Source organism: Corylus avellana, chromosome 4 (genome assembly GCF_965113065.1).
Source record: "Corylus avellana chromosome 4, dhCorAvel1.hap1.2, whole genome shotgun sequence".
In the NCBI taxonomy this organism is placed as follows: domain Eukaryota; kingdom Viridiplantae; phylum Streptophyta; class Magnoliopsida; order Fagales; family Betulaceae; genus Corylus; species Corylus avellana.
The window spans coordinates 11454314-11526402 of record NC_142493.1 but is presented as its reverse complement, the minus strand read 5'-3'; the positions used below and the strand labels follow the sequence as shown (position 1 = coordinate 11526402).

The following is a 72089-nucleotide window of genomic DNA, read 5'->3' as shown; positions in this document are numbered from 1 at the left end:
CTCGATGCCAAATCTTCTAGCAGCTTCTAGAGCCCTGGGGATGCCTTACATTGTTTCATGATATGTCAGAGCAAGAACTTTCACCTGTGATGAGAACATTTATTAAATAACTTGCAATACATCTTATGTTGTATTCAAGAATTAAAATATGAGAATAGCATAGCAAATGAACTTTTAAGATCAAGAATAACATATAAAGTTTTGCAAGTAGTTTGGACTTCAATTCCACAAGGGTCCCTCACAATTAACAGATAGCATTGTGGAAATTAATACCTCTCTTTCTACCAAATGTCCATCATTAATATATCATAGCCCAATTTAATTCAAGTTTCTTAATTATTTTTATAATGATATTAAACTAAAGTTCCATTATTTTTTCTTTGTTCTAAGACTGTTAGTAGCTAAGGAGTTAAATTCCATTCAAAATAATTGAAAATAGTCATTTTATCCAAATGACAACCGCTACCACAATAAGGATGGCAAAATACTCCCCCCCCCCCCCCCCACCTAAATAAAAAGCAATAAATTTCCTTATTGCTTTAAATCATTTGGTTGGAAGAATAACTTATGAAAAAGGAGGGAGAATAAATTTCTCATTTTTCTTCCTTATATCTTATCTAAAATACTACTCTTTGTTACCTCTCTATTTATTATATCCTTATTTGTGACATCTACCCCTACAACTTTAGACCTCCCTCTACTTATTTTCACTCCTTGAACTTCAATAACTCTTTCTTAGTGGGGCATTAATTGACTCTTTCTTAGTGCACATGTCCAAACTGTCTTAAGTGACTCTTCTCCATCTTCTCCAATAGGGACCACTCTATCATTTTTTTCCTCAATTGCACATTAACTGTGAAAACCTGAACTAGTTATATTCATGACTACAATTGAGCTTTTTCAAAGTTTAGTTTACACATAATACACTCACTCACTTTTAATATCATATAAGACAGAGGGTAGTAAGAGCCACAAGGATAAAAGAGTCTTCACTTTCTAAAAGCATTCTGTTTCCTAGACCAAAGCCTCTTATCCAGAGCTTATGCCCCTTCTAAAGTAGCCAGTATGAAGATCCAATTGAATGACAATTGACTTCCATTAGAGGAGTGATTCTCCAAAAAGTTTGATTTACTTCCTTTTGCCACATACTCAGTTAAATAATAAATTAACTAAAGCTAGAGCTGTCACATCCTTTTTAATAAAACAGAGTTCAGTAGTCAGCTTGGAATGCCATATGAGCACCATGGCTTTTTCTTTTCTTTGGGAAATCCCTTTATAGTCCTCTTAAAGCTAATTTCTTCCTCACTGACATCAGCAATCTTGCATCTGGATCACAAAATATTTATTAATTACATTGGATCCTCAACCTCTAATCTCTTTTAAACCAAGAAAAAGAGTTCTTTGCTATGATCAAGTATGTTGCGATGATCCTCTAGAACCCTAGCATGATATGACCAAAAAAGGTGCCCCCCTCGTATAGAGGATTTCTCTGTTCCTTTTATAACCATATACGCCCATTTTCATTATTTCTTCTTTCAACACAAAGCCTAATAGAAAAGTGCATCAAGAATTTCCTGGTGGGTCCTGGACTCCTAGTGTTACAATATGACAGGATAATTTTCATCTGAACAGATGATAGGATCCAAGGATCTATCACAAGAAATCAGAAAAATAACTAAAGAAAAGAGAATATAATGATCACTTCGAAGGGATTGGCCTCCTATTCTTGCATTAAGGAGATGTAACTTTCCTTGAAGAATTTTCCATACAGCATCTACAGCTTTTATAGGGGAAAAATTAAGCTAAATATGGAAATACGAATTCAAGAATAATTAAGAAAATACATAACTTGCAAGAAAACAATCTATAGAATGAAATCAACTTAGTGACCAAGCCAAGTGTAGGGACCAAGCAAAGAGAGGATTCTAGAACCATCAAGAATCCTATCATTCCCCCACCCTTAGAGACAACCTTGTCCTCAAGGTTGAATACTAAGAAAGTCAGACAATTACTCCTTGAAGGTGTCGTAGGGCTCCCATGTGGCATCTTCTTGGGGGAGGTGGGCCCACAGGACGAGAACTTCGAAGGCAGCTCGATTATTGCGTTTGACAAGCTTACGATCCAGAATAGCAGCAGGTTGAGCACGGACTTCTTCGGTAGAAGTAATGTGAGGTAAGTGTTGTTGGGAAAATACATTCGTGCCCAACTTCCTTTCAAGCAAAAAACATGGAAGACCGAATGGATCTTGGAATTAGGTGGAAGATCGAGGAGATAGGCGATAGGACCTATACGCTTCAGAACTTTATAGGGTCCATAAAAACATGGTGACAGCTTCAAGGACTAACGCACCTGGATGGAGATTTAGCGGTAAGGTTGTAGACAAAGGAAGACCCAATCACCAATGTTGAATTCACATTCACTCATATGCTTATTAGCCTGATGCTTCATGCGAGATTGGGCAGCGGTTAGGTTATCCTTGAGAAGCCGCAAAAGTTGGGTACGATCTTGAAGAACACAGTCAACCTAATCCACGACCGACAAGCCTGTAGTGTAGGTTGGTAGTATCAGAGGAGGCCGCTAAACTGCTTCAAAGGCAGTCATCTTGGTAGCAGATTGATAAGTGGTGTTATACCACCATTCGGCCCAGGGACGCCATCAGACCCACTCCTTGGGCATATATCCTATGAAACACCGCAAGTAGTTCTCCAAACACCGATTGACTACCTCTGTTTGTCCATCGGTTTGGGGATGATCGATGGTGCTCATCTTTAATTGGGTGCCCTGCAAACGGAAAAGCTCCTTCCAAAAGTTAGAAGTAAAAATCTTATCCTGATCATTTACTATCGACTAAGGAAGTTCATGCAATTTGACAATGTTGTCCACAAAGAGCTGTGCAACAGTCAACGCCGTGTAGGGATGGGCAACAAGACAGAAGTGAGCATACTTCGTTAGGCGATCCACCACAACAAAGATGGTGGTTTTACCATTGGGGGATGACAAGCAATCGATGAAGTCCATAGAGATATCTGTCCAAGCTTCGGCAGGAATTGGCAAGGGTTGTAGTGGTCCAAGGCTTGCTACGGTTTCGCCCTTCTGTTGTTGGCGAACTTCGCATTCATTGAAAAATTGCTTGATATCCTGCTTCATCCCCTTCCAATAAAAAATGCGATAAATGCGATTGTTGGTTTGAAGGAACCCGGAATGACCAGCGCTAGGGGCTGCATGTAATTCCTGCAAGATAACAGATTTGTGAGTGGAATTTGTAGCCAGCATAATTCGCCCTTTGTAGCGGAGATGGTCCACAACCAATGAGTCATGTGGAATGGAGGAGGGATCATGGGTCAGCCGCTGAACAATCTTTTCGAGCTCAGGGTTTAACGCCCCGAAAATTAATTAACTGGTAATTAACTTCACGGTTCGTCTCCCAGCCTTATTCCACTCCGAACAAGACTCAGGGACCTCTGCTCCTCGAAAAGAGAGGATACTAAGTAGCGGAAAGTATTAAAATTATATAGACATAATCGTTACAATCATAGCATCTACCAAAGTTCGTCAAGTAGCTAAAATTACACTATACAAGTCATCATCTTTACAAGGGATTTACGCTATACCTTAATATGCAAGCATGCATAAGAGCTCTTAATTCTACAACATAACTCAAAGTACTAGTTACCATGAGTGCTTGCCTAAGCTTGCAATAAGTCCTCAAGCATCTCCCAAATCGAATCCTCTAAAAGTTCTGGATGCTTCGCGGTATCCATCTATCTATCACAACATAGTTTTACATATGGAGAAAAAAGGAAAATAATACAAGGGTAAGACCAACGACTTAGTGAGTAAAAATGCACATGACATACCCGTCATTAAATGGTGAACTCAGTTATTTATAAAGCACATGCAACATTATAAGATAACAGTTTATCATGAATGAGATATATATATATATATATATATATATATATATATATATATATATATATATATATATATATATATATATATATATATAGTGATAGTTCAACTGTATGGTCTACCCGAGATATTACCCCTTCTCAGCAGAGTTGACGCTTTCTGGAGGGACTTGTAGTACAGCAACTATGCCTCGGATATTGCACGGTCTACCGTACATAACATTAGTAGCACGATCGAGTTCGACCTCGGGTGGCCCACACCACTAATGATGTCCATCCTATAGTGACCATCCATTGGGAATGGCTGCATCTTGGTCATGAAACCATTGGATCCAAAGCCCACACACACATTTGACCATAAAGTTAACCTGTATAGTAAGCCCATGGCCGTTAACCAGCAAGTACCGGTGTACCATGTCATACGATGCAATTAGTCTTATCAATCTTTTACATGCAATAGTTTTACAAGTCTCATTGTTATCTTATTAATCAACACACGTTTTCACAAAAGAGAGTTTACAATGGTTCCAAAATATATTTCGTGAGAGTTGCAAAATATGCATGGTTGATATAAATAAAATAAACGTGCAATGCTGGAAAAGTAGCAACAAGCATCCATGTGAGTTTGTACTCATTCAGGTCGTAAGGCTCCTCTATAAAATTTCCTTGAGGCTCCATAATCTTGAATATTGAGAAAAGACCTATCATTAGTTCTAAATCCAACTCAAACGAACCTAGAACATGAAAACAGAGGCTATCGAACGACTGGCCAAAGTGGCGTTCCCTGGAACACTTATGACCGTACGTCCGAGCTCGTGGCCGTACGTCTGCTGAAATACTTCGGACCGTACGTCCGGGCTCAAGGCCGTACGTCTGCTCAGGGAGTTTCAGGTAGGACCTCATTTGGTTCAACCATCCTCCTATCCTCTCGAACTAATTTTTAAGCTTACAAAAAGGCTCTTTAGGGTCTCCTAACTCAAAATGAAACCTCCATGCATACGAAATCCTATTAAGTCAAAACAACGATATTCTATACAAGATTTAAAGCATAACTAAAGCTAAAACTAAACTAACAACTTAAACAATAACTAAGACAACGTTTAAGTAGCATAACGATGTAAAAACGAGCTAGGTTAAGAGTGTTACCTCCTTGAAGTGAAACTTCAAGAACTTCCCTTCTGTTAGCACCAAACACTCACCTCACAAAATCACTCAAGCGTGGTTTCTAGAGGGCAACAGGGTCAGAATGAGGCTTGAGGGTCGAGTGGGGAGGGGTATTTATAGGGTAGGCAGGCTTGTGGGCGCTGCTGAAAGAGTCTTGAAAAGTAGAAGATGTTCAAGAGGACGTCCGGTACTATTCACTAGTGGTCAAAAGGGTGCATCATACGTTTGCAGAGTATGGTGTACTATTGGCAGAGGACATCCACGTGGTCTCCACGTGTACTATTTGCAAAGGATGTCCGGTACTATTGAGAGGACGTCTGGTCAAAAAGTCTAAAATTTCCAAAATGCCCTTCTAGCTGTTCCTAGTGACCCAAAGTCAAAATTAACCCTCTAACTAAACTACCTAAGCTTAGTTAATTATTTGGGTCACTACAAGGGTCACTCCACTACTCTTCCTTAATGAGCTCAAAAGTGGGCCATGTGGATGTAGATAGACTATGGAGCTCGGCATGCTCTGGGAGGCGAGAGAGCGCATCAGCCACCAAATTCTTAACCCCTTTTTTTGTAGACAATTTTATAGTCATACCCGAGCAGTTTGGTTACCCACTTATGTTGCTCCATAAAGGAGATCCGTTGTTCCAGCAAATATTTCAGGCTGCGACGATCAGTTCGTATTTGGAACCGACGGCCAATTAAGTAAGCTCTCCATTTGGTAACAGGATGGATGCTAGCTAGTATCTAATTGTTGTAGATAGACATGCTGAGGTGTAATAGTGATAACGCATTGCTTGTAAAGGCTAATGGTCGGCCCTCTGGCATAAGTACTGCGCCTATGCCAACACCTGAAGCATCACTCTCAATGATGAAGGTTTTAGTGAAATCTGAAAAGGCAAGCACTGGTGTCGTTGTCATAGCATGCTTGAGCTTGGAAAAAGCCTCACCGGCCTCATCAAACCATTGGAAAGCTTCCTTCTTAAGCAAAGTTGTTAATGGGGCATTGATCTTATCGTAATCTCAAACAAACTTTCGGTAATAGCAGGTTAAACCCAAGAACCCTCGTAGAGCTTTAACTGTCTTTGGAATGGACCATGGCTTGAATCTTAGAGGGATCTGCCGCTACATCATCTTTGGACACAATGTGGTCAAGGTATTCTACTGCGGAGGTTGCAAAACTGCACTTAGACTTCTTCATGAAAAGGGAATGTTGCCGAAGCAAGGAAAATACAGCTTGTAGATGACACAGATGATCCTTAAGAGAAGAGCTATAAATGAGTATATCATCAAAAAAGATTAAAACAAACTTACGTAAATAAGGCCGGAATATGTCATTCATAAGACTCTGGAATGTCGATGGTGTGTTGGTCAAGCCAAAGGGCATTACCAGGAATTCATAGTGGCCATCATGAGTCTGAAAGGCTGTCTTCGGTACATCTTCATCATGGACTCAAATTTGATGGTAGCCCGAGTGAAGTTCTAATTTAGAAAACAGTTGTGCTCCACCCAATTCATTAAGTAATTCATCTATTACAGGAACGGGATACTTATCTTTAATAGTGATGCCGTTTAAAGACCGATAGTCCATGCACATCCGCCAAGTCCCATCTTTCTTTCGGACGAGTGACACAGGCGAAGAATAAGGGCTGACGCTTAGTCTAATGATGCCGGTGTCACGCATCTCTTGCACGATCTGTTCTATGTCAGCTTTCTGAAAGTGAGGGTAGCAGTAAGGGCGTACATTAGTAGGTGCACTCCTAGGCAAAAGAGGAATCCAATGATCATGTGACCATTGGGCGGCAGCCCATTGGGTTCAGCAAAGATATCAACAAATTCCGATAGCAATGGAGCTAATGCTGAACCAGAGTCTTCATGTATTTCCACAGCTTCACTTCTTAATTGTAACAAGTACCCCTTGTAGGACATCTTCAAGATTCGTTCCATCCGAGGGCTAATGATAAAAGTGATGAGGTGACCACATTTCCTACTAAATGTCACTCTATTCCCATTCAATGTGAACTTCATGGTTAACTTGGAGAAGTTCCATAGCACATCTCCAAGAGTCCTTAAACATTCGATTCCCAAGACCACCTCATAATCAATAAGAGGTAATAAGTACAAATCAACTCGCAGCTTGTGATCCTGCACAATCAACTTGACATTTGAGGACTTACTTTTGCAAGTGAGGGTGCCCCCATCTGCCAATTTAACTTCAAATGGCTCACAATGCTCCACATGGATTGAGAGTCTTTGAGCAATACCTTCATCAAGAAAGTTATTGGTGCTACCTGTGTCAATTAACACTGTAACAGGCTAGCGTTTGATGAGGCCACTAACCTTCATGGTTTGCGGGTTCGAATAGCAGGCTAAGGCATGTACAGTACAAGTCACCTTACCTTCATCACCAACATCGTCATTGTCTTCGTGCTTGGACTCCTCACTGTCAAATTGCTCCACCACCAGCTCGATCATCAAGAGTTTCCCTTGTTTGCACACGTGCCCTCAATGCCATTTCTCCTCGCAATGCCAGCAAATCCCCTTTGCTATTTTTTCTTTAAGTTCTTCTTAGGTCAAACGGGCAATTTTCCGTGTCGATGCTGAGCATGAGCCACCACCCCCATTGACTGGCCTACTTGATGCCTGGGTCGTACTGCGTGTCTCTTCACTAAGCTTTTCTTCTTGTACTCGTGCAAAGGAATCTGCAGCTACTATGGTCCATGGCTGATAGGTCTTAACCTCACTCCTAATATCAGATCGGAGACCGCCCACAAAGGTACCGATCAGCTATCGTTCAGACCAATCACGAGAACGGTTGGCCAAGCGCTCAAATCGGCTATGATATTTGCTGATGGAGGATGTTTGTCGGATCTTAGCTAACTCACTGTCAACATCTTCAAATGAGGAAGGGTCGAACTGGACAAGAAAACCTTCCACAAATGCTGCCCAAGTGGGTGTTCCACGGCTTGTTCCAAACCAATCATACCATTGAACAGCTTCCCCTTCAAGATGGATAGATGCAATCTCAACTCTGGAAGTTTTCGGCATTCCATATAAATGAAAAAATCATTCCGCTCTAGACACCCAACCGGATGGATCATCTTCGTCCCAATGAGGAAAGTCCATCTTCATGCGCGCAAAGTTGTGTTCATGAATGTGGTTACGTGTTGTAGGAGGGGTCTGCGGTGGAGAGGGTCCCACACTGTGCTCCTTTTGGATGATTTGTGAAATAAGTTGCTTCAACTTCTGTACACACCCCGAGTCAAACTATTTCTCCAATAAAGTCCCTTCCTTGTGGGTTGGCTTGCTACTGGATGCCATCGAATAAGCTACCAAATTAGAAATTCCTAACACTCGCTTTTGGTGGCGTGTGTAGGGCATACAATTTTTTTTTTTTTTTTTTGCCCTTATACGGAATAGGCTATCCTCAGAATAAGACATTCAAGGCTAAGGTTGCCTTAAACACGTATCCAAACAGTGCAGTTCTACTACTAAACTAGAATAAATACAAGGACTTAAAAGGGGATAGGTATATCCTTGGAATGGAATAAGGATGGACTAGAGTTCACCTGGATTGGTCTTAGCCTGTACCCCAAACACACTTTATCTTCTCCAATCAAACCTTTCAGCAACCGAGATTCACGCCCCCAAAATGCACAGCCACGCCAGAATTCGTCTCCGAACACTTCACAACCCCTCAATCACCACACGACGGTGTAAGAATACCAACGAAAGTATAAAACGTCACATTGGAGAAAAAAAGTTTCAGCAATCAACGAAACCTCCCAAGAATGAATGCTCTGATACCAGATGATAGGATCCAAGGGATCTATCACAAGAAATCATAAAAATAACTAAAGAAAAGAGAATATAATGATCAATTCGAGGGGATCAGGCCTCCTATTCTTGCATTAAGCAAATGTAATTTTCCTTGATGAATTTTCCATACGGCATCTATAGCTTTTATAGGAGAAAAATTAAGCTAAATATGGAAATACAAATTCAAGAATAATTAAGAAAATACCTAACTTACAAGAAAACAATCTATAGAAAAGAAATTAACTTAGCGACCAAGCCAAGCGTAGGGATCAAGCAAAGAGAGGATTCTAGAACCCTCAAGAATCCTATCAACATAGTATATAATTATTTTAAGAGGGGACAACACCACAAGTATGAGCTTCTTATTTTCTATCTATTTCCACTATATTTCTATTATTCTTTTCTCCCAATTCTTCAAACCCTCATCTATTCAAGAACACCTTAACTATTGGAATCAGATGATTGGACTATTTATAAACAGATTGAAAAGGATGAAAACATATGTTAATAATTACTAAGGAGCCCTAATACCAACGAAGGAATTACCAGGAAATTGTGATCAAAGTGGTGCCAAAATGACGTTGCCAAACTCAAACAAAGGGTATAGAGCAGCAGTGATTCAAATCAATTACAAAACGAACAAAAAACTACAATCAACTAATTATTGCAAGAACAGTTATCATGGCTGACAAAAACAAAGCAAATAACTATGTAGCAAGAAACTAGAACTAGTTATGAATTACAAAGGTTGTAGAGGAATTCTCGCTTTCAGTGGTTGTTGTTACAAATATCTACCTAAATTAATAGGCAAATAATTGTATGTTTTACCCGCAAGTGCACGAGGTCAACATAGTAGTATAGAGTGCAAGTACTGGGTCATTCCCACGGGGATTGCTAAATTTTGTCTAAAATAAATTCCAAAAGTAAAACAAAACAAAGATTGGTTTTTGATTTGATAATGATAAAAAGGTAGGGCTTTGATATCCACCACTAATTATATTTAGATAATATGTCAATATACCAATGTTTTGCTCATGTTATGTATATCTAATGTTTGTCATCCTAAGGGCATAGGTGTCTACTCCTTAAGCTATTGATTTCCCTAAGCAACGAATTAGGCATGGGTGTCTACTCTAATTGTTTTCTTTGTTAAAGGATTTAGCATGGGTGTCTACTAAGTTGTTCTTTAAGAAAGCATAAAATTATGGAAATCGACAAACACATGAGGCCTAGGGCATGGGTGTCTACTCCCGGTTCCCCATGTTGATTAACCCAAGAACCCGGTGTGAATTTCTTTTGTTACTTTTATTAAACCTAGGACTCGGTCATCCAAATTGATTTAACTAACTAGTCCATACCACATGCATATGTTGATCAAGCACACACATATGAGGAATTCATGAAAGCAGGAATTAATCAAGTTAAATACCACAACATGATCATCACAAAGGCGCCAATATTAAATATTAACTAAACATAACTAGGGCTTCAATCTAGCCCTATTAAATAAATTAGTTACACATAAGTTTGATGTTAAACATCTTCTTAAAATAAAATAAAAGAAAGGAAAAGAATAAACCCGAAACTTGAACTTGAAGAGCTCTAATTCTTCTTCTTGGAAAGTGTGTGTCTATTCTAGAGGCATAAGGGTCTATTTATAGGTCTTAGGAATACTCTAGAAACCCTAAAAATCGTAGGGTTTGAACCCTAGTTCACACAAAGTTACAAAACCCTAAAAGTTGTACTTTCCATAACAAGGCTGGCGGCTGACTTGCCCATCACGCACGAGTAAGCTCGGTTAACCAAAACTAAAATGGCATAAGTTAACCAAAACTAAAGGATTAAAACATGTAAGTTAAGGGCTAAAAATATGAATATTTTAGCACTCAACACACCCCCAAACTTACATATTGCTAGTCCTTTAGCAATACAAAACTAAAAACAAAAATGAAAAACAGAGAACAAAATGATTAATCCTTCTTTCGTGGGATGTGCGGTTGTATTTAGTGTATGCAACAAGCCTTTTAAACACCTAGAAATTTCCTATAGGACGAGTGAAGTCTCGTGAGGGTTTTCCAGGAATGTTACCAACAAACATCATGCACAGTTCATGTTATTTCAAAAATTAAAGTATCACTTCAAGATCATGGTTTTCATTCATTAGCAGTCTTAAAAAGATGAACTCCATCTTCACAATGAAATGGAATCTCAAAGTTCAATTACTTACAAAGGACATGCCAAAACCTCACAAGTTTGAAAACGGTGTAAGGTGAACTAGCACAAAATTATGAGGCTTCCAATTCTTTCCAATGTGTAATGTCTCCATATCTCAAAATTCACTGAAGAATGAACAACAATGGCATATTTCTTTTCTCTTTTTTTTTTTTGGTCAGGTTGTGCAATGTTGGTTCCCTTAAGCTTTCTAATTGACTCATGTAGCGAGTGTTAAGTCAATGAATCCCAAACCAGATGATTTTAGGGCATTAGGTGTAGAGACACCCCTAAGGACCTACTAACTCGAGTAAAAAAGGCTACAAAACCAAACTAACCATGACATTAATCAAATCAAATTTTTTTCACCTTTTGACGTGAACAATCAATGCTTTGAGGCAAAAGGTCCAGTTACTCAGTGAAAAGCTTATCAATGATTATTTATTTATTAGGAGAAACTTTACTAAAAACTCCCGAACTTTCACCCGTTTTGAAATACCCCCCCTAAACTTCAAAATCTCTCCATTTAGTCCCCTGAACTTTCAATTGCTTTCAATTTCGACCTTGCTGTTAATTTTAGCCGTTAAAAATACAAAAAAAGACCAAAATATTCCTGATTTTTGTTTTTTTTTTAAATAAAAAAAACGTTTTGGAAGTTGAAATTTTATGCAAAAGTCAGGGGTATAAATGTCATGTAACATTTAAAATCTAACGAAGGGGTCCAAATTGAGAGCAATTGAAAGTTCAGGGGACTAAATTGAGAGATTTTGAAGTTTAGGGGGGGTTTATCAAATCGGGTGAAAGTTCAGGGGTCTTCAGTAAAGTTTTCCCTATTTATTATTATTTATTATTTTTTTTATCATATATATATATGCGAGAGTGTCCATCTAATAAGTCATCCAATTTCATCCAAGATACAAAAACACACACATTAGACCTCATGTCATACCTCACAAATTATGTGCTAATATGCTTGTGTGATCAGATTAAACATGTGATTTTTCAACTGTCCAAAGCAAGTAATCAAACTAACAAATTCGCTCATCAGATCATGTGTTCAAAATTTTAAGCTCACTGATGAATTCAAGCCACAATTCCTTTAGATTAACTTAAATTTTTAAGGTAAACATGAACATGCATAATTTTTTTTTTTTTTTTTTTTGAAACATCAAACAAACAAAACAAATAACATGAAATTTGGACAAAGTGTGTGTAAGAAATATGTGTGCCAATACCCCCAAACTTAAATGACACTTTGTCCAGTGTGTCTAAATTAAGGAAAGAATGTACCCGGGAGATGGACAACATTGTCTTGGAAAGCATGGCTCATAGCACACCCCCAAACTTGAATTAAAGCACACTTGTCCTGCAAAAGAAGAAAACACGAAAATAAGTAAAAGGAAACAAAACTAAAGATAAATAAAAAGATGAAATGAAGCATAGAAGAATAAAATAACAAGATAAACTATGGGGTGCCTCCCATGAGCGCTAAGTTTAACGTCTTCAGCCAGACGGTGGTCCCTGCTCAATGCTATCCCGAAGAAGATGCGCCGGATGGTGGTGGCAAATGGCTGAGGATGGATCACATCAATTCTTTTAAGGCAGCTAGTCTTTGATCCATCAATTCTTTATCCTCCCGAGCTTCCCTTCTTTGATCAGCCAACTCTCTCAGAAGGCCGACCATTTCTTCACTGAGTGAGCGATACTGTGCTGCACGAAAAATGACCAAGGCCTCCTCCTCTGGTGCTTTCGGCTCAGCAGCGAGTTCATCTTCTGCCATCAGCTCGGTCTCACTCTCTTCTGCGCCAGCTACTGGTGCTGGAGGTACCCAGGGCATATGGGAGCAGCTCTTGTTCCATTGGCGAATGCCAAATATGGGGGTAGCGGTGACTGGATCATCAGCTGCGGTGCCCTTGATGCCTTTCTTCTGAAGGATATAAGTGATTAAATATAGGAAAGGTAGCCCCCATGAGTGAATGGACTCAGCTCCTCCGATATGAACTCCATTCCAGAATTTGTGAATTTGGTTCTAGATAATATCAGGAATGGAACACCAGGCACCTTTATGGAAGGCGTAGAGTGTTTGGAGAAATTGGTCCCGCCTTTGAGTTTTGTGCCTCAAGGAAAAAGCATTGCGGTGCAGTATGGAGTCCACAAACCAGAGCCTTGGAGGTAGCTCGGACCGGCTGCCGGCATTATGATGGGCATCGGCATATTGCCCTTGGCACATGTCCTCAATGATTTCTACCACATAGAATCTGGGCGGTTGCTCGGCAAGTTGTGCTGCTTCTGGAGGGTGCTCATCATTGCATTGGAGTGCAGCGGCAATGTCGGCCCTTGTCACTTCAATTGCTCGGCCCTGCACTGTGGAAGAGAGGGCAGCCAGTCTATTGCAATCATGGGATAGGTGGGCATAGAATTCGATCACCAATCTTCTGTAGACAGTGGAGGTGACCGGCTTGAATAGCTTTTTGAGCCCCCGGTGCTTGAACTCGGCGACCGCCCATTGAGTCGCTTCAAGGATTTTAAAATCTTCTTGAATGGCGAAAGTTGTCTCAAACAGCAGCTCCCGCTCCTCAAAAGTGGGTGGGGGAGAAGTGGCTTGGGAATCAGAGCTCCAGGAAGATGAAGCCCGAGTTTTCAGCATGATGTTGTTGGTTCGGGAATTCTGTCGAACACCTGGTGTGCACTGTTTTGACCAAGGTTGCTAAGGCATGGCAACAACAGCCCAAAACCCCCTGCAAGAACAGCAAAACCCAACCACATGAGCAAATGTGGGTGGAAAAACACCCACAATTTGCAAAAAAAATTATGAAAAAAAAAAGAAATTGGGGGACGGGGGGGGGAAATGGAGTTGGGGTGTTGTGAGTGATGTGCAATGATGGTGGTAGCCGCAGGGGAGGATAGAGCCGTGCCGGTGCAGATGCTGTGTGGTGGTGGTGGTTGAAGGCCGGTGGAAGTAAGGAAGAATGGTGGTGTGCCGGTGGAAGTGTGGTTGCAGGTGATGGGGGGGGTGAAGTCTGTACGGCTCAGGATGAGGTGAAAGTGGGGAAACAGTGACCTAAAATAGGTCATATGGCCTTCTTCCCGAGTGCACTCGATCGCACGCATGGTGCGCTCGATCGCACTCGCGCAATGGTGTGCGTTTGTGGGTGATGTGCGCTCGAACGCATGCATGGTGTGCTCGATCGTATGTAAAATAGCCAAAAGTTGGTTACTTTGCTCGATCACACTCAGGGTGCGCTCGATCGCAGTAACAGAATGTAACAAACATGACCAGGGACTTGAAACACTAAAACACTAAAGTAAAATAAAACATAAAGGAAAACAAAAACAAAATATAAATAAAATAAAGTAAAATAAAACAAACAACAAAATAAAAAGGAAATGCTATGGGGTGCCTTCCATGAGCGCTAAGTTTAACATCTTCAGCCAGACGGTGGTACTTTAAACTTGAAGCACCAATCTTTCCTTCTCTTGCACTGAAAGGAATGAATCTTTTTTGTTGCAAGATGCTTCTGAGTGGTTATCGATCGAGGAGGACCACTTCGAGTTTTCTCTAACAGTTTCTCATCCGGTGGGAAATCATGAACTGGATAATGCTCAGGGAATTCATCTATCTTGATGTCCTCAAATTGCTCATCACATAGCCCCAACAGACTTCTCTCTTGGATTCTTAGTAATTTGGGAATAGGAGCTGATGTTGAAGAAGTTTCAGTGCTCTCTTCCTTTTCCCGATGTAGCTCCTCTAGAACTTTGGTTTTCTCCACATTCCCCTCTTCCACTTGATTTTCAACCACCTCTTCTCTCCTCAACATGACAACTTGCTCATGATAGTTGGTGCACTCTTCCTCCATGTAATGCTCATTAGGATTGGCCACCAACTAACTTTGACACTCTTCTTCTTCTTCTTCTTCTTTGAATGTATCTGATTTTTGCTTGTGGTGGGCCTCCATCCATTCAAATGATTGCTCTCTTTCCTTCGTGCGGCTAAGATGAGCTGCCGCATGTTTTGTAAAGTCAGCATACTGTTTTTCTAAGGCAGCAACTACTTCTTGTAAGTCAGACCTTTTTGGAGGAGGTGGTTCTTCTTGATATTGTTGATGTGGAGAAGAGTCCAAATGATCGTATATGGGAGATGGCTCCTCTTCTTGGTATTGTGGAGGCCAATAGGCGGAAGATGGCTCCTCTTGATATGCTTTTTCTTCTTTGAGACTATTGCCTTTTGGTTTGAAGTAGGTCTTCATATCCTCAGATGCTTGCTGTGTAGTCTTAATCAATGTATTTATCATATCTATAAGAGAAGGTGGTTAAGCCTGACATTGGTGTTGTGGAGCAGATTGAGAGGAATATGTATGATCATAGAATTGCTGATATGAGTGATGTTGTAGTCCATGAGATTGTTGAGCATGAATTCCGAGAGCTTGAGCTTGCCATGAGAGATTGGACTGTTGGCTCCATGTTGGGTTACTGGAATCAAAATAGCGGCCGTTCCCCGGCCTAAAGAACGAAGTGTTCTTATGCCTATTAATTTTGTTAGAAATTTGTCTCATTCTAGGACATTCTCTAACATGGTGATAAGGGTCATGGCATAATGAACATGGTCCATGGGGCGTTGGAATGCCTCCCAACATGTGTGAAAATAAAATAACAAAAAGTTAAAAGAAAAAATTAAAAAGAAACAAACTTAAAAATAAAACTTACGAAGATGCAAACTCAATTGACCCTGCATAAAAAAGAAAAAAAAAATCAGATCTATAATTAGTGTAGTAACTATGCTGCTCTCAGGATGTGCGATTTATCGCACCATAGGTGCGCTCGATCGCACTGGTGGGCACGATCACCCTAGTTGGGCGCTCGAGCATACCTCTAGAGGCAGAACAGTAACTACGAAAAAAACAGAAAATAAAAACAAAACAAAATTAAAATAACACAACTAAAGGAGAATAAGTCTAAACAAAATTTGCCGCAATCCCCGACAACGGCGCCAAAAACTTGTTGTTGCAAATATCTACCTAAATTAATAGGCAAATAATTGTATGTTTTACCCACAAGCGCCCGAGGTCAACATAGTAGTATAGGGTGCAAATACGGGGTCATTCCCACGAGGATTGCTAAATTTTGTCTAAAATAAATTTCAAAGGGGAAAGTCCACTTAACCCCCTCAAACTACCACTCAATTGACAATGTCCCCCCCAAACTTTCAATTGTGACAATGTCCCCCCCAAACTACCAAAAATTGTCAATGTTCCCCCCAATGACAAAATTACCCTTAGTAAAATTAAAAAAAAAAAAAAGAAAAAAAAAAAACTAAAACTTCTAGAAAAAACCTAAAACTAACAAAAAAGAAAAGAAAAAAAAAATCCAAACGATGGCCAATTTTTTTTTTTTTAAAAAAAAAAAAATCAATTTTATAAGAAAAAAATTAAAAAAATTTCGATTTTTTTTTTTATAAAAATTGAAAATTTTCGTCTTTTTTTTTTTAATTTTTGTTTTATAATTTTATTTAAATAAAAATTTACGTTTAAGAAAATAAAATTTTCGTTTAATAAAATGAAATTTTTTGTTTTTTAAAACTAAATAAAAAAAATTCGTTTTTTTTTTTAAGAATAAAAATTTCCGTTTAAAAAAAAAATTGTTTTTTTTTTAAATATTATCTTTCAATTAAAATTTTTTGTTTTTTAAAAAATCAATTTTTTTTTGACTTTATAGGGGTATTTTTGTCTTATTGAGAAATCTATAGGGGCATTTTTGTCCTATGGCTAGTCTTGGGGGGACATTGACAATGCTTTGGTACTTTGGGGGGGACATTGTCACAATTGAAAGTTTAGGGGGGACATTGTCAATTGAATGGTAGTTTGAGGGGGGTATGTGGACTTTACCCAATTTCAAAAGTAAAACAAAACAAAGATTGGTTTTTGATTTGATAATGATAAAAAGGTAGGGCTTTGATATCCACCACTAATTATATTTAGATAGTATGTCAATATGCCAATGTTTTAATCATGTTATGTACATCTAATGTTTGTCAACCTAAGGGCATGGTTGTCTACTCTAATTCTTTTCTTTCTTAAAGGATTTAGCATGGGTGTCTACTAAGTTGTTCTTTTAGAAAGCATAAAACTGTGGAAAGTGACAAACACATGAGGCCTAGGGCATGGGTGCCTACTCCCGGTTCCCCATGTTGATTAAACCAAGAACCCGGTGTGAATTTCTTTTGTTACTTTTATTAAACCCAGGACTCGATCATCCAAGTTGATTTAACTAACTAGTCCATACCACATGCATATATTGATCAGGCACACACATATGAGGAATTCATGAAAGCAGGAATTAATCAAGTTAACTACCACAACATGATCATCACAAAGGCGCCAATATTGAATACTAACTAAACATAACTAGGGCTTCAATCTAGCCCTACTAAATAAATTAGTTACACATAAGTTTGATGTTAAACATCTTCATAAAATAAAATAAAAGAAAGGAAAATAATAAACTCGAAACTTGAACTTGAAGAGCTCCAATTCTTCTCCTTGGAAAGTGTGTGTCTATTCTAGATGCTTAAGGGTCTATTTATAGGCCTTAGGAATACTCTAGAAACCCTAAAAATTGTAGGGTTTGAACCCTAGTTCGCATAAAGTTACAAAACCCTAAAAGTTGCACTTTCCATAACAAGGTTGGTGGCTGACATGCCCATCACTCACGGGTGCGCTCGATTGCAACCCCTGTGTGATCGATCGCAAGTCTGTGATCGATCCTCTTGTGCTGGCGTTCGATCACAGGTGCCTTGTGCGTTGTGGTCCTCGCTTGTAGTGCGCTCAATCACAGCTCCCCTGTGATTGATCACACAACCAGAGCCTTCCATATTCTCAAAATAGCTCTTTTATGCTCAAGACTTCCGAAATTGCTTCTTTTTCTTTGAATGACCTACAAAATCAAGGAAAACAAATCAAAGAACTAAAATGGCATCAATTAATCAAAACTCAAGGATTAAATCACGTAAGTTAAGGGCTAAAAATATGAAAATTTTAGCACTTAACAGTGGTGGCTGTAGAATAAATACAAGACCAATCACCGTTATATTTGCGAACAAAAAAATTTGGAGTAATTTTGACATTGGCAATACAAATAAAAGACCACTATAGAGACATAACATCACCAAGTACTTCTTTTCTGTTGTATTCACAAAAAAATACCGAAACACCACTGTGATGACCCGCTTAATAAAACATGGCTAGAAAATTTTCTTTTAAAAAGCATTACCCACAATAAAGCGGATTGTCACAGTGGCATGGCAATACCGCAGTATGTCATGAACCCACGCATTAACCTGATCGACAGTATAATATGCCATACAGAGCTACATGCATCATCAACGATTGGTCAGAGTTCATATCTTTACAGTGGAATATAAATAGCGTTAGACATACGTATCACATCAGAGCTGATTAATACATCTAAGTGATTAAAGCTTACATACAAAAGAATGGCTATACAAAAGTGTCACATGTGACATGAGCCATATACAAAATAACAATGCCTAAGCATATACATGAATGCTTTACAAAAAAAGGGCTATCAACTAGTCCAACAAATAAAACACCCAATGTTTCCAGGCCTCAGACACCGTGGTAACCTAGATACATGGACACAGGGTCATCGTCTATTGTCCCTGTACCTGCATCAACAACATCTTCTACACCATGTGAATCACCACCACCCATGATACAGGCGGATATATGAGCCTGCTGTCTCCAAAAAATAGAGACGCTCAGTAGTATAAAACTTACTAGTTTTATCCCAAAATAACAATTGAACTTTGTTCACACTTGCAAGATACATAGCTCAACGATAAAACATAAGGAAGTCATCATGCAATGTTTAGCCATAACAATATACATATATGTTCCGTCCCATACCAGTCACATATGCATATTGATACGTCTAGTATAAAAATCATACAAAGCATATCATCATCATCATACAATCATATGCTACATGCTTACGCTCATGCTCATCATCTTGTGCTAGTTCCATTGTGAGGCCAGCTCTCAGTAGTAAGAAAATACTCAATCACCACCAAAGTTATACATGAGGACAGCTCTCGGTAGTGAGACCACACTCAATCACCACCGGAGTTGTCATCCCGTTTTCCACTATGCATGGGGCCAACTCCACATTTGTGAGACCACACTCAATCACCACCGGAGTCATACATGAGGCCAGCTCTCGGCAGTGAGACCACACTCAATCACCACCGGAGTTGTCACCCCGTTTTGCATTATGCATGGGGCCAACTGTAGATAGTGAGACCACACTCAATCACCACCGGAGTTGTCACCCTGTTTTTCATTATGCATGGGGCCAGCTCTACGGTAGTGAGACCACACTCAATCACCACCGGAGTTGTCACCCCGTTTTCCATTATGCATGGGGCCAGCTCTACGGTAGTGAGACCGCACTCAATCACAACCAGAGTCGAACCTCGTTTCCGTTTCATTGATCATGCCATGTTCATGATCATGTTAACAAACCTTGAACTCATATACTATCATAACTCATATCATAAACATCATAGAATCATGTCATAAACCATGTAATCCAACCAATGCACATAACAACATAATCATCTCATTATCTTGCAAACCCACAAAGCACTTAGCAACATTTCATCAAACATTCATCCAACACATCTCATGAAACATCATTAATAGTCATAGTATCTTAAAACACCATACGTCAATCATTCAACCAAAACATCTTTTATACTTTAAAAATAGTATCTTTTAGCCCAGTAAGTAAAATACTTACCTTGTTCAATTGAGTACCCTCCAGTGAACTCTTGACTCAACTGCGATACACCTACGCATTTACATAATAAACACATAATTAAGTTCTATTCTTAGCTCAACTCTCACTATTTAAAAAGTACTAGAGCACTACAAGTATCATGTTCTATAGGTTAGCCCAATAATTAATATTCTCTTCCTAAGCCATTTAATCTAACAATTTACCCCCAATTTTACAATACCCATAATATTCACAATGATCATTATGATTCTAATATGACATATTAGAACCTAAACCCCATAGGTATCAATTTCCATAGAACCCATGAAAGCCTATGATTAATTAACACTTAAATGTAATTAACCCATTCAAATAGCATTCCTAGCGTTTACATACCAAAAGCCCAAAATTAATTCAAACTATATAAAATTAGGGTTTATGTCTATACTTTACCAATAAGTAAAATTGGAGTTTCAACCCACTAATTTAACAACCCAGGGCTTGAACCATGCATAGCAATCTACTACATATAAAAGCCCCACATTAATTTTAGGAATTAGGTTTCTTATTAAAATTCTCAATTTTCGGACCTAATTAAAAATCCCCTAAAATCGTTTTGATTTCAAGCTTGAAATCCAATGGGTAGAACAAAACTTTAAAGAGAAACTAGAGATTTCGACAACATAACAAAATCCCCTTTCAAGAACCCTAGTTTTTGGACCTAAAGAAATTCCTAATGATTCATGTCATTTTCATTTCCTATAATCAATGGGTAAGATGAAATTACAAAGTAAAGCTTTAGCCTTTACCATTCAAGCTTCCATTGCCGAAATCCCCTAGAACTTCATCACTTTCTTTTTTTTTTCTTCTTCTTCTCCTTCTTCTTTCTTTCTCACGGCCAGCAGCACCTCTCTCTCTCTCAAACTGCAGCTCTTTCTCTCTCTCTCTAGGCCATGTGTATGTCTGTGTGGGAGAAGAAAGAGTGAGACAAAGGGAGAGCAAAAGGGGCTGCATGAGATGAGGGGATGCAAAAAGAAAGAAAGGAAAGAAAGAATGGGGGAAAGGGGGCTGCTGCATGTGCAATTGGGAGAAAGGGAGGAGATGTTATCTTCTCCCATCCAACCATAGCATGACACATGGCAAGGGTGAGATTCCCTTTCATTTAAAAGACCCACCTTTTATAAATTTCTCTATTACCCCACCTCATATTAAATCTATCTTTATTGTCCTCTATAATTTCCCATAGTACTTTTATTTATTCAAATTACCTCTACCATTACCATAAATTATTTATTACACTATCGCTTATTATTTCACAAATATTATCGTTATTGTTAACCAATCTTGTTTATATATCAATTATGATAAAGTCATTATTATTATTATTATATCTATTATTCTAAATCATCTCATGCGCAATTTATCTCATTAATTAATTTAGATTATTATGGGTTTATTAATAATAAACTTAATAATTATCTCGGGCGTTACATCCCTCTCTCCTAATAAAAATTTCATCCTCGAAATTTAAATCCTATGTCACTAACATGCCCACAATTAAGATATGCTTTCAACTTTAAAGATATATACTGAAATTGCAGTGTGAAGCATGTTCATACCTGGGTCCACTCGAACAAATGAGGATATCACTCTCGCATATCCCGTTCGAGCTCCCATGAAGCTTCCTCAACATTAGGGTTTCACCACAACACCTTCACAAGTTGTATGGTCTTGGTCCTCAATTGTTGCTCCTTGTGGTCAAGAATTCAAACCGGAACCTCTTCATAAGTCAAATCCGGTTGAATATCAAGTGGCTCATAGCTAATTATGTGCAATGGGTCGTGTACACATTTCCGTAACTGAGACACATGAAACACATCATGTATTCCAGTCATGCTAGATGGCAACTTAACTCTGTATGCCACGGGACCAACAATACCAGCCACTTGGAATGGCCCAACATACCTTGGACAGAGTTTCCCTTTCTTGCCAAATCACACAACACCCTTCATCGGCGACACCTTGATATACACAAGGTCACCAATCTCAAACTCGAGCTTGCGACAATGCTTGTCCGCATAACTCTTTTTCTTACTTTGAGCGGTAAGCATTCTCCTCCGGATTAGTGCAACCTTATCTTTTGTGTCTTGTATCATTTCTAGACCCAAAAGTTGTCTTTCACCAACTTCATCCCAATACAAGGGCGATCTACATTTACACCCATACCATGCTTCATACGGTTCCATACCAATAGTCGCTTGGAAACTATTATTGTAAGCGAACTCTACTAGTGGTGTGTACTTTATCCAATTGTCCTTGAAATCTAGCACACATAACCTCAACATATCTTCGAGGGTTTGAATTGTCCTCTTAGATTGTCCATCGGACTGTGGATGATATGCCGCACTAAAATGCAATTTAGTTCCTATAGCCCCTTCCAAACGTTCCCAAAACTTCGATGTGAACAGTGAGTCTCGGTCCGACACAATAGAAACTGGAACTCCATGCAATCGGACTATCTCACGAACATATAATTCTGCCAACTTCTCCAAAGAATCTGTGATCTTGATTGGGAGGAAGTGAGCACTCTTCGTCAACCTGTCAACAACCACCCATATAGCATCTTGTCCACTAGGCGCCCTAGGTAACCCAACCACAAAATCCATAGCGATTTGGTCCCATTTCCACATCGGGACATCAAGTGGCTAAAGTGGCCATGCCGGCCGCTGATGTTCTGCTTTAAGAAGTTGGAATGAAGGACATTGTGCAACGTACTTAGCTACATTGCGCTTCATGCCACGCCACCAAAACTTCTTCTTCAAGTCTTGGTACATCCTAGTATTCCCAAGGTGAATTGTATACCGTGTTTGATGTGCTTCATTAAGGATTTCTCTCCTTAACTCGGCATTGTTTGGTACAACCGTCCGGCCATCTTTGGTCTTCAACACACCCTCATAGGTGATTTGAAATTCTAGGGCTTCTCCATTCCTAGCTTCTTTTATAAGCTATTTCAGCTCTTCATCATTCTCTTGTGCTAATCTGATTCTTTCTCTGGTTAACGGTTGCACCACTAAAGCTGCAAGAGTTGGTGATTCACCGATCAACGTATTATTAATTTGTACAACGGCAAATTGTTGCACCAACTCATCAATGGTTGTAGATGTATCAACCTATGCATCACGGGATTTTCAACTTAGCGCATCAGCCACAACATTGGCTTTACCGGGATGGTAAAACACTTGGCTGTCATAATCCTTTATCAACTCTAACCACCTTCTTTGTCTCATATTCAGATCTTTCTATGTAAAGAGGTACTTGAGACTCTGGTGATCAATGTGAATCTCACACCACACACCATAAAGATAATGCCTCCAAAACTTCAAGGCATGAACCACTGCTGCCAATTCCAAGTCATGAGTAGGATAGTTCTTTACATGATCTTTCAGTTGTCTTGAGGAATATGAATAAGTGCCAAATATTGCATATTTGGGCCCCTTTATTTACATTAGTTAATCCTTTAGTTGTGTCGTTATTTAATATTTTGTATTAGTTTTGTGTTTTTAATGTTTTGTAGGTCAATAAAGAAAAACTACAGCTTTAAAGGGAAAAATGCAAAGTTTGGAAGAAAGTATAATTTGAGAAGACCTAGATAATGTGGTTAAGTCTAACCAAATCCAAGAAAAAGGTTAAATCGGATTAAATATCAGATTGGATAAGATTTCGGATCGGATTCAAATTCAGATTAAGTACATGTCTCAGTATTTTGGGCATAACTTTTCTCTCAAATATCGGATTGAAGTGATTCAAGCGGCATTGGAAAGCTAAATCAAAATACTACAATTAATTGTAAAATAGGATTTTCCTAATTCGGACGGTAACTATGCAAAAATCGCCCTGAAATTAAAGGATACAAATCTCGACGAATCCTATTCCGATTTTAGACTTCTATTTTGACTGGGAGACATACCTCCTAATTATCTAGGTTTAATAAGGTTTTTAGGACTTTACTGAGCCTATAAATAGACTTCTTTGCATTCAAGAAAAGATACATAATCCCAGAGAGCAAAATTATTTTGTTTAGTTTTTCTTTAGGTTTAGGTTTAGGTTTAGATTTTATTTTTATGTGGAGATAAATTCCCAACTAAGGTTGGGGATGAAGTCTCACCGATGAAGAACATCAATACTCTCATGTAAGTCTTTATTTATCTGATTTTATTGAGTTTAATATTTCAATTGTTTTACTTCTTTTCAATGTGTGGCATGATTCTTAGATATCTTGTTGTGATTCAAGGATACACTTGATGATTTAAGATAATTTCACATAATTGATTGCTTGATTTTATTTGCCTAAATAATTGGATATCCCTTGTGATTTGTTCAACGGATACATTTGGTATTTCAATTAAGATTGGATATCTTTTGTGATTTACGAATACATCTGATGATTTAATTGATATTGGATTCCTCTTGTGATTTGTGCAATGAATGGATACATGGGATGGTTTTGATTAACTGTTGAAGCATAGTGAAACATATCTAAGATTTTAATTGTGAGAACTTAATATTAATATTGGTAAACATGGAAGAATGTTGTTATGATTCAGTGAGTGTGAATTCTTAAACCTTAGTAATTTATCTCTTAGTTTATTTTAATTACTTATGTTTGTCTTTTAATTTCAAAACCAAATTCAAAATCAAAAACCTTTTGGAACTAGATTAGGATTTATTTAGTTTAGATTTAAATTGCTCTTTCAAAAATACAATTCTCTGTGGGTTCGACTTCGCACTTGCAATCCATTAAACTACAATCGATTTGTGCACTTGCGAGTTAAATAAATTTGCACAACACTACAACTCTGCCTTCTTGCATTAACACGCATCCCAATCCCTTCCGCGACGCATCCGTATAGACTACATACCCAACAGATTCAGTAGGTAGAGTAAGCACAAGTGCTATCACCAACCTCTGTTTCATTTCTTGGAAGTTTGCTTCACATTCATCGCTCCATACATATGGGGCATTCTTCCTTGTAAGAGCGGTAAGAGTCCCTGAGAAAGCAAAGAATCCATTAATGAATCTCCGGTAGTAACCAGCTAATCCCAAGAAACTACGAATCTCTCGGGCATTTGATGGTCTTTCCCACTCTACAATTGCTTCGATCTTCCTTGGATCCACTACAACCCCATCTTTAGAGATCACATGTCCTAGAAATGCTACTTCTTCTAACCAAAATTCACACTTCTTGAGCTTGGCATACAACTTCTTTTCTCTTAGCACTTCCATCACTGTCTTCAAATGCTCTTCATGCTTTCCATGATTAGCTGAATAGACTAAGATGTCATCAATGAATACGACAACAAATGAGTCTAGGTACTTATGGAATACTCAATTCATCAAGTCCATAAATACCGACGGTGCATTCGTCAAACCAAACGGCATAACCAAAAATTCATAGTGGCCATACCTTGTGCGAATAGCCGTCTTCGGCACATCTTCTTCCCGTACCCTAAGCTGATGATATCCCGATAGGTCTATCTTCGAGAATACTGAAGCACCCTCGAGTTGGTCAAACAAATCATCAATCCGAGGCAAAGGGTACTTATTCTTAACTGTTACCCGATTTAGTTCTCGATAGTCTATGCACATCCGCATAGAGCCATCTTTCTTCTTTACAAACAAAACTAGTGCTCCCCATGGAGACACACTTGGACAAATAAAACCCTATCTAACAACTCTTGGAGCTGTTCCTTCAACTCCTTCAATTCAGCCGGAGCCATACGATATGGTGCTTTGTGAATTGGCTAGCCCCAGGTACTATCTCAATGGTAAACTCAACCTCACGGTCCGGAGGCAAACCTGTAGCCTCAGCAAACACATCTGGATAGTGACGTACTACAGGTATATCTTCTAGTTTCTGTTCAACCTTGGGCTTGGCTAACACATAAGCCAAGTAAGCTTGAGCACCTTCCCTGACATCCCTTCTTGCTTGGACTGCTGAGAGAAGTGGCAGAGTAGCTCGTACACTAGACCTGCAAAATCTGAATTTCTCATTACCATATGTATGGAACACTATTTCCTTCTTCCGACAATCAATCTTGGATCCATACTTTGCAAGCCAATCCATAGCAAGAATGATATCCAATCCAAGCATCCCAAACACCGCTAATTTAACCGGTAGAGTCCTCCCTTCTACATGAATAGGACAATTCTCTATACATTTCCTACATGTCACTACACTACCAATGGGTGTAGACACACTTATGTTTTGCTCTAGTGGTCTAGCGATCAAATTACATAGCTTCACATATGTCGATGAAATGAATGAATGTGTGGCACCCGAGTCAAACAATACACAAGCAAGGTTACCATACAAAGGACCAGTACCTATGACAACATTGGCATTGTCCCCTTCAGTTGCAATATTTTCTGGAGTGAGAGTATAGACTCGCCTGAGCAAGTTGCCTGGGCTGATAACCGATGGCTAGTGGTTTCTGACCCATTGTAGTACCCATAGGATAGTCCCTGGCATAATGGCCTACCTTGCCACATTGAAAACAATTGTTAGTACCACCTCTGTGTGATCCGAAATGAAGCCTGCCACGTGTGCTATTAGGGTGATTCTTTGGATTTCATGGCTCCGAGAACACTTCTCTTCATAGGCGCTCCAAAACTATTACCACCCACAGCTTGCCTCTTGGGTGAAAACACCGTTTGAGGCATTGACCTCTTCTTCTGTACATACTCTACTGCTACTTCCTTTATAGCTTGCTCAGCTATCATGGCGGTGTGTACAGGCTTCAAGTATTCCTTGATTTTGAGGATAGAGATCCTCTCCTTGATGCGTGCGGATAAACCATCCAAGAACTTTTCAGCTTTGGCCTGATCATTAGGGATAAGAGTGGGGGCATACCTTGACAACTCCATGAACCTTGTGGAGTATTGGGAGACAGTCATGTTGCCCTGGGTGAGGGTTAGGAATTCCTTGGCCCACAGCTGCTGTTGGACGCGAGGAACATATTATTCATAACTTCTCTTTAAAGTTCGCCCAGGTGACTGGGACACCCTCCCCTAACTGATTTTTCAGGTTGGCGCCTTTGTGGGCTCCCACCACTTGGATGCTTCACCTGCAAGTTTCAAAACCCCATAGTCTACCATCTCTGCATCGGTACACTTAAGGGCTACCATCAACTTCTGTGTTGTTTCAAATCAGTAATCAGCTTCCCTAGGGCCTTCATGCCCTGCAAACACTTGTGAGTTGTGCTTAAAGAAGGTCTCAAAAGGACACCCTTCTCTTCTCTCCTGGCGTTGACCATTGGCCATAATCTCAGCCATATAACGCGTTGCTTCCGCTAAAGAGTGTGCTATCTTAGGAACACCCGGCGGTGGAGGAGGAGGTGGAGGTGGTGGAGGCGGTAACCTTTCACCACGATCTTGTATAATCCTCTAACTCCCATAACGACGTGGGGGTAGTCTCGGTGGCATCACTCTGCAAGATTGTGCAGGTCAATGCAGAAGAAACCACATAGATAACAACATATCACAAATAAGCACATAAAGCAAATCTACGATACGCCCACACAAACAAGACAATCATGATCTCATAAAACTGTCTTATTAGATTTTCTTAAGGCTTTTAAGATTCCTAAAGCTCTGGTGTTATTCTTAAGCAAACACTAGACTCAAATCTATGAACCTAGTTGCTCATGATATAATAGTTGCTATGGTAACAAGTTCCCTAAAGAACTTGATACCATTCACTCTGATACCAAATTTTGTGATGACCCGCTTAATAAAACATGGCTAGAAAATTTTCTTTTAAAAAGCATTACCCACAATAAAGCGGGTTGTCACAGTGGCATGGCGATACCGCAGTATGTCATGAACCCATGCATTAACCTGATTGATAGTATAATATGCGATACAGAGCTACATGCATCATCAATGATTGGTCAGAGTTCATATCTTTGCAGTGAAATATAAATAGCGTTAGACATATGTATCACATCAGAGCTGATTAATACATCTAAGTGATTAAAGCTTACATACAAAATAATGGCTATACAAAAGTGTCACATGCGACACGAGCCATATACAAATAACAATGCCTAAGCATATACATGAATGCTCTACAAAAAAAGGGCTATCAACTAGTCCAACAAAATAAACACCCAACGTATCCAGGCCTCAGACACCGTGGTAACCTAGATACATGGCCACAGGGTCATCGTCTACTGTCCCTGTACCTGCATCAACAACATCAGCTGCACCATGAGAATCACCACAACCCATGATACAGGAGGATTTATGAGCCCGCCGTCTCCATAAAATAGAGATGCTTAGCAGTATAAAACTTACTAGTTTTATCCCAAAATAACAATTGAACTTTGTTCACACTTGCAAGATACATAGCTCAACGATAAAACATAGGGAAGTCATCATGCAATGTTTAGCCATAACAATATACATATATGTTCTGTCCCATACCAGTCACATATGCATATTGATACGTCTAGTATAAAAATCATACAAAACCAATCATCATCATACAATCATATGCTACACATGCTTATGCTCATGCTCATCCTCTTGGGCCAGTTCCATTGTGAGGCCAGCTCTTAGTAGTGAGACCATACTCAATCACCACCGGAGTCATACATGAGGCCAGCTCTCAGTAGTGAGACCGCACTCAATCACCACCGGAGTTGTCACCCCGTTTTTCATTATGCATTGGGCCAACTCCACAATAGTGAGACCATACTCAATCACCACCAGAGTCATATATGAGGCCAGCTCTCGATAGTGAGACCACACTCAATCACCATCGGAGTTGTCACCCCATTTTGCATTATGCATGGGGCCAGCTCTCGGTAGTGAGACCACACTCAATCACCACCGGAGTTGTCACCCTGTTTTTCATTATGCATGGGGCCAGCTTTACGGTAGTGAGACCACACTCAATCACCACTAGAGTTGTCACCCCGTTTTTCATTATGCATGGGGCCAACTCTACGGTAGTGAGACCACACTCAATCACCACCGGAGTCGAACCCCGTTTCCGTTTCATTGATCATGCCATGTTCATGATCATGTTAACAAACCTTGAACTCATATACTATCATAACTCATATCATAAACATCATAGAATCATGTCATAAACCATGTAAACCAACCAATGCTCATAACAACATAATCATCTCATTATCTTGCAAACCCACAAAGCTCATAGCAACATTTCATCAAACATTCATCCAACACATCTCATGAATGATTCAACCAAAACACCATACATCAATGATTCAACCAAAACATCTTTTATACTTTAAAAATAGTATCTTGTTGCCCAGTAAGTAAAATACTTACCTTGTTCAATTGAGTACCCTCCGGTGAACTCTTAACTCAACCGCAATACACCTAAGCATTTACATAATAAACACATAATTAAGTTATATTCTTAGCTCAACTCTCACTATTTAAAAAGTACTAGAGCACTACAAGTATCATGTTCTATAGGTTAGCCCAATAATTAATATTCTCTTCCTAAGCCATTTAATCTAGCAATTTACCCCCATTTTTACAATACCCATAATATTCGCAATAATCATTAGGATTCTAATATAACATATTAGAACCTAAACCCTATAGGTATCAATTTCCATAGAACCAATGAAAGCCTATGATTAATTAACAGTTAAATGTAATAAACCCATTCAAATAGCATTCCTAGTGTTTACATACCAAAAGCCCAAAATTAATTCAAACTATATAAAATTAGGGTTTATGTCTATACTTTACCAATAAGTAAAATTGGAGTTTCAACCTACTAATTTAACAACCCGGAGCTTGAATCATGCATAGCAATCTACTACACATAAAAGCCCCACATTAATTTTAGGAATTAGGTTTCTTATTAAAATTCCCCAATTTTCGGACCTAATTAAAAATCCCCTAAATCATTATGATTCCAAGCATGATATCCAATGGATAGAACAAAATCCCCTTTCAAGAACCCTAGTTTTTGGACCTAAAGAAATCCCTAATGATTCATGTCATTTTCATTTCCTATAATCAATGGGTAAGATGAAATCACAAAGAAAAGCTTTAGCCTTTACCATTCAAGCTTCCATGGCTAAAATCCCTTAGAACTTCATCACTTACTTTCTTTCTTTTTTCTTCTTCTCCTTCTTCTTTCTTTCTCATAGCCAGCAGCTCCTCTCTCTCTTAAACTGCAGCTCTTTCTCTCTCTCTCTAGGCCATGTGTATGTGTGTGTGGGAGAAGAAAGAGTGAGACAAAGGGAGAGCAAAAGGGGCTGCGTGAGATGAGGGGATGGAGAAAGAAAGGAAAGAAAGAATGGGGGAAAGGGGGCTGCTGCACGTGCAATTGGGAGAAGGGAGATGTTATCTTCTCCCATCCAACCATAGCATGACACGTGGCAAGGGTGAGATTCCCTTTCATTTAAAAGACCCACCTTTTATAAATTTCTCTATTACCCCACCTCATATTAAATCTATCTTTATTGTCCTCTATAATTTCTCACACTACTTTTATTTATTCAAACTACCTCTACCATTACCATAAATTATTTATTACACTATATCTTATTATTTCACAAATATCATCATTATTGTTAACCAATCTTGTTTATATATCAATTATGATAAAGTCATTATTCTTATTATTATTATTATTATTATTATTATCATTATATCTATTATTCTAAATCATCTCATGTGCAATTTATCTCTTTAATTAATTTAGATTATTATGGGGTTATTAATAATAAGCTTAATAATTATATCGGGCGTTACAACTACCATGGAGACATTTTATCAAACACTGAGTGCATACCAGACATTTTACAATTCAGCCCAACAAACTCAATCAAAACAAAACAAAACTATACAAAGAAACCCCCCACTAAACACCCACAACAAAAATCTATACAGGGTAGAGGCTTATCCAATCCCAACATCAAGCGTTGAAGCTTGAACCCATAACCCAGACCGACCACCCATATAGAAATTACAGTAAATCCAAAAAATATTTCACAATTCAATGATTCAAGCAACATTTGCAAGCACAAAACAACGCCCTCGCCAAAAGAGCACTTCTTTCAATAATGCCAAAGAAACACCAACTTTACAATTAGAAGTGAACAAATTAGCGTCTTTACCATCCCCTTTGGCACAAGACAATCAGGTACAACCCATTGTAGTGAGTTTCAAGACACAGTGAATAAATCCTAGATGAAATTCTGGGAATTAGCTAGAAATTGAAGTGGGCTTAAAAAGGACGCCTCAGCTGAGAGAGAGGCGGGCTTCACGCCTCACTACTTCAACCATATCCAGTCCATTGATGCCCTCTGCCGAGCTAGAGAGAGAGAGAGACAGAGGCGGGAGATGATGAAATAGAGGTGGGAAAGAAAATAAAAGGGCGGAGGATGTTACAATCATGATTTTTCTTTAAATGTTTTTACCATTCCATGTTAACACATATTCAAGAGTTTTTATGAGAAAAAATCAAATGAATTTAATTGATTTTTACCGTTTTGACCATTAACTTTTAACAGGTTGTTTTTGACCGTCATTAACAAATGTATTTTGGTTTTTTACGATGACCGTTTGGTCATTATATTGTCTTTTATGTTTTTATAGGAAAAACCTACCGGCACTCACTTTTATATATATTAAGTTCTCAAAGAGTTCTATATACATTATGAAAGCCCCCACTATCCGGTTGGTCCTTAAAAGTGGTGTTTTGCAACATCTATTCATTTGTTGACACATCACCCATCTTATTTTAACAAAATAAGATCAAAACACTAGATAACAGCAAACACACAACCAAACCACCGGCTCGGCGCCAGCAAACCCACGACCAAACCACCGGCGCTAGCCAGCATCCCACGGCGCCGGAGTGCATCCCACCGGCCAGCATCCCCGGCGTGATCCACGGTTGGGTCACAGCAGACCCAGCCATGGGTCACCCTCTCTAGCCACTTTTCTGCCAAACTTAGCCTCAAAACTCAATTCTAATGGCTTCAAACCCGTTTTTGATGCCTCAAAACTCATTTCTAATGCCTCAAAACTCATTTTTGGATTCAAAACTAAATCTTAGAGGGGAAGGTTAACCATTTAGGGGGAAGATTAACCCGTTTCTAATGCCATATGATGTAGCCCAACCGTGGTTCGGGTTCTCTCTCACAATCTCTGCGTCTTTCTTTCTCTCTCCCGTGCTTCTTTCTCTCTCTCTCTCTCTCGCAACATCTCTCTTTCTCTGTTAATGTAATACCCCGATAAAACAACCGTCTTTACTAAAAGGTTTTCTACAAAGCGCGACTAAAAGATTTTATATAGAACAAGGTTTTATAATAAAAAAAACCTAAGCCCATACACATAACCAAGAGTCCTAGATAGTTTTGATGCAAAAACCCAAGTTCACTTCTTTCTCACCATACGTACGCCTAGTAGTGCCAGATGTACACCTTTGTCTCTAGTGCGGACATAGAAATATATGCTGTAAATAAAACGTACAAACGTACCTTAAAACTTGTTTATTGACAGTAGTAATTTGCAATGACCTTGGGACTCTTTGCAACTAACTAGGCTTTGAGACCATTTACAGTAGAGAGAAAAAACATGAAGTAACAAAGGAAGGCTACGAAGAGAGAAGGGAATTTCTATAAAACAAAACAAGTGCTGGAAAAGCTAGATGCCTTCCACACCATACATCATTCCTTTATAAAGGAAAAGTGGGAGACTACAAAACGCAACACAATTTACAACACTTCAAAAACACAAGTACCAAAAACCTATAAAAAGACAAAAAACAAATTCCTAGTAAGACCTATGTGTATGTATATGCACAAGAGCCTTATTTTATTTGTAGGTGGCATCTTTAAAAGTGTGTTGTGTGTCCACCACATTTCTCGATGCCTTTTATTATTGCTGCTAGCTGTCAAAAACTCTTGTTAGCTTTTTGCCGACTGAGTGTGAGTTGGCAGATTTTACTTTTGGTGGATTTGTCTTTTACAAGGGTCCACCATGCTTTTGTCTGATCTTCAATCTTTCATAGCGTTGATTAAATTGGCAAATTCTTCTTCGCCTAAAGAAGGTGAAGGAATAAAGCTTTGGCTGTCATCTAGCAGACGTAGGTGTTCTATGTCATCAGCCAATAACTCCAGTTCATAAGGTAGATCAAGATTTTTTCTTGTTGCCATATTCTCAAGCAGCTTCTCTGCTTGTTCAATTTGTTCTTGACTCGGAGGGTAGTAAATTGGAACTTCGGTAACAAACAGCCTTCTACCATCTATTGTCATGAATTTTTTAAATGCTGAATCTCTAATTTCTTTTGCTTTATCAGAGAGAAAAACTAGAAAAAGAAACAGGAAATAAAAAAGGAAGAAATCTATAAGTTGCCAGAATTCAAAATTTTCTTAGCAAGAGTCTTTGAACAATTATGTGGAAACACTATAGCGCCTACATTCGTCAAAGACGCACTTCTAAGATCGAAGACTATCCGGTCGGGCTGCAAAAGTGGTCTTTTGCAGCAGCCAATAGAAGACACATCACCTAAAGCACAAAAAGTGCACAAAACTAACCCACAGCCTAAAACACTAGATTTTAAAGGTTTTATTCTTCTTCCTTATCCTTACTCATCTGCCGACACCTCCTCTCCCTTAATTGTAACGCCTCCAAAATTAACCTTGGCTAACCTGTCAGGGTTACTGGCAATTACCCCAGTTAAACCAACTTGTGGCTAAATGAGGAATCGCCCCTCTAAGCATTATGAGAGCTAATGCATAGGAAGGTGATATAAATTTGAGAAAACAATTAAATCATGAAATGGACAAGTATATTCTTCGAAGTTAAGAAATGGAGCAACTAACATTGATACTAAACAAACCTGATAACCTTTAAAGCAAAGTCTGTAGTGGCAGCCGTGCCACCCTTAGGTTCTAGCAACAGATTTTCTAAAAAGGTAATAACAGCGTAAGTCTAACGACATAGTAAGTAAACCTCACAATTAGGTATGACATGAGCCCATTTAAGCAGAAATAAACCTGTAGTTTTAGTAAACATTAAAAAGGGGTGTTGTCTCTGTTAATACACTATAAAACTATTGTTTGGTTAATAAAAGAGTAGTGTATTCCCAGCGGTAGTCGCCTAAGTATTTTAATGCAGGAAAAACTAATGCTTTATAGGTCATAACTCTCATGTATGGTCAACCTGAGATATTACCCATTCTCAGAGGATTGGCGCTATCCCGAGGGACCTGTAATACAACACCGGTGCTCCGGATATTGTACGCTACCGTACATCTCATTAGTGTCACAACCGAGTCCGACCTCGGGTGGCCCACACCACTAATGTTGTTCGTCCTGTATTGACCAACCATTAGGGAATAGTTGCACCGGTCACGAAACAACCATTGGATCCAAAGCCCATATAACAACACATGCAATTAACCATAAAATGAAGTCTATATAGTATGCCCATGGCCATTATACCACACGTACCGGTGTACCATGTCATACAATGCATCTTATCAACCAATTAATTAAACAGTTACCAAGTAGTTACAAAATGTAGACATGCTCATATCATACTCGTGGTCAGTCAACTAACATATCTCATGTTTTAAGGGAAAGAGTTCGTAAAGGTTTACTTACCTCGTATGCTCGCTTGAATCCTCTAACATTGCTACACCCTGCTATAACAAAATACGACATGTCGTTATGCGCAGTTCCAGAGGACCCTTACGAGTAAGATACTAAGTCTTATCTATCAAAAGGATTGCTAGACTCGAAAATACACGAGAGTGAGGCTTAAGGCAGATGCCTGGCTTCCTAACCGTACGTTCGGGCTCGAGAGCGTATGTCCGGTCAGTGAGTTAGGCAATCCCGCAAAAAGCTCCAAATTGTGTTTTATGGTTTCTATAAAACCTATAGGCTATCATATCTCCTCCTAAGCTATTAAATAAACACATGCATCGTAAGAAAACTCTACATTATGCAATACAAGGAATCAAAGAAACTTTTAAAACTCTTTTGGAAACATTTCTTGATTTTGTAAGAAATGATACAAGAACTTTAACATGGTGCCTTTAAAGCTTATAACAGTAGAGAAGCAACAAGAACAACATCAAGATTATAAAAAGCAGCAAGAGGTTACCTTAGGAAATGGCAAGAACACAAGCTTTCTTCCTCTTTTCTGTTAAATCACAAAACTCTCAAAGAGCACTCACTTTGGTGGTTACAGAGGGCTTGAGGCAAAGGAATATGTTCAAGGGACGGTGGGGGGTTGGTATTTATAGGCCAGAAAAGCGGAGGTAGCTATCAACTACTTTGAAAAGCAACGTACGTCCGGTACTATTGGGCGTACGTCAGGTACTATTTATCCAACGGTCCAAAGGGTGCATCTTACGTACAGCTATTAACCAGTGGTCAACCCAAAAGTAGCGTATGTTTGGTGGTCCCCCATCGTACGTCCTCCTTATAAGTTAGAGGCGTACGTATGGTGGTCCCCTGGTGTATTTTGTTCTATCTAGTTTATTATATTCTTAATTATTATTGTTTTGTGTTGTTACAATATTAGCTGTAGTAAAACCCATATGTCTACAATTGCTTCAAAGACCATTAGCCGTTTCAATTTGTGGCATTAAGGAGTATAGAAGCATATAGGTGGTTTTAGGTACCAACTGCAGTCTAGAATGGCAACACATAACAATGATAAGATAGAATGTATTAGCTCATGGTTAGGATATGATAAAGATGATTATAGACATATGCTGCATATAGAAAGTAAGTCTGAAAATAATCTAGGAAATGTGTGTGCTAGCTTAAATAGTATTAGTGATAGTATTCACTCTTGGTTTAAAATAAAATAATAATAATAATAATAAATAACTAATCAAAATTATGTTGAGTCCGAGCTTATGTCTATCGAAATCACGGTAGATAAAATAGATAATAATATAAAGCAAATCAGTTCAATAGTTGATTTAAACCTCAAACAAGAGACTAAGGAAACTTTGAACGAATTAGCTAATAAAATAGGAAGTATTGCTTTTGAAGGAATGAATAGTCTTGGTGATCACAAAATCCCAAGATTATTTTATGGAACTGAAGATATTATGGTCCTTCAACAAGAAGGTTACTATAATTATATTGAATATGAAAATATTAAAGAAATCTTGGATTATTGAAGACAATTTTATAAAGATCCTCAACTTTCTGTCCACGAACAAAATGAAATCATAGAAAAGATAAGAACGACTTATCTTGAATATGAAAACCTCTTAGGAATAGCGTCTTTTTTTGCTCTAATTCCTAAATGACATTGTTGAGTAGGGGATTCATACTCAGTCCATAATTTTTCTGGAATTGCTTTTAAAACGCATCCCCGACAATTGTCGAAAGCATCTGTTTCAAGAATAAACTTATCTCCTTTTCCAGGAAAATAAACTTCTGGTAAACTTCTAAATCATTTTTGATTTGTTTTATTAATTGTGAATCTTTTTTAGTCCAGAAGAATTCTTTATCCTTTTTCAATTTTTCAAAAAGAGGGGTTTCTTTTTTAGAGAGATTTTTTATGAAATTTCTTCCATAATTAAGAATTCCTAAAAAACTTAGTAATTGTTTTTTGTCTTCTATTTTTTCAGGGAATTCTCTTACCTTAAGATTATATGTTCTTGTAATTTTAAACCTGTTTGATTTAAAACTAATCCTAAAAATTCTATAGATTCTTTTTCTACTTCAATCTTTTTTGGAGAAAGAATTATTCTATTTTTCTGGAATTTTTCACAAATAATTTTAAGGTGTTTCTTATGTTCTTCTATGGTTTTAGAAAACACAAGGATATCATCTATATGCATACTACGCAAAAATCTTTAAGGTCTTTAAAGATTTTATCCATCCATCTCTGAAAAACTGAGCAATATTTAGTCCAAAAGGCGTAACATTCCAGTGGTAATGTCCTCTTGGAGTACTAAAAGCTCTTAAGGCTTTAGATTCTTCTATCAACTGTATTTGCCAGAATCCTGACTTACAGTCAAATTTGCTAAATATTTTAGACCCTTTGGTATGATTAACCAATACATCTTTTCGTGGAATAAAACATCCATCAAATTCTAATTGTTAATTAAGCCTCTTATAGTTGATTACCATACGGGCTTTTCCTCTTTTAATTTCACTATGGTTTCTTACAATAAAAGCTGGGCTTGAGTGAGGACTGTTTGTCTCTTGTATCAGTTTTTTATCTAGAAGTTCTTTAATCTGGATATCAAATTCATCTATATCCTTTTTGGTATAGATCATAGGTTTAACTCTAATTATAACATTTTGATCTTTTAATTTTAAACTACAGAATCGAGGGCTTTTCGACCATAGTTTTAAAGGATTTTCGCTAAAATTTTCCTCAAGAATTTTATAGATCCAATGAGTTTAACGCTGAAAACATAAATACAAGAGAATATAAACCATCTTCTAGTGGAAAAAAAGAAGAAAACACCTCTTTTCCTAGCCCTTCATATCAAAGAAGAGAAGAGTTACATAAACAACCCGTTGCTCAAAATGGAACTTATCTTGACCTAACCACTACAAGAAATTAGGTCTTTAAGGGTGACATTATTTGGACGCTAAAAGTCCTAAAGTAGACGCTATTAACAACAGCGTCGACTTTTGGACGCTAATCGTCCGACCCTAATGATCAACTTTGTGATTATCAGCTAATGATTACTTTTAGCGTCGACAATGTGGACGCTAAAAGTCGTGAATTTTTGTCGCTGAAGCTGGAGTCAACGGAAGGCAAAGTCGACGCTAGTGCTCCACTATCAGCGTCCACTTTGAGTGGACGCTAATGGTCATAAAATAAATAAATAAATAAATAAAAACAACCATCAGCGTCCAAAGTAGAGTGGACGCTGATGATTAACTATAAAGTGGACGCTAATGGTCATAAAAAAATAAAAAAATAAAAACAACCATCAGCGTCCAAAGTAGAGTGGACGCTAATGATCATAAAAAAAAAAAAAAAATAATAATAATAATAATAATAAAATAAAAAAAAATAAAAAAAAAAAACAACAACCATCATCGTCCAAAATAGAGTGGACGCTGATGGTGGACTATTAGCGTCCACTTTATTGTGGACTATTAGCGTCCACATGACATGGAGTGGATGCTAATAGGAAACCATTAGCGTCCCGAAAGTGGACGCCAATGGTCATAAATATATATATATATATATATATATATATATATATATATATGAAACAATTATCAGCGTCCAAAGTAGAGTGGACGCTGATGGTTAACTATGGTCATCAAAAAAATTAAAAAAACAACCATTAGCATCCAAAATAGAGTGGACGCTGATGGTTAACTATTAGCGTCCATTAAGGTGGACACTAATGATCCAAAAAAATTAAAAAAGTAACCATCAGCGTCCAAACTAAAGTGGACGCTAATGGTTGTACTATTAGCGTCCACTTCTAATGGGTCTGACATTCTAAATAAAATAAAACATTATTAGGGTTAATTCAACCCTAATAATGTATTTTTTTTTTATTTAAAAAAAAAAAGCAATTTTAAAAGAGCATGGTCATGAAAAAGTCACCCATTTATCGATTAATTAGACTCAATGAGTAAGAAACACAAATTATTTCATACAAGGCATATGTAAATTTTTGTGGCTTCCTGTTCATGGAAGGACAGTGACTGCTAATATTTTGAATTGTCTAGAAATTACCATGTAATATTAATGTTTGAGATATAAATCTCAGCTCAGTATCAACACTACTGGTCCTATCTGATCAGTTTAAGAATTAGTATAGGCATGATTCAAAATGAACTATGATGACTTCCATGTTGTATTAGAACTAATGTTGCAACTATAACGTTATCCGAGGAAATAATATTTCCTTTATGGAAGCATGTCGTGTCAATAGATTTTGAGGTTTCTTACAGATACCATGAGGACAGAAAACTCATGCAAAGAAAATTCGCAAAAGCATGTTAAACTGCGGAATGGTGATGAGCCTTACTCATCTGCTCTTCTCATACAATAGAAAGCAGAGATCAATAGATCATATTCTTGCATACTTCCACAAGAGAGTTGCCGCTCACATCTTCCTTGCAATCTGAGATACCTAGAGCAGGACATTGTTCGGTCGATAGAAACAAATGAGCCTGAAAGAGAGTCATGCAAGTAAATTAAAATAAAAAATACAAAAATGGTATAGGTGACTAAAAAGTGAACAAAAAACTGACCAACATTTCTAAATGGTAAAAATTGTCACGCAAGGTATTAACTATCAAAGGAAAAGACATAAAACCTAGTTATATATTAATAAATGAGAATATAATAACGACAGATATAGTGCACAGAACGAATCATGTAGTAAAACGTTATACATCACAGTCAAAAACATGTAGCTTAGGGCATCAAGGAATGGCAAAAAGAACAAAGCAACTAATAGCACCACTCTGGATTAAACATTATATATAAATGTTGTTTGACAAAAGATGAAAATCACCTTAAAACCATGTGCTAAAAGCAACTGAATTACTTCTGTACCAATCTTTTTTATGATGCCTTTTGTGCTAGTACTACTTGGAAAGCACTTCAAAGCTCCACTAAATGTTGCATCATCTGAAGAACCATTCGATCTCCGTGTGCGAATAGAAGGTTGTGCAGAATGAGATATAATTAACTTTAACTTTACTACGATATTAGTATAGTGGGAAATACAGGCTGTACTACATGACTAAGTCAAAAAGACTTGCAGGACAATATAATGGAAAACACCAGACATAAATCTTTGGGGTCAATTTAAATGGAAGTACCAAAAATCTGGCAACTTAGTTACCTTAGCTGTGTATTTCCAGAAATACTGCAAAATTATTTCCAGTTTCCATTTAGGTTCATTGAATACCTGTAAACCATCCTCATTATTGACCAACCAAAATAAAAAATCTTGGCCTCCTTAATAAAATAGGTACTCTGAAATTATAGCCTACCAAAACACAAGGAACTATGATCACCAGAAACTAGGGAAACATGGACCTTTACAAACTAAAAGCAAATACTAATACGCAATCAATGCATAGGAAAACTTATACAATCAGAAAAAATTTTGCCAACTTAGGATTTAAATAATCAGCTGAAATTATAGTTGTTTAAGAACTGCCTAGACTAGTGTAAAAGTCATCAAATACTGTAAATAATTTATCCCCATTGTCAATATGTAACAAGAGATATTGGTTTTGTTAGTATGTGGTCAGAGGTGCTAGCTGACACCTATGACATTGTTTCCTGGGAAAGGCCTGATGCCTTATCAAGGCAATCAACTGTTAATAAACTTACTTAATCCCTGATAATATTTTATTCTTTATTTTATTTTCATTATTGCTCTAATCTGCATTAACTATATTACCATAGTAATTTGTATTAGATTTTCTATTTAAGCATGTAGATGCCGAATGGTTTAGATATTGAAGAATACAAGCTTTCTTCTCCCTTATTTATTTTTCACTTCTTTCTATTTTCTTCAGCATGGTATTCTAGTTAGCTAGTGTCATAAAAACACTCGATAGTTGCTAAATTGAGTGCAGAAGCTAAATTCCAAGCCATGGCACATAGATATGAGTTATTATGGTTAAAAATATTGTTTAAGGAACTTGGGCATAATTTTAACGACCCCATGAGATTGTATTGTGACAACAAAGTTGCAACTACATCCTCCATAATCCAGCCCAACATGATAACACATTGAAGTTGACATGCATTTTATCAAGGACAAGTTGCGTGCAAGATTAATCTGTACATTGTATCTAGTCATGAGAACAACTTGCAGATATTTTGACAAAAGGACTATCTAGTAGCGTCTTTTACACAGTTTTATGTAAGCTGGGCATGCGAGATTTTTGATATTTTTGCCTCAGCTTAAGGGGGAGTGTTGATTAGGAAACTTAAATACTGATCCTATTTTATGCTTGATTTCATTTTCATTATTCTTAGTTTTTATTTTCCTTATTGTTGTAATCTGCGTTAACTATATTACCATAGTAATTTGTATTAGGTTTTCTATTAAAGCATTTTTTTTTTGATACGATACGTATGGTTAGATATTGAAGAATACAGGCTTTCTTCTCCCTTCTTTCTATTTTCTTCAACTTAATCATATTTTCCTTTCATTATGAGAGAGAGAGAGAGAGCAAAAGACCATATTTGGATGAATACCTGAAGAAATGGGGAAAGGATCTCACTATTGTAAGTTAGTTCATCCAGAATTATCTCTACCAGTGGGGTTCTGCACCAAATTCAAGTACACATCAACTTCCAACAACTATATAAATATGCAAACACACACACACACAAGCACCAATAATTTCAGTATATAAGAAACAGTAACCTCACACCATCAGCTCTGGTAGTATAACCTTGCATTTCTGCTTTCTTCTTCAATTTATCAAGCTCCATAATCTAAAAGGTCAACCATATTAGAGCCCATAATGATACTGATTCAAAATGCCCTGAACTAAAGGATGTTAAGGAACATACCAGTCTCAGAAGTTTCTGTATGGCAATGCAGGTCTTCTTTCCTCTTTCAGGCAAAGCAATTGCCACAGCAGTGTCACAATTATCAGGTGGTTTTGCCACAGAATTCTCTGGATATATCTTATGATTACTAAATGCAGATTGAATTTGAGATCGTCCACACCTAATGGCCAGGCAATCCCTCACTAAGCCTTCGCAGTTTAATTTTCTCGACCCCTGAAAAAGAAATCTAGTCTGAACAACTTCGCATGCTTTCAAATAAACATGAAATAGTCCCTCATAGGAAGTGCTAAGAAGTTAAAGCTGAGTGCAAATAAAGACACTGCAAGAGCCATGATATACACCATCCCATAATGACTAGTGTAGTGATAATGAAAGACATAAAAATCCCTTCAATGTTCATGGTTTGAAGGACAAGTGTAACATCCCACCCCAATAACACACAATATTGTCAGCTTTTGGCTCCCCTCGAACCAGACTTCCCAGGAGGTCACCCATCATGGTACTACTCCAGTAGAAGCACGCTTAACTGCGGAGTTCTAATGGGATCATGACCATCACGGCTTTAAAACGCGTTATTGTCATTAAGGGTGTAGTATACATTTAAACACATCCTCATCTTCATACCCAGGCGATATGGGATGTCACAATCACCCCCTCTTAGGACCCAGCGTCCCCGCTGGCGACCCTCATGGGATTAGCCCATTCTTGGCATCCGTCCCAGCAAGTGCCCGCTAGCGACCTTCTTGGGCTTGTGCACGCTCCCCCCATCTCAGGCTGGGCAATGGCTCTGATACCATTTGTAACACTCCACCTCAATGACACACAATATTATCCGCTTTTAGCTCCCCCAAACCAGACTTCCCAAGAGGTCGCCCATCCTGGTACTACTCCAGCAGAAGCACGCTTAACTGCGGAGTTCTGATGAGATCATGACCATCACGGCTTTAAAACGCGTTGTTGTCATTAAGGTGTAGTATACATTTAAGCACATCCCCATCTCCATACCCAGGCGATGTGGAACGTCACAACCAGAGTATACCAGAAGCATGTTGAGCAAAGATTCCCTCAGAAATGTCCAGTTCATAGCTTCTGCCGCACAACAATTAGCTACTTAAACTTCCCAAAGACATAAAGGCATAAAAGCAACAGATATCAGCTACCTTCATGTAAACTGTTACGAGGTAGTATATCTCCTTCAAGAAAATTTACAAGATACTGGAACAGCAACATGCTCCCCAAGGACTGCAGAAAGATAAAAGTAAGAAGTAAGAACCTAGCAAAATTGTCATAAAGCAAAATGATAAATTCATAGCATTGATGGCAAAAACCCACCATAATGGATATTTCTTTTTGGTGATTGAAGGGAAAACCAAATGGGTCTTGCTTTCTTTTAATTTTTCTTTCCCTTTTTCTTTTTTCATTTTCTTTCCTTAGAAGGGTGTGGTGCGATTGGCAGATTCTTTTTGTTCTTAGTAGGGATGGAGGAATCAAAGAATCTCACCTTATATGTACCTCAAAAACTCAATTATGTTCTCAGTGTAAGGAGAGGAGTTTAATGATGGAAAAGACCAAGGGTAGTAATTTAACTTTTGGACACACGCAGAAGCATCACAATCCAACAATAAGGGCATGAGCTGCAACACATGGAAAATCAACAAAACAATAGGTTCAAAAGCATGTAAATAATATTAAAATTAAGAGTGCATCTATGTAATGCCAATCAAGCTACACTAGGTATGAAAGCCATTCTCCACAGTAAAAAAAAAAAAAAAAAAAATTCTAAATTTTATTCTATGAACAATGGAATACATTAAAACTAAGACACAAAAAATCTGACCATATATGAGTGAAAAAAAAAAAACCACAAAAAAAACAATAAAAAGATAGGTTGGTATCTAACTCAAATAGGATAACAAGTAATAAGATTACCATGTAAGCTTAAGTAAATAGATGGTTGTTAGAAAAACAACCTTAATAGAGGTCAATATTGATGTGTCGGAATAAATATATGACAACATGGAATATTGATTAACATATCTGATACTCTCCATCCACCCATTCCCAATTTTTAGCAGTGACCACTTACCTAATTCTAAATAATTGTTGCCAATTGGAATTCCAACACAGCTGAATGTTACGTGCTTACGTAACGTGATGAGAACTAAGTAGAAAGATTGATATGGTAGGATTTTCGAGGAATCCTAAACCTCCTATGAACAATTCGAGGTGCTCTTAACTCCTACAAACACAGGGTTTGAATAATTTACTTGATTGATTTCTTATTCATAAATAATACAATATTTAAAGGAAATAAAAAATAGAGTCCCACATGAGATAGGACATCCATTTAAAATAGGGAAATCTAATCCTACCCAAATAACAAATAACAAGATAAAAGAGATAAACATAACATAAGAGTCCTACCCACACAACAATATTAAAATAATAAAACAACTATAAAACATTAATGGACTAAATAACCTAATTGATAATACTTCATAATAGACCCACTACCTAACAATGACTACACGTAACATTCCATCCCTCTTTGAATCGACCTTGTCCTCAAGGTCGTAAAAATCTTGCGGTGAAAATCTTTTTTTTTTCGTTTCTTTCTAAACCAAACAAAGAAGGCAATCTTCTTTTTCTTTTTTCTGGTGAACCACAAAACCAGGTTGCATTGATCACCAAATTTCTTGTCTTTGTTGTGAAATGAGAACCTGATGGGGTTTGTCCCGCTAAAGACCGGTTTGGTATGGTGAAATTGTGTTTGCTGATGGACTGAATTGTGCAAATGAATTTTTGATGGTGGAACTTCGATGTGATGATGGTGGTGTGGTCGGATTTTTGAACATGACGGCTGAGTTTTGGCGTTGTCGTGGCAATGTGGGGCATGCGGCTTTTGCACCCGTAACATCGTTTGTTGCTGCTCCTATAGGCGTTCATTTTTTATTTCCGCTAAAGTGCTCTCGAATCTGCCAAACGACTCGTCCATTTTTCTTTGGCATTCTTCCACTTTTCTTTGGAGTTCACGCACTTCCATTTTTCTTTGGAATTTTTCCACTTTTCTTTGGAGTTCATGCACTAGACCAACACATTGATATAGACAATCCTCCATAACTTGAAGCGGTGGGTTACGAAAAGTTGGCTCTGATACCACTTTGTTACGTGCTTACGTAACGTGATGAGAACTAAGTAGAAAGATTGATATGGTAGGATTTTCGAGGAATCCTAAACCTCCTATGAACAATTCGAGGTGCTCTTAACTCCTACAAACACAGGGTTTGAATAATTTACTTGATTGATTTCTTATTCATAAATAATACAATATTTAAAGGAAATAAAAAATAGAGTCCCACATGAGATAGGACTTCCATTTAAAATAGGGAAATCTAATCCTACCCAAATAACAAATAACAAGATAAAAGAGATAAACATAACATAAGAGTCCTACCCACACAACAATATTAAAATAATAAAACAACTATAAAACATTAATGAACTAAATAACCTAATTGATAATACTTCATAATAGACCCACTACCTAACAATGACTACACGTAACACTGAAAGGGTGATCATATATATTGCAAGCCTGACTACAAAAGCAACACTGTGAACCCCACCTCCCCATTTCAATGGAAAAGAAAAAGTAGAGAGTACACCCCAAAAGCATTCAGGTGAACACGTGGCAGGGTGGGGGAGAGCATGATGATTTTTGCTCCCAAAGAATATTTCTGTAGTTTTGAAGCATACCCATTATATCAATGCAGAATTGCCATAAGCTTGGAGCCTTTATCACAATCACATGTTAAGAAATGAAGCAGGTCTCCTATAATCTCAGTAATGTTCACATCAAATCCGGAATTGGTAAACTGTCTAAACATGTATCATATTTCCACTTGCACTCACTCACTCACTCACAAACATACATCTTAATGCGAAAGCTATTGAGAGTTGAACTTATGAATAAAAACCAAGAAGTTCTAAACCATATTTTTATATAATTTTTTTGTTTCGTGTTCTGTTCCTTTTTTCAAAAACAGCAGATTCAGAACATATAATCAAGAGATAAAATTTCAACACTATAGCGAACAAGTTACTTAAATACAGCATGGAAATGACCACTTTTGACATCAAAATGTGTTACTTGAAAACAAATCATTCCAGAAACTATTTAACAGTACGACAATCTAGAGTTAAGAATGCTTCAAATGAAAAACTTTTCCCCTTCCACCGGCACATAGTCTACACCAATCATCGAGAAACTAAGATGATACATTCTTGAACTGATTACTGGATTTACCATTGGCTACCATTGGCACTACCGTGTCAATTTGTTCCAAATGATAGTTTCATCAGACATAATTTCCACCGTCATTATCATACAATCAGAGCATAAAAGTGTGTTATAGTTGTGCTGCAAATAAAAATGTAAAAAAGAAAAATCATCTAGCCATTCAATATGAAATATTGCATACAAAATGTCATTTAGGATAATAATCCCCTAAGACAATTAATGCAAGGAAAAAACAAAAACACAAAAACAAAAAAGTTATAGTCTCTCACCAGGTCTTCATCTATCTCCCAAGACGCCGGCTCAACTAATTGCCTGAGAAACACTTCCTCATCATTGTTCCTCTCTTCCGAACTTACTGCTGCCAAGGTGCAAAGCAAAATTACCAAAACAATGAAAGAACTTGTCTTTATGAAACCCATACGTAGTTGAATTGTCATCCCAAACAAACGCATACTATACTATCCTTCTCATTTCATCAATGCCTAAACCTCTTACAAGCAAAACCCTAAAAGAGCTTCATATCCAAAACCATTCAAAAGCTTCAATTTTTCACCATATGCCACCGACCCAAATTTTTCCAAGAAACCCCTATAATATCCCGATCACCAAGATGTAAATCCAAATTCTCAGATACCCACCACGAATTTCCGACCAAAATCTGAAATTTGGAATCAAACTCAAAGAACAAAACAAAACTCACAGCTTGTTACTCCCCAAAACCGCCAAAATATAGCATCAAAATCGAACTTAATAGAGGCTCACCAAGAAATTAATCAAGAAAAGCTCAAAAGGAGCTTAAACAGTACCATTCAAACCAAAGCTTCCTTCTTTCTTTTCTACAGAAGACGCCCGAAAATTCGAAATGTTTGTGAAAACCCCAGGAACTCTACGTTTAACGAAGCCAAGTAGCCAAGTTTCATTCGAGCATCCCATCCATCAAACACCTTGAGAGCGTGCGAAAAGTTGCAGCTCCATGTCTCTTAACCGTGCGGGTCACTGGGCGCCGGAGTGAGAGAGAGGTGAGCACCAGGAGAGAGATCGAGTGAGAGGGGGGTGTTTTTGAGAGAGAGAGATTGAGAGTGAGAGTGATGAGGGAGGTTAGCGAGGGAAACACAAGTTTCGTGCGAAATATCTAGCGCGAAATATAATTGATGGATGCCGGCAAAATTTTCCCTAAAACGGGGTCGTTCTACCACTTTCCTCAATTAATTCCTTTTATATATATATATATATATATATATATATAGGAAAAATTCATGTACCCCATCAAACTACCACCTAATTGATAATAACCCCCTAAACTTTTAATTCTGACAATTTTTCCTCTCCAAACTACCAAAAATTGTCAATGTTCCCCCAAATGATGAAACTACCCTTCGTAAAATAAAAACAAAAATACTACAACTTCTAGAAAAAACCTAAAACTAAAATAAATAAATAAATCCAAAGGGTGGCAAATTTAAAATTAAAAAAAATAAAATAAAATCCATTGTATAAGAAAAAAATTAAAAATTTTCTTTCTTTTTTTTTTTGTTATGAAAAATATTTTTTTTATACCTTTTTAAAATAAAAATTTCTGTTTTAAAAAAAATTAACAATTTTCGTTTAAGAAAATAAAAATTTCCGTTTCTTTTAAATAAAAAATTCTGTTTAAAGAAAACATCGTTTAAAAAAAATATTTGTTTTTTTTTCTTTAAAAAAAAAAATCGTTTAAAAAATAATTATTTAAAAAAAAAAATCTTCCTTTTTAAATTAAAATTTTCGTTTTGTTTTTTTAAATTAAAATTTTATTTATTTTATTTATTTATTGAATTTATAGGGGTATTTTTGTCTTATTGAAAAATACATAGGGGCATTTTTATCTTTTTGCTAACCTTAGGGGGGACATTGACAATGTTTTGGTAGTTTGGGAGGGACATTGTCACAATTGAAAGTTTAGAGAGCACATTGTCAATTAGGTGGTAGTTTGATGGAGGTATATGGATTTTACCCTATATATATATATTGATGATTAAGAGAAAATTTATAATTTTATAAAAGTTTTGAGGGTATAAAGGACTTTCTATCATTTTTAGATGTTCAATTGAACCTAGGGGTGTAAGCGAGCTAATACAACTCGATAGCTCGCTCGATACCCGCCCGATTAAGCACGATCCGAATTCGAGCTAGACACTGTACAAGTCTGCTCGTTACTGTTGAAACCTGCTCGATTAATTAGTGATACATACCCGGCTCGTTCGATCAAACTCGACGGGGACTCGTGAGCTCGACTCGTTTAAGACTCGAACCGGCTCGTTAGCACGACTCATTAGCTCGTTCACACACACACACACACACACACACATATATATATATATATATATATATATATATATATATATAATTAAATAGTATATGTTATATGAATAATTTAATATTTATTTGTATGTATTAGTTGACATACTAACTAGTTAGTTCATAAATTAACATATTATTTAGTTAATTAATATATATTAAGTAAATATAATTAAGTAAATGTTACTCAATACTTCTATGTATATTAGTTATTTTATTATACATGTGTGTTATCTATTAGTATTGACATACTAACTAGTAACTAGTTAGTTAATAAACTAACATATTAACTAAGTTAATATATATTAAATTACTAACTTACTATAATTAACCATAGGTTATTTTGACAAACAAAAAAATTATATATTAATATTTGTATGAGTATTAAATATATGAATATATAATATACATACTTGTTAGTTACTATATACTAACTTAGTATTACTATTAAGTTAAGTGGTAGATCACATGATCTAAAGATTATGTGAATTGTAATTAGAAAAAAAAAAAAAAAAGATTATGTGAATTATTATATTGTATGATCATATATATCACAAATTAAGTGATTAATATTAGAATCAACAATGTGTTTGTTTAGAGATATATGATGTTGTTATGTTTAGAGTATTATGCTGTAGATATCATTATAAGTTTGATGTTATGTCATATGGTCTACCATTATAATTTATATGATTATATAAAATGATCAATTGATGATTAAATCATATAATTATATAATAACAAAAAATACATATATAATATGACATAAGTCAGAAGTATACAAACTCATACAAATACAACAATTAAGTACCCAAAGACTTAATAACTAGTTACTTAATAAACTAACATATTAAATAAGTTAATATATTAAATTACTAACCTAGTATAATTTATTATAGGTTATTTTGACAAAAACAAATTATATGTTACTTAATATATATATATATATATATATATATATATATATATATATATATTATACACACTTGTTCGTTAATATATACTAACTTAGTATTACTAAGTAAGTTAACTATTTTCAAAAAACAATGATATGATGAACTAATTAAGTATGATCTAATGTAATTAGAATGATAATACATATGAACATGATCCAATAATGTTTTTTTTTTTTTTTTTAGAAAACTTTGTCCTATTCTTCATGAATTAAGTTTCATAATATTTAAGTATAATGTATTATCACTATAATTTATATGATTATATGACATTATCAACTGATTATTAAATCATGTGATTCTATAATAACAAATTATACATATATAATATGATATAAATATACAAATACATACTAATACAATAATTAAGTATCTAGAAACTTAGTTTCAATGTATGTTATAAGTCCATCTATGTTATACATTACTTTTCAAAAAAAAAAGGTCTATCTATGTTATAAATTATAATTACACATATATAATAACAAAAAATTTTATTCTATTTTTTAACCATTTTTTGAACTTTGAAGTTCTTAATATTCATTTTGGTCATTTTTTAAACGATATTGCAAACAATTTTTTAAACTATTTCTTAGCTTAATTTGCTTTTTATTTTTTTATTTTTGTACAAGCTCTAGCTTTAGCGTCCACTCAAAGTGGACTATATTATCAGCGTCCACTTTGCTGATAATATATTATCAGCGTCCTCTTTTAAAAGAGGACGCTATTGATCTTGTAATTTAATTTTATTTTATTTTATTTTTTTTTTTTGTTCAAGATCTTTAAAGTGGACGCTAATGTTCAGTTATCAGCGTCCACTTTGAAAGTGGACGCTAATAATATATTATCAGCGTCCACTTTGAGTGGACGCTATTGATCTTTTAATTTATTTTTATTTTTTTTATTTTTTATTTTTTTTTTTATTTTTGTTCAAGATCTTTAGTGTCCACTTTGAGTGGACGCTAATGCTCAGTTATCAGCATCCACTTTCAAAGTGGACGCTAATAATATATTATCAGCATCCACTTCAAGTGGATGCTATTGATCTTGTAGTTTAATTTTTTTAATTTTTTTTTTTTTTGGTACAAGCTCTTTAGCGTCCACTTTAATGTTCACTTATCAGCGAAAGTGGACGCTAATAATATATTATCAGCGTCCACTTCGAGTGGACGCTATTGATCTTGTAGTTTAATTTTTATTTTTTTTTGTACAAGCTCTTTAGCATCCACTCAAAGTGGACGCTAATGCTCAGTTATCAGCGTCCACTTTCAAAGTGGACGCTAATAATATATTATCAGCGTCCACTTCGAGTGGACGCTATTGATCTTGTAGTTTATTTTTATTATTTTTTTTTTATTTATTTATTTTTTTTTGTACAAGCTCTTTAGCGTCCACTTTTAGTGGACCCTATTGGTCTTGTAATTTAATTTAATTTTTTTTATTTTATTTTTTATTTTTGTTCAAGATCTTTAGCGTCCACTTTGAGTGGACGCTAATGCTCAGTTATCAGCGTCCACTTTCAAAGTGGACGCTAATAATATATTATCAGCGTCCACTCTATTCATCTTATAGTTTAATTTTTATTTTTTTATTTTTGTACAAGCTCTTTAGCGTCCACTCAAAGTGGACGCTAATGCTCAATTATTAGCGTCCACTTTCAAAGTGGATGCTAATAATGTATTATCAGCGTCGCTAATGATCTTGTAATTTAATTTTGTTTTTTATTCAAGATCTTTAACGTCCACTTTGAGTGGACGCTAATGCTCAGTTATTAGCGTCCACTTTAAAAGTGGACGCTAATAACTGAGCATTAGCGTCCACTCTTTAAAGTGGACGCTAATAATATATTATCAGCATCCACTTTGAGTGGACGCTATTGAGCTTTTAGTTTAATTTTTTTTTTTTTTTTTTGTTCAAGAGCTTTAGCGTCCACTTTGAGTGGACGCTAATGCTCAGTTATCAGCAAAGTGGACGCTAATGATGTATCATCGGCATCCACTTTTGGTGGACGCTATTGAGCTTTTAGTTTAATTTGTTTTTTATTTTTTTATAAGAACTTTAGCGTCAACTTTGTGGACACTAATGCTCCATCATCAGCGTCCACTTTCTATTGAGGACAATTAATTTATTTTATTTATATATTTGACTATTAGCGTCCATTACTGGTGGACGCTGATACTAAACTATCAGCGTCGACTAATAGTGGACGCTAATAGTGATAGTGTCGCCCCTAATAATTTTCCCGCCTTGGTATAATTCCCGCTAGTATATTAGCATCGACTTACAGTGGACGCTAATATTTATCTTTTGGGTCGACTATTAAGTGGACGCTAATACCCACCTATTAGGGGCGACTTTCAAAAGTCGACGCTAATAGGTAACTATTAGCGTCGACTTCACAGTCGCCCCTGATGAGTAGATTTCTTGTAGTGAACAAACATTCATTTTAAAGATTAGATAAAAGTAATTAATGATTGGGCACAATCTTTGTCTATTATAGTAAGCAACTATAAAAATACATGGACAAAAGAGCAGCAACACTTCAAGGAGACACCTTGCAGTGGTTAAAATAATGGGAAAAATCAGAAGAAGGTAAGCAATCATTTTCTTTCCTCCTTTTCCTTTCTTAGGACATTGAGGAGCAATATGACCTTCTTCGTTACACATAAAACATATGCATGTTTTTCTTTGTTTGTATAATTTCTATTTGTAGAGTTTTTGTTTTTTCTACGAATATATTTTTTTCTTGGAGAAAAAGATCGCGAAGTCTGATATACACTTATACTTGTGTTGCTCAAGTATTGGGATGTTTAGTAACTCTTTTTTGAGTGTTAAAGCCACAAAATTATGATGAATTTGCATAGGTAGATAATTACTTATAAAATTATTTCCTAGTAGAAAATCACCATGCAAATTTGGGAAACAAAGTATCTTTGGAATTACAAATTTGTTATTGCTCATCCAAATTGCAACATTTTTTTGCTTTATATTCAATCTTTGTTTCTTTTCCATCTATCCCTTTGACTGCAATGGGGCTCTTCATAAGCATCCATTTTTCAGAAGGAAGTGCATTCCATTTGCAGCTATAGATCGTAGCTCCAGTATCTATACGGATACTAAGGCTATATGGTTTATATCCTAAGAAATTAAATTTTCCTAGCACATACATATATCTTTTCTTTCCTTGACTAGGAGAAAAAGTAATTTTCTTCATTTCCTGTTTGAAAATGATAGATTTTTGCACTTTTTACCTCTTCCTTTTTATTTTTGAGGTGATTTGTTCCTGGAATAATCGGGATTTGTATATTCTTCATTGCAATAGCTTTTTTATTAGAACTGCTGCTTTCTGCTCCTTCATCATTCTTAGGTGTATTAAAGCTTAGCTTAGCAAATTTTTCCCATTCATCATTTTCTTGATGAGGAAAATCTTTTATCCACTTCTGAACCCTATTATCTAAAAAATATAGGTTTTTTCCTGAGGCTTGAAGGGATATCTGACTTGGTGTCTCTTTATTTTGATCTTTTGCTAGATCACTTAGAAGCCATTGTCGTGGGACTTCTAAATCCTTCCAGTATATTAGTCTAGGACTAATTTCTGTGTCAAAAGGTCCAGGTTCAAATATTTCTACAAAAAAATTTTCTAAATATTTTGTAGACGTTTGGGGTAGTCTTGTTAATTCGTGGATTGTTTTCCAGCGAATTGATAGATCATGAGAGCTTTCTTTCATGTCTATTCCTTTGGTTTTTATTCTTATCCTAACTGTGTCTTCCAGATTAGGATCATTGATAGAGATAAAGTAATTTGGCCTAATGTTAAACCATACTACTCCATTGACAAGATTTGATTGGACTCCACCAATTACTGCTTTAAGGGGGTCGTTAAACCTTTTGTCTAGGACCACGGCTAAGACGGGAGTATCTATTCCTTGTCTAAAAAGTGCTGTAATTTCTATTTGATTAAGTCCTATATTGATATATCTAGTTTTGGGATATTTCTTTTTCCATCTAGCTACCTTAGCCTTATCAAACAAAGTAATATCTATATTTCCTTCTTTTGAAGATCCGATCGAACCGAGTTATATACTTTAGGAGGCACAAATCAATTTTTAAGGACAACGTTCTTACATGATTCTATAGAATTGTGACATCTTTCCATATTCTATAGAATTGTGAGTTAAATAAAAAGAAAAATGACTAAGCTAATGTGAATGCTTTTACAAGGTGAGCTTCCCTTTCATGGACTCTAAATAGTTATTGGATCCCTTTAACACTCTAACAAAAAGCCTATTACAATTGGGCCAAACTATTATTCATTCACACTACCAAACATTAGTATTATACTCTTGTTATTATATTCCATTATTATTCCTTAATTACCCTTGCATAAAATTTTCCCTAAAAAAAGATTTGACTATGGATTTATCCTTCTAATTATTTTGACAATGTAATTTTTTTTTTTGGCTATGGACTTCTCTGAATCTTAAAGAAATCACTTACTCTCCTTCTACCACGTAATGTACTATGTCATGCTTTCAACAACACCTTGACATTTTTTTTTTTTTTTTTTGAGGAAATACAAACGAAAGGAGGGAGATCCTTGCGAGTATTAATCATAGTAGAAAATAAAATAGGAGATGTATTAAAAATGCTTTCAAACACTAAGTTAGTAGTAGACCACTTGGCAAGTCGTTGAAATGTTATGTGATTCTAAATGTGATCACTAATTCTAGAGATCCCTTCTTCTTAGGCAATATCGAAGCCCGTAAATTAGCCGGTGTAAAGATACAATTGAATTTCCCTTAAAGTAGTGCTTCCACAAAGGGATTGATTTACTTCCTTTTGCCTCATACTTAGTTACGTTTGATTACACCCCAAAACTCATTATTTACATTCTTCACTTCTAAACGCCATGTCAGGGTGCAATGGGTACATGAAACAACACATGGTATGTACAAGGTGGTCTACATGATGAGGCATAAAGTGATCCACCAAACATTAGGGATGAAAAAGCGGTTAATAGTTATTGGCTAAAACCACTAACCGTAACCGCTTAGGCAGTTAGTAAAATTCACTAACCGCCTCCTCTAACCGCTTAGGTGGTTAACCGGTGGTTAGCGGTTAATAACCCTAATAACTGCTAACCATTTTTAAAAGAATTTGTTTTAAAAAAAAAAATTAAAATTTAAAAGATATATATATATATATATATATATATATAGGCCGTTAGCGGTTAGCAGTTAGGAAAATGGGCTAGCACGGTTAATAACAGCTAACCTTCAAAAGCGGTTAGTGCAGTTAGCGGTTAGCGAGCGGTTGATAACCGCTCTCCTTTTCACCCCTACCGAATAGCAAATAATTAAAAACCAAAGAGTCTAAGCAATTAAGTTTAAACATACAACACCAATCCATCTTATCTTTCCAATGAGAATCTTCTTGAGAGCTGTTGTCCACACAAGGAAAGCTATGCTTTAGACATACCGAATATTCCTATGTTTGTAGTATATACGCACATATGTATGTGCTCTACACATTCTAGCCTCTTTTCAACCGAGTATTTCATTTTGTTATATGATATTGAATGAATTTTAAAAATCTTCATGCAAGAAATGCAAATGAAGGGTTCTCTCTTCTCGTAGTGGCCGGAGACTTATGTTCCAAACCAGATGCTTTGCCTGGACGTTGGTTGTGGGACTTTTCTTATGAGGATTATTAATTGCTATTGTAGTTAATGAATTGTATCAAAATTATTAATTCATTCTATCAAATCAGCAACTTTTATTTTCCCTTCAGCTCATTCATTTGTAGAATTACTTGCCAATTGGTTTTTCTTGAAAATTAGATCTTATTTCAAGGGTCAAAAGGCATTGTGAATAAGACGCATTGTCAAGAAAACCCAACTTACAATATCTAAACGTTGGTGGAAGCTTCGGACTTTGAATGCTCCCAATGGTCTTAAGTTCGAAACTCACTAAGTACAAAATGCCTCTTAGGGCCTGCCTCTTGTCTAAGATCGCGATTCGACTAGTCCATGCTGAAAGGGGTGCAAAGCATGCATACACGAAGTGATCCTACCTAGGAGAGATTCCCAGTCATCAGAGAAAAAAAGGAAAGAATGTAATATATATATAGGTTTGAACGAAGATTATTGAAAGAGCTACCATCAACATGCCCCCCAAAATTAAATGCCCCTCTCCTCTAGCCCTCTATATTGCTTAGGAAAAAACTAAACTAAACTAAACTAAATTATCACACGTCAATTAAACCTATATAATTATTGACTAAAGTTGGCCCAAAGGTTGGTTCGGAAGTCATAAGGAAGTTTTCACTACACACAATTCGAGTGGCCACCAGATGGTTGCTAGTTACATCTTGAAGTAAACTTGAAGAGGCCTGAATAGAAAAAAGAAAAAGAAAGAAAGAAAAAAAAAAAAAAATGAATAGGCCTGGTAAGAAAGAATGGTAAACTTCAGTATTGGATGCTAACGTTGGTGAGGCTTGCAACAAATGTCTAAACTCTGCTCAAAAACAAGGTGTAGAGATAGAGAAATTAAAGGATGAAGCAATGGAATAAATTAAAGGAGCACACACACACACACACACACACACACACACACATATATATATATATATATATATATATATATATATATATATATATTTTATTTAAAAAAAAAAGAAAAAAGAAAAGAAAAGAAGATATGGAAACCAAGAAAAGGACAAATCAAAATAAAGGAATATGTAGTAAAGAAAAAGAATATTTGGAGACAAGGAAAAATAGAACAAATAATTATGCGTTGCGTGCTCAATTTTTGAAGCGCATTATGAGATAAATTTGAGTAGGTTCTTAGAGCCTAGAGGGAACCAATGCCTTTTTCAAACAGAAGTTTGGGAATAAACTTCTTAATATCTTTATTCATCGATGTTACGTGAATACGTAACAGGGACAGATTTTAGGTTCTGAGGGAACCTAGACCTTTTAGATTTTTAGGAAACCTAAAAAACCCTTTTCAAACTCAAGGTTTGTGATTAATTTTCTGATACCTTTCATTAATGAGCTTGATGTCTTTAAATAGGCAATTACAATGTATAGTAAAATAAAAGATTAATTAGAATAAACTACTAATAATACTTATCCCTAATATTTAAATTATACTAACTACTCTAATGATAATACTTACCTCTAATATTTAAATGCTAATCTCTAATCTAATGTTATCTATAAAGATAACATATTATCCTAAGGTATTTTAATCATAAAATACCTCTATTATTAAACCCCTAACATTCCATTCCCCTTAAGGAGACCTTGTCCTCAAGGTCTAGAAATTCTTTTCTTCCTTGGTTACTCGTTTCAGGCGTTCCCTTGGTGGCCGTTCAAGAGGTAGGATCAATTCTTTGTCATCAAGCGTCCAAATTTGCACAAGCCCACTCACTTGCTGCTGCCAATGAACATTGGACTACCTATTGTTCTGTGATACAGGATGGCGATGAGGCGCTTGCAACGGAGCACGGGGTGGACATAGTTGCCTGGTTTTGGCTATGTACAATGATGAACATTCCTTCATTTCATCCTGGCTTTAATTTGCTGTTTTACAATTGACTGTGCAATGTAATAACATTGCGATGGGTCTTGCGATTTGACAGCGTTGTGGATGGTTTTGGTTGGTTGGGACTCCAACGGTGGCTGGGAATATAGTGATAGCATGGGATATGGCGGTAGCACCATTTGTGGCTGATCGTAGGAATGAAGTTCATCGTTGTTATCAGCTGAACCATCGTCAAATTTGGCAATCAATGCAGACAATTTTTCTTGAATCCTCTCATTATTTTCTTCCATCTTCTTCATAAAGCCTTCAACCATAGTCATGAGGTTACCAACTTGCTGCTCAAGTCGATCCAGCCTTGGATTCGCCATTGAACAAGAACGCGACTCTGATACTAAATGTTACGTGAATACGTAACAGGGACAGATTTTAGGTTCCCTCAAACCTAAAAAATCCTTTTCAAACTCAAGGTTTGTGATTAATTTTCTGATACCTTTAATTAATGAGCTTGATGTCTTTAAATAGACAATTACAATGTATAGTAAAATAAAAGATTAATTAGAATAAACTACTTATAATAATTATCCCCAATATTTAAATTATACTAACTACTCTAATGATAATACTTATCTCTAATATTTAAATGCTAATCTCTAGTCTAATGTTATCTATAAAGATAACATATTATTCTAAGGTATTTTAATCATAAAATACCTCTATTATTAAACCCCTAAGAATCGACTCCATATCTTTAAACAAACCTACTTTTACAATAGTTTTCTAACTCATCTTCATAGGTTGATGATCAGTGATAGTTAGCTAAAGATAACAAAATCACTAACCGGGGAAAGATAAACGAATGATAACGTTAAGTTAAAATTAAAGACCGACTCTGCCAAGCTCCAAAAAAAAAAAGAAAGGTTGATGCAAGAATTTTTTGCTCATTTGATTCTTCTATTAAAGAAAATGAAAAAAGAAATGTTAAAATCTATTTTCTCTTTTACGCCAATGCTTGTTTATTATAATTTCCTACTCCCTACTTGTGTAGTCAGTTTTTATTTTCTGAAAAAAAATAAAATAAAATAAAATAAAAAACCTCTTTTTTTTTTTTTTTTAAATAAAAAAATAAAAGTTGTGGGGGCCATGCCCCACTGGCCTTCGGCTATGAAGGGTATTTTGGTCATTGGGGGGGAGACATTGACACTTTTTAGTATTTTGGGGGGAGGAGACATTGTCACAACTAAAAGTTTTAAGGGATATTGTGAAATGGGTCGTAGTTTGAGTAGAGTACGTGGACTTTACCCAATTAAACTTTAATATTATGTGCTAACTTTGATGTGTCTTATAATAAATATCTAAACTTGCAAGAAACGAATGTGTAGAGAAAAAGATAAAGATAAAATAAGAATAAAGGACCATATATGTACCAAAAAAAAAAAAAAGAATATGTGGAGATGAAGAGAAGAACAAAGCAGAAGAATAGGGGAAAAAGTAGAAAAAGAAAAGAAGGTTTAGAGAGAAAGGAAAAAAGAAAAGAAAAATTATGGTCATTATAAACCATAGCAATCACACTTTTGGAAGCAGAGCAATTTTTTGGTTCATAGGTTTCATCTTTAATCCAATATACTAAGTAATCTCAATTAAATCAGGTCAGCTTTATGGATCATTTTTTTCAATTAATCGGAAACAGCCATATCTTACTGAAATACTACTAATTGTTTTTTTGTTTTTTGGTTTTTTTACATATCCACACAAGAGGGAGAAGGAGGATTCGAACTAGCGATCTCCGCTTTATTACTGAAATACTACTCTTTGTTACTTCTCTATTTATTATCCTTATTTGTGACGTCTTACCCTACAACTTTAGACCTCCCTCTACTTATTTTCACTCCTTGAGCTTAAATTAGTAACTCTTTCTTAGTGACCCATTAATTGCTCCTAATGCACATGTCCAAACTGCATGTTTTAAGTGACTCTTCTTCATCTTTTTCGATACGAATTAAGATCCTCTCTAATTCATTTGAATTTGATAATATTTATTTAGTTTATATTAGATGAGTATTTTTATGCCCTCAAAAAGTGAAAAAACAAAAATACTCATCAAATAATATAACTAACTGGATACTCTTTAATTCAAATGAACTTGATTAGATCTAGTTCCTCCCAATATGGACCAATAATCCATCAACTTTTCCTCAATTGCACATTAACTGTGAAAACCTGAACTAGTTATATTAATGACTACAATTGAGCTTTTTTAAAGCTTAGTTTATACACAAACATACACTCACTAACTTATTGATAACATTATGAAAGAGAGGGAGTAAGAGCCACAAGGACAATAGTCTTCTAAAATCTTAAACCCAGAAATACAGTTTCATCCAATACTTCAACCCACAAATATAGCCTCGATTTTTCTCACGATGAAAAGAAATCAACAAAAACAAGTAGGGGAAAGTCTACATACCCTTCTCAAACTACCATCCAATTAACAATGTACCCCCCAAACTTTCAATTGTGACAATGTCACTTTCAAACTACCAAAAATTGTCAATGTTTCCCCCAATGACTAAACGACCCTTAGTAAAATAAAAACAAAAAAATACTAAAACTCCTAAAAAAAATAATAATAATAATAATAATAATAATCCAAAGGGTGGCCAATTTAATTTAATTTTTTTTTTTTAAAAAAAAAAAATCCTTTGTATAAGAAAAAAAATTAAAAAATTTTGATTTTTTTTTTTGCTATAAAAATTGAAATATAACTTTTTAAAATAAAAATTTATGTTTTAAAAAAATTAACAATTTTCGTTTTCTAAAACAATTTTTTTTTTTTTTAAATGTTTCTTTTAAATAAAAATTTCCGTTAAAAAAAAAAAACTCTGTTTTTTTTTTTAAAAAAAAAGTTCATTTGAAAAAAATCGTTCTTTTTAAATTAAAATTTTAGTTTCTAAAAAGAAAAATTGAAAAAATTATTTTTTATTTATTTTTTGAATTTATAGGGGTATTTTTGTCTTATTGAGAAATACATATGGGCATTTTTACTTTTTTGCTAGCCTTAGAGGGGACATTGACAATTTTTGGTAGTTTGGGGAGACATTGTCACAATTGAAAGTTTGGGGAGCATATTGTCAATTGGGTGGCAGTTTGAAAGGGGTATGTAGACTTTACCCAAACAAGTATGAACAATTGCCCACAAATTAAATGGACATATATATATTCTTACATCTTTGGTGATGGTTGGGGAATGAACAATTCTGATAACAATGGATTTGCAACTCTATCTTGTGTATTTATATTAAAGCATCATCATATTGCCCAGACAGCAGCTATACTTATTCATCTAATACAAAATGCAGCGTAAATGAGAATATTGTACAAAAACTAGCTAATTCATTATTTACAAAATTATAAAGCTCAAAAGAGAGTAAATCTACTCCCTAAAAAGCAAAACAGATTGCTGGCAATAGGAAAAAAGGAAAACTCGATTTTTATAAATATTCATTTAAAATTTATAACATGAACCATTTCAAACAAATAGCCTCTTGCTGTTGAGATGCTCGAACAAGAGGGATTTTTCTTTTTTCATTTTTTTTTTTTTGGGGGGGGGGGGGGGGGGGGGGGGGAGAGAAAGATGATTTTATCATGGCGCTGCTGGTCTTCAACGTTGGAAGAAGGGTTTTGAATCTCTGTTGGGCTGAGCATAGGAACTGGGAGAGAGGGAATGAAATGAGATGGGGTTTTGGACGTGCATTGCAATTTTTGGGTTATTGGAGGATATAATAGAAAAATAATAAAAAACAATATTTAAAGAAAGTAGAAAAAAAAAAAAATATTTACCTAATGTTATTGGAGATGCTCAATGGCTATTTCCATATACCTCCTTTACAAGATGGGCCTTCATTTTATAGACTCTAAACTCTTATTGAATCCCTTTAACCACTCTAACAATTGGGCTCAACCATTATTTTCTGGTCATCTTCTACTCTATTTCACAGTGAGATTGCCAATGTCTTATGGAATGCTATTTTCACTACAAAAAACAGAATTTTTATTGACATAGGTTTACTGACGTGTCAGGTCGTCTGACACGTCAGTAAACCCTCCTGACGGGGCCATCCTCACGTGTTTCAGTCGTGAAGAATGTGGGTGTCAGGAATTGGGAATTCCTAACGTGTCATTTTTGGCACGTCAGAAATTACTGACGTGCTAAATCCAACACGTCAGGAAATCTGACGTGTTGAATTTAACATGTCAAAAATAATTGTTGACGTGTCAGTAGTTGACACGTGAGGAATTTCCTGACGTGTCATTTGTTGACACGTTAGGAAATTTTTTGACGTGCCAAAATGGCGCGTGAGGAATTTTCTGACGTGTCAATTTTGACATGTCAGAATATTACTGACGTGTTAATTTTGACACGTCAGTAAATTCCTCACGTGTCAAAAACTGACATGTCAATAATTTCTGACGTGTCAATTTTTGACACGTCAGAAAATTCCTCACGTGTCAACTACTAACACGTCAATAATTTCTGACGTGTCAATTTTTGACACGTCGGCAAATTTGGTTCGTTTTGAATTTTTTTTTCCCTCCCCCCTATATTTTTTGTGATTTATTTCAGGACTATACCCGAATTTTGTGTTACGGTTCACCTGATATTCAATCTATCCATCAAATCCATGCAAATAATATACAATTTTTCCATCAAATAACATACATCATATCCATTAACATCAATCACAAACTATCCACCAAAACTAACTTTAACACACCATAATGACACAAATAACATAATATATATACACCAATCACAAACTATCCACCAAAACTAACTTCAACACACCAAAAATGTCACATACTAACATAATATACACCAATCACAAATACAATTACATCAACTTATACACAAGTGTGAATAGCCTCAAATTCTCAACCAGACTATCGATCATTGACATCCATAGCATCCTCTCAACGATGTCCATTACCTGCAAATGATAAAACAAACAATATTCACCAATAAAACAACCACCAAACAAATAAAATCCACTAACTGCAGATGATAATACAAACAATCATTGAGCCCGAATACAAACAATCACGTCGGTAACGTGAAAGAAAAATGCCCGAATATTCACCAAACTCAGTTGTTAATTATTCCACAGTAAATGATATAACTAAAATAGGTAAAACGTTGAAGTTAGCAGAAAAATCATATAAAAAAAAATAGAAAAAAATTAAGTCAATATATATATGCATGGTCACAAAGCAATCAATAATATATAGACATGAGAAAATGAACTTCGTTTTTCCCATGGCAATTATGTGAGACATGATCTTCTTCTTTTTTCCATTGCAATTATAGTACTTCCATATAAGTTATTAATGTTGGGGGTTCAATGGAAAAGATGATAAACACAAAGGAAAATCACCCTCTCTAGCATTGAGTGCATTTATATCTATTTATATTTAGAGTTACAAAATTAAGTTTATGAAGAACTGTTCTTGATGATATTTATATGCATGTATTGCTTCGTGCCATGCAGTTATATCCATTTATACGTGCATGAATAACTCTAAATAATTATCCAGTTATATCCAGTTATATCCATTGATATGCATGTATTGCTTCGTGCCATGTTGACGTCCTACTTTTGACACGTCAGCATTTACTGACGTGCCAAAAAATAATACTGTTTGCCACGTGAAGAAATGGCCTTTTTTTTGTAGTGTCAGCCGTGTTGGATTAGCCTGAATTTTGCCTAGAAATACAGTACATCTTCTTATTTGTTGGGAAGGGGTATGCGGATGGTAGAACTAAAGAGCAGTAAAATATTGTCGCCATTCTGCACGTGTTGCTCCAATATTCTGGTTGGTTTTCTGCATGAGAAAATTGTGGGGTAGGGAAATCATTGAATCATTTTCTTATGAGGATTATAATTAATAGATGTTGTAATTATATATTAAAATCATGTGACTTATTTCTTCGCGGAATGAATCGTGTCAAAATTCTTATTTCATTTTGTCTAATCGCTCACTTTTATTTTCCCCTTCAATTCATTCATTCATTCAATTCGTAGATCCACTTGCCAATTGGTTTTTCATGAAACTTTTGGCCGGGATTGTGAATCTGATGCATCTGTCCAGTGAAGAAAACCCAACTTACAGTATCTAAATGTTGCTTGAAACAATAAGAGGCCTGCTAAGATTAAATCTGTCTTTTTTGTTTATGTTTGTAGCCGCCAGGGGGGGGGGGGGGGGGGGGGGGGGGTGGGGGGTGTGGGGTTGGGGTGGTGGGATGAGATGTGGTGGTTAGATAATTTTGATTGTACCTAGTTTTTAATGTGCTACGGCCTAAAATATTAAATGCATTTCTTTCCATTTTCCCTTCATTTTCTCTGCATGTACTTCAGCATGGCAATGTTGGTTTTCAATCTCTTCCAACTCCGTCCCACTCCCTCATTCCTTGGATTTGATAAGAAACTTCTTAAAGTCACCATTATGACCCCGGCAATATGATGATAATATGAAAATATAGAAGAAAAAGAAGAAGGTTTGTAAAGAAAGAAGAAGAAAGGGAAGAAGGAGAAGAACACAAAGATAAAATACAAGACTACATTTTGTCTACATTAAATTCGGTGACTTGAATGTTACAAGAGAGAACAATATATAGGCATATGAAGGGAACACATCCCATATATCATAGCATGAATCATAAGTTGTGATGGAGAGTAATATGCAATCCAATGAAACATGGAGGAGTAAATCACGGGATTGTTGTTTTGCTTGGATATGCTTGACTTGATCAGATTTTATCTACTAACAGATAATAGAGGATGATTGTCCATTAAACTAAAGGCCCTTTCACAATTATTCCTCATGAAATGGATAAAAGAAATGTCATATATATAGGTTTGAGGTGTGATAATTTAATTTACCTTTTTTTTTTTTCTAAGCAATACAAAGGGCTAGAGGGGGCAGGACATTTAATTTAGCTTAAAGTTGATCGAAAACGAAGAGGGAAGAGGTGTTCGGAGGCATGTCGATGGAAGCGCTTGCAATATTCTTTCAACATTACATCAATTACATGAACCCATCGAACTTTCGAGCTGAGTTGACACCAACAACGTCAGCTCAAAGGTTGTAACTAAATACAAATCTAGTGGCCACCTAGTGGTTGCAAGTTCTGTTTTGAAGTAAAACTTTGATGATCCACTTTCTACTTTCAATCTGACTTTTGTCAGAAATAAAGAGGTTTTGATTGCTGAACTTCAATATTGGATGCTAACTATGGTGAGGCTTGCAATAAGAGATGAAGAAAGGAACAAAGGAAAAGAAGATGAAGAGAAGATGAAAAGAACAAAGCAAGAGACTAAAAAAGCATGTACAAAATGGAATTATGACACTCTTTGTTAATGTGTTTTTGTAGGGTGTTTTTTGTTTTTGGTTTAAAAAAGTGTTCTGATGCAACATTAAGGTAATTTTTTTTTTTTTTTTTTTTTTTTTAAGAATGTTTTGTACTTAATAGATTGTTTCTTAGTGTTTTTGTTTTTAGAAGAGAAAACAAAAATGTAGCAAACGAAGTCGGAGGTGTGGAAATAAATTAAAAAAGAAAAAGAAAAAAAATATGTTCAATGTAACCCGTTTCTTCCATAGTTTTGGATGCAAATCAAATTTTTGTTTTGTCTACCAAAGTAGAAATTTCATTATTTGTAAACCACCTTACTGATAGTTAGGCCGAATACTCATGGATTGATGAACTTTGAAACACGCTAAACAGATAAATATCACAGTTTATGCGGAATTAACAGATATTTATCAAAGCAAACAATCACCAAAATATAAACAATCACACACAAGAATTTTGGTGACGAAGATGAAATCTTTTAGAAACCGATCTAAAAGTAAAACCTCTCCGAGGCAGCTAAACGCAGGAAATCACTATCAAAAGATTATTTAGAGATTACAGACACTAGAAACACTTACAACCCTTTGCAAGACCTTGGCTCTGTAAGATCGACAAGCCTACAACTCGTCTCTTTGCTCACAATCTTCTTCAACGTGATTCTCCTTTATTGAACCCTTCCGATAAACTTCTCAATAAAGCTCAATGAAACTAACAATAATCTTCTAAGAGGAATAATCAGGCTCACACAGATTTTCTCTCTAAGTACAGCCTCTCACGAAACCTATGGTAGAATTTCGTTAATCTCTCTCTCTATAAAGATGTATATATACCCCCGACAAAACCCTAGACCTAACACACTTAAATTCACGTTTTTGGGCCTAAAACTTACGAGGTGTCCGGACAGGTTAATGGGCTGTTTGGACAGGGCCTTGCGGAGCAAAAACAGAGTTTCTGAAAATGCTGTCCGGACAAAGGGAAGGCCTGTCCAGACAGGGCATGCAATGGGTGAAACTGCATTCTGGAAATGCTGTCCAATCTTGATCAACAGCTCCGATCGATGGGTGTTTGTGGTCCGATTGAGTTGAAATTTTGCAAGGATGTTTATGACACATGAATCTACACTATGAATGGTGGAAATTGGATTCTGAACATTCTATATCAGTGTTTGAGTCTGTGAACAGTAGCCTCTGCATTTTAGAACTGAATTAAGCCAACATAAGAACTAACAAACTCTCCCTTTGGCAATTCGGTGACAAAACCAAAATGCCGAGCCAATCCCATTATCTCCCCATATTTACTCCCCCTTTTTGTCATAGAATGACAAAAGGTCTTCATGTTTCCTGAAATACTTCACAAAATACATAAAGGCATATGTGGAACAAGAATACATAAATAAAACTAATGATAAAAAAAAAATGACATAGAATGTAAGATCATAAAGAAACATCAGCAAAACTCCCCCTCAATGTATGACTCAATTATCAACAAGAAACTGGAAAAGCAAAACATGTTTCACCCCCTGAAAAGTCAAATGAACACACATGATATACACATCAATGACTCATGTATTGCACAATAAATATCCCAAGCATGCTCCAAATATGCAAAATATGCATGAGACTATAAATGGCAAGAAACCCATATTGCGTAACTCAAGCAAAGAAAAATGTTTCATTCAACCCATGTTTGTGTGGTGTGTGTGTGTAAACCATCCAAAGAGAAAATTTTCAACTTACAAAATGAGGAGAAAGTTTCACCACTGTTAGTTCTTGTTTTGGCTTAATTCAGTTCCAAAATGCAGAGGCTACTGTTTACGAGCTCAAACACTTATATAAAATAATCAAAATCCAATCTCCACCGTTCATAATGTAGATTCATATGTTATGAACGTCCCTGCAAAATTTCAGCTCAATCGGACCGCCAACGTCCATTGATCGGAGCTGCTGATCAAGACTGGACAACATTTCCAGAATGCTGTTTCACCCCTTGCATGCCCTGTTCGGACAGGCCTTCCCCAGGTCCGGACCGCATTTCCAGAAACTCCGTTTCTGCTCCAAAAAGCCCTGTCTGGACACCTAGTAAGTTTTAGGCCAAAAAATGTGACTTTAAGTGGGTTAGGTCTAGGGTTTTGTCGGGGGTATATATACATCATTAAAGAAGAGAGAGGCACAAATTTTCGCCCCCAGAGAGTTCGTCGGAGGCTGTGCTAAAAGAGATCATATGTGGTGAGCGTTAAATCGAATCTCTTAGAGTTTTAGTTATTCCTTTGATAAATCTATAGTTGAGAAGTCTATCGGAAGGGTCCGGTAAAGGAGAATCACGTTGAAGAAGATTGTGAGCAAGGAAACGAGTTGTAGGCTTGTTCAAGGCCATGCAAAGGGTTGTAAGTGTTCCTAGTGTCTGTAATCTCTAGATAATCTTTTGATAGTGATTTCCTAGGTTTGGCTGCCCCGGAGGGGTTTTACTTTTAGATCGGTTTCTAAAAAGTTTCCTCTTCGTAACCAAAATATCTGTGTCTGCCTCTTGATTGCTTTACATATTTTGGGTGATTGAATTGTTTATTGCTTCATAGTATTAATTCCGCATAAATTGTGATAAACAAGTTTTTGGAGTCGGCATAGCATTTTTCAACCACCATGAGGTTTTGACAAGTATATCAAATCAAAAGTCAAACCTTATCATATTAGGGCCAAGCCACTCTCATCCTATACATTTCTCTTTGTAAAACATTTTGCACAAGTTTGACACAGTGAAATAAATTCCTTTTGGAATATGATCTTTTGATTTTATTTGTTTCACTATTTTGTTTGTTTTTCTCTTTGAGAAAGTGTTCTTAAACTTTTGGTGCTTATCACAAAAGAGAAAGTATGAATTTTTAAGCCCTAGGTTCAACTAGCATATGGTCAATTTGAAAAATATGACTAGTCAAAAACATCATATGGTTACCTAACAAACCTCACAAATAAAGTGAAACAAAACCTCAATTTAAGCTTAAATGTGCACAAGATATAAAGCATAGGCAAAATGTACACATAAGCTCAGGCTTTAGGTAACCACAAAAATAAGTCCATTGACACAAATTTTCATCTCATGCATATTAAGAACATTCCAAGACGCAAGAAATTAAATCCATAAAAGGCAACATGAGAAATTAATGGACTATCTAGGTGCATAAGACAAAATAAAGAAAAGAAAAAAAATAAAATAACCAAAGTAAAATATTTTTGTCTTTTTGTTATTTTTCACAAGAGAAATGCACACAAATAAAATACAAAAACAAAATAAAACAAAAATGCAATGCAAAACGAAAAACAACATGCTCTAGGATATGGAAAGCTATGCAAGAAAATCAATCCTAGGCATGTGGGTGATTCACCTAACATAAGGTGAGATCATCACCACTCCACCTCAAGGAGTGAATGGTATCATCCTTCCTAACCCAAACTCGAGAAATCTTAGGTCTAGACTTATGACTTTGCTCAAACTTATCTAGCCTAGATAGCACTTCTCTCATCATTATGACCAAACCCTCACTTTCTTTCCTAGAATAGGAATTTTCATTTATATGCACATGAGGTTTCAAATTAAAACAATGAGGTCGAATGTGACCCACTTTTCCACAATGATGACATGTAGAGACAAACCTTTGAGAAGGTAATTTCTTAGGAGGATGCACGACTCTAAGTGTAGGGTAAGATGCATGAGGCTTAATGTAGATTTTCTTACCTTTCTCACCTTGAGGAGTCGGAGCAACTGCTTGCTTTTCTTCACTTAAAGATTCTTCTACTTTCACTGGTTTAATAAAAATAGTCTTTGAAGTAGAAGCACAGTTAGAAGACAAAAAAATAGTTTTATCAAATCCTAAGCCAGATCTGTCACTAGAATGCTTTTAAATATGCAACATTTTATCAAGCTTTTGACTAGAGAATTTACTCAAGTGATTTCTAGATGCAATCAGATCATTTTGAAGGGATCTATTTTTAGCAATTAACACATGATTTTCAGATTTGAGAGTATTGCAAACAGCATGTGAATCACTCAAAGATTTCAACAAATTATCCCTTTCAAGCTCAAGATTCTTAAAATCCTTAACAATTTTCAAGTTAGTATTTCTAAGCATAGAAAACTTTTCCATTAAATTGTTAAAGGAGTTTTGAAGATCATTAACCCTATTTGATTCATTATCAGAGGCAGACTGAACATCTGATTGATTAGAATCATCAAAATTATAGGATGCAACAAATGCCATATAATTAGGAGTTTCTTCCTCATCAGTGTCACTCAAGGTAATATTGAAGGCTTTTTGACCTTTTGGCTTATTACTCTTGAGGTTAGCACAATCCTTTCGCACATGACCGTAGCCAGAATACTCAAAATATTTTGAACCACGTGGGTCTCTTTCATTTCTATCATGAGTACTCTCTTTTTGTTTTTCAAATTTCTTGGAAACTCTATGTTCATTCCTAAAATACCTTTTAGCTATCAAGACAAGTTCCTCATCATCTGGTGAATCCTCATCAGAGTTCTTCCTAAGAGTTCTAAGGGCAATATCCTTATTTTTCCTAGGTTGAGGCAATGAAAACTCACAAGTTTGAAGAGCACCAACTAACTCTTCTATCCTCATGGTATTAAGATCAGTGCATGACTCAATAACAGTTTCCTTCATTCTGAATCTTTCAGGGAGTGATCTCATAACTTTTCTAATAAGCTTAGTGTCAGAAACTTTCTTTCCTAGATTTATCATGGAATTTCTAATTTCACTAAGTTTACCAAAAAATTCATTGAATGTCTCATCCTCTAACATTTTAATATCCTCAAACTGAGAAACTAACATTTGAAGTTTTGAAGCTTTAACAAGATTAGTTCATTCATACGTAGTTTCTAGGATCTCCCATGCATCCTTGGCACTATCACAATTTGAAATTCTGGAGAACTCAGTTTGTGAAATTGCCAAGCATAGAGCATTCATAGCTTTGTCATTCGCCATACGAGTTTGTTTTTCAACATTAGACCATTCAGTTGTCGGCTTATCTGGAGCTTTAAATCCAGATTCAATGACATGCTAAACGTCTATAGATTTTAAGAAAAATCTCATACGGGACTTCCAATAACCACAATTTGATCCATCAAAATTAGGCACAGTGTTAAGGGTTTGAGACATCTTAAACAAGAAACAAAGATCACACTAAGGAATTTAATCCTTCACGGAGTGAACCCGCTCTGATACCAATTGAAACACGCTAAACAGATAAATATCATATTTTATGCGGAATTAACAAATATTTATCAAAGCAAACAATCACCAAAATATAAACAATCACACACAAGGATTTTGGTGACATATATGAAACCTTTTAGAAACTGATCTAAAAATAAAACCTCTCTGGGGCAGCCAAACCCAGGAAATCATTATTAAAAGATTATCCAGAGACTACAGACACTAGAAACACTTACAACTCTTTGCAAGACCTTGGCTCTGTAAGATTGACAAGCCTACAACTCATCTCCTTGCTCATAATCTTCTTCAACGTGATTCTCCTTTACCGGACCCTTCCGATAGACTTCTCAATAAAGCTCAATGAAGCTAACAATAATCCTCTAAGAGGAATAATCAGGCTCACACAGATTTTCTTTCTAAGTATAGCCTCTCACGAAACCTATGGTAGAATTTCGTTAATCTCTCTCTCTCTATAAAGATGTATATATACCCCCGACAAAACCCTAGACCTAACACACTTAAAATCACGTTTTTGGGCCTAAAACTTACGGGGTGTCCGGACAAGTTAATGGGCTGTCCGGACAGGGCCTTGCGGAGTAGAAACAGAGTTTCTGAAAATGCTGTCCGGACACGGGGAAGGCATGTCCAGACAAGGCATGCAATGGGTGAAACTGCATTTTGGAAATGCTGTCCAGTCTTGATCAACAGCCCCAATCGATGGGTGTTTGGCGTCCGATTGAGCTGAAATTTTGCAGGGACGTTCATGACACATGAATCTACATTATGAACGGTGGAGATTGGATTCTAGGAATTCTATATCAGTGTTTGAGTCCGTGAACACTAGCCTCTGTATTTTGGAACTGAATTAAGCCAACATAAGAACTAACAAGCTTGAATATTGGATTTTAACTTTGGTGAGTCCTGTAATAAATATATGAACTTGCAACAAACTAAGTTGGGGAAAAAAATAAAGATAAAGTAAATGCCTATTTGTACACAAAACAAGGAAAAAAAATGATGAAGAATAAAAGAAAAGATGATTTGGAGATGAAGAAAGGAACAAAGAAAGAGAATGGAGGAACATGTACACAAAGAAAATAAAGTTTAGAGAAAAAGGAAGAAAGAATTGAATAATTATGTTCATTATCAATCACAGTTTTGGAAGCGTAGGAATGTTTTATATTTTCTACCGGATCATCCTTTGTAAACCATCTTTGTGATAGTTAGAAGGCACGACTTATTTTTATTTTCTTTTACGACAAGCTTGAAGTTCTATAATAGGTGCTATTATTAAAAAAACCAATTAATCAAGAGCTACAAGATAGATAAATCATGGACATGAGCCAACTTACGTGCAATAGAATTTCAAGGATAAGTTAAAAGTCAATTTCCTTGCATTATTTAAAATTAAAGATTTCAACTTTGAATATAGGACAATAACCCTTCTTAATTTTTTGGTCTTCAAGAGGATAAAGGTTTGTTAATTAAGTGCCGTGCAAATTCTGATCTTTGAAAAAATAAAATCAGTGTTGACAGTCGTAACCCACATGCATTGAGCCCCACTTTCAATAAGAGGATGGCTGAGATCAAATTTTAACATGATGTTTCCCTAAAATTCTTTCACTTTTTGAATAAAAAATTTTATTTTAGGGTTAAATACTCCAAAACCCCTCTGGGGTTTCACAACTTTATTTTTTCCCCCCTGGGGTTTCATTTTTATCACAGGAGGTCCCTGTGGTTTTGATAAGTGACCAAATTAGGCCATCCGTTAGTTGACCGTTAAACTGACACGTGGACCAATCAGACGTCGACACGTGGCACATATATGGTCAACAAGGCTCCCAGATTTGTCTCGCATATCAAAAAGTAACTGACCCACACAAAGCTGTGTGAACAGTACCTGTTACACTATATGACCAGTGCACATTAACAGTACCTCTTGAACAGTGTTATAAAGAGTACACAGTACAATATTTTCTATTTGTGAATGTTATGAGAATTTGGTGGTCTAGGATTTGAAGATTCAAGTTTTCAAAAAAGAATTCTAAATTTTGTGTTCGTTGGAAAATTGTTGGGAATTTCAATGGGAAAACCTAAATGAGAACGACAAACCTAAGCATCACACCTCAAATGGTTACATCACACAATCCATAAAGCAACAATGGCTGAGAACCACTTTTCTTTTAACCCTTTACATCCATCGTTATGTAGAAACAAAACCAACATCTCATCCATGCACTAAAATATAAAAACATTATAACAAATATGAGTCGAAACATTATAAAGGATGAAGTTTAACTACAACTCAACTTCATCTGCTGATTTATCCCTGGAATTGTTTTGTAAGGATTTTGATATGTTCCTAAGATAGCATCTTTGTTTGACATCCATTACATGTCTGAAGATCGATGGAGAAGTAAATGTTTTACGTTCTATGGCAATTGATTGGACAGTCACCGAAAACAAAATCCCACAAACAACAATAAAAAAGAAAAAGACGTAGCAAAGTAAATAGTATACCTGCTAGTTTTCATCACTTGTGTAAACCACCATCCCATGAAGGCCAGCCTCTTTCAGCCTCCTGATAATGGCAACATGATTTTTCAGTGCCCCTGGATGAGCTAGCACAGCTACACCCCCAGTATTAGATATCAATTGTATAGCTTCTTCTGCAAGAGGCTCACTTCCCCTGAAACCATATATATCATAAATTCTAAATCAACAATATGCATCAAGAGCAACAAGGAAAGGTTTAACTAATCAACAGAGCATCAGAGACATACAAACTACAACAGGATAAATCCTCACAACTCAGACTCTTCTTGCAACTTCTTGCAATTTTGAATCACAAACAAGGTTTTATAAAACAGCTCTCTCTGATGTC

At 36.2% G+C, this 72089-nt stretch overlaps 2 pseudogenes; both read right to left on the bottom strand.

Annotated features, from left to right (window-relative positions):
- Positions 1-38928: 38928 nt before the first annotated feature.
- LOC132172478 (negative regulator of systemic acquired resistance SNI1-like) lies at positions 38929-56950 on the bottom strand (annotated as a pseudogene).
- An 8984-nt stretch (positions 56951-65934) lies between these two features.
- Positions 65935-69148, bottom strand: LOC148586309 (uncharacterized; annotated as a pseudogene).
- Positions 69149-72089: the final 2941 nt, after the last annotated feature.